This window comes from Vicugna pacos, chromosome 9 (assembly GCF_048564905.1).
Source record: "Vicugna pacos chromosome 9, VicPac4, whole genome shotgun sequence".
NCBI classification, from domain to species: domain Eukaryota; kingdom Metazoa; phylum Chordata; class Mammalia; order Artiodactyla; family Camelidae; genus Vicugna; species Vicugna pacos.
In genome coordinates, this window is record NC_132995.1 from 77265795 (window position 1) to 77337883 (window position 72089).

General features: G+C 41.3%; 1 protein-coding gene and 1 long non-coding RNA gene across 5 annotated transcripts; one reads left to right on the top strand and one right to left on the bottom strand.

Moving 5' to 3' along the window:
* Positions 1-20992: 20992 nt before the first annotated feature.
* ZNF326 (zinc finger protein 326) lies at positions 20993-57149 on the bottom strand. 4 transcript variants are annotated; one of them, XM_072968271.1, is made up of 12 exons: positions 56742-57149; positions 54634-54678; positions 46349-46384; positions 46142-46253; positions 43696-44101; positions 41114-41312; positions 38141-38252; positions 34503-34650; positions 33280-33379; positions 30082-30212; positions 28529-28624; positions 20993-23668 (listed from the first exon to the last, which is right to left on the bottom strand). In XM_072968271.1, the coding sequence occupies exons 1-12, from the start codon at positions 56755-56757 to the stop codon at positions 23315-23317; spliced, it is 1755 nt and encodes a 584-aa protein (XP_072824372.1). In that variant the 5' UTR covers positions 56758-57149; the 3' UTR covers positions 20993-23314. The 4 variants fall into 4 exon arrangements, with proteins under 4 accessions (XP_072824372.1, XP_072824373.1, XP_072824374.1 ...); XM_072968272.1 differs by having other exon boundaries at positions 43696-43837; positions 56742-56904; XM_072968273.1 differs by lacking the exon at positions 43696-44101 and having other exon boundaries at positions 56742-56886.
* Positions 27551-33303, top strand: LOC140698315 (uncharacterized). The gene is made up of 3 exons (XR_012076059.1): positions 27551-27724; positions 29673-29859; positions 32768-33303. It is a non-coding gene; the product is annotated as an uncharacterized lncRNA (long non-coding RNA).
* Positions 57150-72089: the final 14940 nt, after the last annotated feature.

Here is a 72089-nt window from a genome sequence, read left to right on the forward strand (position 1 = left end):
TACGTTTATGCTCATCTTCCCACTAAATTATAAATCTGTGAAATCAGGGGTCATGTCCACTTTATTCACTACTGTAGACCCAGAGCCCAATACAGTGCCTGGAATAGAAGCCATTTGGTTATTATTTGCAGACTTAAATGAATAAAGAAATAAATTTACTGAAGGGGGTTGAGACTATATTTTAAAAGATCAGTAAGATTGTTGCAGTTTATAGGCAGTTCATGGGAACCTAAAATAAGGCAGTGATGCTGGCAAAATAGGACAGTTAATTGCAGATGGCATAGAAATAAAAGTGTCTAGAAGAACTCAGAAGTTTTGAAGTTGACCCAGTGATGCTGATCGCCTCAAACACCAGAAGAGAGATTTTAGAGGAAACGAGCACTCATCAGCTCTGCCCTGGTGAAGTATGCTTCCTCAATTGCAGGCGTCACAGAAGATGCAGAGGATACAAGTAAGATACAGTGTGCGACCCCATGAAAGGTGGTTCTTATACCATTTTAAAAGAATTTTTAAAAAATAAGTGATGATTTACTCAGCGATTCAATCCACTTAATTAATTAATGACCCAACATCACACTGATTATCAGTATCTTCCCCCTTTTGCCCTCCCTCACTCCCGTCCTCTCCATCAAAGGAAATCATTTTTAAAAGGATAGAAGGATAGAGAATCAGCTCACTAACAAATCGTGTCAAATCACCTCCTTTTCCTGGGAAGGGCTGTTACATCAGCACAACTGAAGACAACCGCCAAGTCCTAGGTGTCACCCTGCTGCTCAGAACCTTTAATGGACCCCCACTGGATTCAAAATTACATCCAAGTAGTTTCACAGCCCCAGCCCCCGTAGTCTGGATCCTACCTGCCTTCCTAATTCCTCTCACACACACGACCAGTGTCGCCCTCAGAGCCAGTTGTTTTTCTCCATCATGAGAAAACTCATCTCATCACACTGCAGTCATGCTTCATCTTCCACCAAGCACAGTGTTTGCTGCTTCACCAGACCTGTTTCTAAAGGGTCTTTGCTGTTTCTAAACCAGACCTACCTCCCCCAAGGAGGATTTTTCCATGAGTGAAACTATCTATGTGATTAATTTTATGTGTCAGCTTGACTTACATAATTAAAATATCAAATGAGAAGGTAAGTCAGTGGATCTAATGACTACCATGACTTCAAAGCAGTAATGAGATACCTGCAGAACTTAATGTGGCAGAAAAGTATCTGCAGCTTCTTTCAGTGAAGTTCACAGGTACTGTAAACACCATGTGGTTTGTTGTCAATATTTATAATAGATCCTATTTGATTTATAGTTCTGCATTTCGCATTCAGGCCTTTAATCCACCTAGAGTTCAACTTTGTACATGATGTGAAATGGAAATCCAACTGTATTAGAGATACAGCTGGCGAGAAAGTGAAAGAAAGTGTTTGCACATTGCAAACACACTGCAGTGTGCAGTCTATAATCGCCCATCCAGTCTATGGTGCCAGCCTCTGACCATGGATGTATCTACGCTGGCATTTTTGTTGTTGCTCCTTTTTTCCATTTGTCTATTTTTATGTTTGTGCCACATGGTTTCCTATAAAATATATTCTACCACATGCAAAAATACTATCTTACACCACACACAAAAATTAACTCAAAATCAATTAAAGACTTGAATGTATGACCTGGAACCATAAAACTCCTACAAGAATTTCTTCCTAGAAGAAAACATAAGTGGTAAACTCCTTGACATCAATCTTAGCAATGACTTTTTGGATTTGACACCAAAAGCAAAAGCAATAAAAGCAAAATTAAACAACTAGGACTACAATCAAACTAAAAATCTTTTGCACAGCAGAGGAAACCATCAATAAAATGAAGAGGCAACCTACTGAATGGGAGAAAATATTTTAAAATCATATACCTGATAAGGGGTTAATATCCAAACTACGTAAAGAACTCTAATAACTCAACAGCAAAAACAAAAGAAAAAGCAAATATATATATATACGATTTAAAAATGGGTGGGGGACTTGAATAGACATTTTTCCAAAGAAGACATATAGATGACCAACAGATACGTGAAAGGGTGCCCAACATCATTAATCATCATGAAAATGCAAATCAAAACCACAATAAAATCTCTAATAGAATGGCTATTACCAAAAAGACAAGAAATAATGTGTTGGTGAGGATGTGGGAAAAGATACCTTTCTGTGTACACTATTGGTGGGAATGCATTGGTGTGGCCACCACGGAAACAGTGTGGAGGTTCCTCAAAAATTTAAAAATAGAACTGTCCTATGATCCAGGATCCAGCAATTCCACTTGTGGGTATTTATCCAAAGGAAACAAAAACACTAACTCAAAAAGATATCTGGTGGGGCTGGTATAGCTCAGAGGTACAGAGTATGCCTAGCATGCACAGGGTCCTGGGTTCCATCCCTAGTACCTTCATTAATAACTAACTAACTAACTAAACAAACAAACAAATCTAATTACCTCCCCATCAACAAAAATAAATAAATAAAAAGATAAAAAAATTTTTAAAAAGATATCTGCACCCCCAGGTTCACTGAATTATTTACAGTAGCCAAGACATGGAAACAACTTGAATGTCCATCAACAGATGAAATAAAAAAGAAAATGTAAAAAAAAAAAAAAAAAAAAAAAAAGACACAATGGAATATTATTCAGCCATAAAAAAGAGTGAATTTTTGCCACTTGTGACAACATTTATGGACCTCAAGGGCATTAGGCTGAGTGAAACAAGGCAGAGAAACACAAATGCCATGTGACCTCTCCTACATGTGGAATCTAAAAAATGTGTGTGTGTGTGTGTGTGTGTGTGAAAATCAGAGATGGTAGTTGTAGGGGAGAGGGTGAGAAATAGATGAATTGCCTTTGGTTTTTTTAGTTTAGATAAACTGAATTTTTTTAATTAAAAAAAGGAACGACTTAGGTAGAACAAACCCCCAGACAGGCTTAGCTCCACCCAGGTTCCCATGGTCCTGTCCCCCCTACCGCCCTCGAGAGGAAAGTGTCGTCTGTGTGGCCCTTAGGGCCTACCTCTCCTGGGAGAGTCTGTCACTTCTCTTAGGAAGATGATTTACTGAGGGCAATTCCCTCTTAGGGGTAGACAGGAAAATCAGACTTGCACCCTGACGGTGCTTATTTTCTCTGAAAAGCCTCCAAGGATGAGGCTGTAGCAATCGTGCTGGCCTTCACCTGAAAGACAGGCACTCTCTCATCCCTCCTGGACTCATCTGGTAACACACAACGGTAAGCACGGTGTCCTCAGGTTCGGGTGCGTGAGGCAGGGGCTGCCTGGGGCCCTGCTGGAGGAGCCAGATGCTGGGCAGGGTCACAACTCCACATGCCCTCGTAAAAGTGAACGTGACTGCAGCGGGAAAATAATTTTCCAGGAAGTCTTGGCTTCTGCCCTCCACTGTCTCCGCACGCCGCTTTAGGGCCCCACGTCCCTGCAGACAGTGCGGGTGGAGGCCGCCCCCGCACCCCAGCAGAGGGCAGTCTCCTCACGCCCACAGGGGCCACTGCAGGGCTCCCTCTCACCTCCCAGACGTGGCTGTGCACACCTTGCTCCAGAGAGAAGTCAGCCTGCAGCCAGAGGCCTGGCTGCACAGCGGCCTGGCCTGTGCTAACCCAGCCGTCCACCAGACAGTTCCTTTAGAAACGGGAAGGCAGCTGCGGTGGGGAGGAGCGAGCAGCACGGCGAGAGTCAAGAGGCCCGGGTTCTGGTCTTGGACCTGTCACTGAACAGGTGCTGTGATGCTGAGCGAGCCATTTCATCTCAGCTGTGCCCCTGCACTGAAGGGCTTCGGACATGATGACCTAAGGGTCTAGACAGCAGAATTTTCATGTAGCTTTACATACAGCACCAATAAAAATCCATTTCAAGGTTGTGGGTTTGAAGTTAAAGAAACAGGGATCCTCTGTAGAGTAATATTAATTCAAACTGTGTGAATCACCATATGAACTTTGTAGGTTGTTACCACTCTACGGTAGTCAAACAAAACGAAATAAAAAACTGTCCCTGTTTTATAGAGCTGTTGTGAGAATACAATGAGTTAATAAATGTAAAGGGCTATTGATGACACCTTAACTATAGTGAACACTAAATAAATGGTGGGTATTGTTAATACATTTTCAAATGCAGTAGCTGGAGCAGCAAGACGGTCCTATCACAGGAGTCAGAAGACCCGGGCTCTAAATCCAGGCCTGGGACTGGCTCCCGGTACGACCTCCCACAAGCCGCTTCACCTCTCTTTGGCTTAATTTCCTCATGTGTAAAATGAGACGGCTGGGCTACAATCTCCCCAAGTCCTTTCTAATTGTTTGATTCTAGTTGTATCGTGTTCTCAATTTTTCTGCATGAAAGGAAAGTTAAAACCAACATACATTAAGTGAGAATCAAGTCTTTTTTTCCATAAGCATTTACCGAGGCAGTGTGCAAAGATAAATAAATATTTCACCCTAGCAGAATTCACAAGACAGTGGCCAGACTAAGTGTTGTGAGCAGGTCTGAACCCAGAGTTGCCACTGAAGAGTAAAGGCTGGGAGCACAGCCTGCAGGGCTGGAGAAGCAACACCATAGGTTCTACTTTCAAATTTAATTACAGTGCATGCCGTACCACTCTCTGGGAAATAACACAAATGCCAACCAGACTGTCCAGCCAGCCCTGGGCATCAGACAGCATGTGGGTTTGCTGACACACGAGTGTGCTTCACAATCTTGCTCATGGTTGGGTCTAACCGTCTACCATTACCAGACTCTCCCTCTGCCAATTCAAAACTCCAATACAACACAAGACCGAAGTAAGCCAGCGTCACCACACTGTTGAGCCACAAGCTACGGTAAGAACGGTCACTGTTCAAACGCCCCTGAACACTGACACCCAGCCTCTGCCTTCTGCAATGTACAGGCAAGACCCAAGACCCAGCTCTGTCTCCCTTACAGCCAGGGACGCCTAACTCTGCTAGTCCTCCGGAAACCCTGTCACCTCCATGCTCCTCCCAGTGGGGGCGGAAGACTCCGAGCACATCTCTCTCAAAAGAAATCCTCCTCGGAAACCTCTCCTCATCTCCACCCTCTCGATTCTGCGATATCACAGTGCAGGTGGGTTTGTTTCTTTAAGAATCAAGAAACTCAAAGAAACTTGCATCTTTGGATGTTACTTCAGTCTGAAATTTCATACTTACTACATCTTGGTACTTCAATCAAAACCTCCGACTTAATATCTGTTACATTTCTATCATCATTTTTTTTGAAATATAAAGCAGCTATCAGGTAACCCGGTAAGTGTTCCAATGCAAGCAGAAAATGAGAACTCCATGGCAATACAGAGGACAGGCAAACGCGTTCTGTGCAGGGCTGGGAGTACGTGCCAGGCACGGAAGGCCTCACTGAGGCAGTGACTTCCGAGGTGAGCCTCCAGGGATCCGTCTGCTCATTTAACAAATACTGATCATACGTTCTAAGCAGTATTCTAGGTGCTTGGGATCTGTCAGTGAACAAAACAAAGATCTCTGCATTCATGAAGCTTACGTTCTAGTGGAAGGATGGGAGAACGGTCAACAGACGTACTAGATGAACTACGTAACTTGACAGAAAGAGAAAATGCTGCGAGTGGAAAAGAAGCAGCAGAGCAAGAAAGACAAGCCCACGAAACAGAGAGGACGAAGGACACACTGAGTGGGAGCACGGGCCCGGGGACCTAAGGGGGCGGCGTGTCAGAGACCCGACCGCGCAGCGTACGGCACAGCCGTCAGAGACGCACGGGGCAGACCCAGCCACAAGCTCAGCGCATGCGGCCCTTGGCGCCGAGCGCCAGCCATCTGCCCGCTGCCCCCTTCCTCCTGGAACCCAGGGGAGTTTGCCTTTTGTACTCACCCCCACGGACACAGGTCTAACGCCTAGAGAGAGAGGACGCACAAGCAGAGGAACTGAAAACAACTTGTTTTATTTAAAATTCCGTAACACATGGAGCTTAAAAGCTTTGGTGCCTTCTTAACAGCAATTAAAAAAAAAGACCGCGCACCTATTCCACAGCACAGTGCGTGTCACGCGTACAGTAACCAACAAGCTGGAGGCGGCCCTCACCCCCGTAGCAAAGCAGAACGCCAACGCAGAAGCAGGCCCACAGCTCCGCGTGGCGTCCAGCACCGCCGGCACACGGACGGGCAAGAGCAGGGCCCGCTGCTCAGGGCGCAGTGCTGACATCCCCTGGAGGCAGACGGCACGGCCAAGCACTAGAAAAGGAAATGCTTCCCAGGCAGTCTAGACAGGGGAGAGAGGCCGAGAGGTAATATGGGTAAGACAAAGCAAAATAAAACAAAACTGGAAAGGGCTAGAGGAGCTGCAGTGGTGAGGGTGAGCCGGGCTGAAGACCAAAGAAACACAAGTTCTCCCTGTGAACGCGGCTGCATTTCCCACCCTCCTTCCCAGGTCAGCCTGACTCAAGAAAACCAGCCAGGGCCTGTGGACTGTGTTCACCACGGCTGAAACTGTGACAGCAGACGTATCTGGAAAGGGCTACTGTGACAGATCTAGTTTTTGTCTTTCAGTGCAGACCAAAGTCTTCAGCACGGAGTTAGCCCTTGAGCTAAAACTCTCCCTCGCAGGTCTGACCTCAGGCCTTCCACTGACACAGCATGAGGCCGTCCCCAGCAAACCAGTCCTTGACCTCTTTCTCTAAAAGAAGTCGACCTAATCATCCTGGAGACAATCTCCCCCAGAGCAAAGCTTCACACCCAGAAGCTGGACCCGAACACAGCAGCTCAGGAGACAAATCTTGCTCTCCTGCTTTTAAAAGGTGATGTGGTTTCACTAACAAAAAAGACACAAGGGGAAGAAAACAGCAGAAAGGCTTAAGTTACAGCCTAAATAGTGGGACTCTGCTGCCCCCTGCCTTCCACCACGAAAAATGCTCAGACACAGTTGGAAATCACTAACTCACCGGAGGACACCGTCTCTCTCACACCCACGTGCACACACCCCGAAACTGGAGTTCCCAAAGGATCCCCCATCATCTTAACCCGTTACCTGCACACCGTCACCTGCTCGCGGTGATGAGCACTGGGAGGCCCGCGTGGCAGGCCGAGTGGCGCTATGGACCCGACTCCCCAGATCTGCCCATCTGTGCAACTCCTGCGACAATCCTCCGACTTGAGCCGTCGCGTCCAAGCTGACGGAGAATCTCCTGCACTCACCAGCCCAGTTTCACTCATACCTGCACATCCAACAAGGCCTTCAAACCCCAAAATGACCAAAACCCAAGTTTTCCCTCACAAACCAACCAACAGAACGATTTTTCTTTTTTCAGTGAGCTTGGTATCTTTTCATGGCACTGCTATCCTCCAGTCACTCAAGTCAAAAAAACTGTCCACGGTCTGACTTTCCCTCTCCCTAGGTGCTGGCATCAGATGAGCCGCAGGCACTGCCTTCTCCTATCAGCATGCTCTCACCTGCTGCCTCCTCTCCCTGTGAGCCCGGGTTAGGCCTTCACTGGGCCCCTGCTACTTCCATCTGGAAACTCCATGGCCTTCTAGCTGCAGTCTCCCCCTCCTACCAGCTTTTCTTTATCCCACTGCATCTTAAAACTGCTGACAGTTACCTTTCTGAAGTTCAGCTCTGCTCATGCCACTCTGCCGTCTACCTCTTGCCTCAGAATAACCTGCAAACCCTTTCCTCTGGCAGGCAGGGCCCCCGTGATCTGCCACCACCCGATTCCACGGTCGTACGCAGCCCCTGCGGTGGCTGTGGTGGCCTCTGGGCCTGGCTCCCTCCCACTGAGACCTCTTCCGTGAATGTTTTTCCTCCACCACCTCCACTTTCCCCAGCTGTTTATGTCCAAATCACATGCGTCTTTCAAGACCCAGGTCACATGCTGCTTCTCCACAAAGCCTTCCCTAATTCCTTCAATTGGAACAAACCTTTGTCTGCAGTCCACTCTGCTCCTTTCTACAGTTCAAGCAGCAAATACTCGCTGAGTTCCTACCGTGTGTGAGGTGTACCAGGTCTGGTCACACTGAGGCAAACACAGACACGCGCACCGTCCTCGTGTGTCTTAGTCTAGAATTTACACTTCCCCACTTGTATTCTCGTTCCGTGTGCATCTTTCCCTCCCGGCCTGAAAACTTCACGAGCACCCACGTTTCAATACCCAGTCGCTCTGTGTGCCTCTCCCACACGGAGCCCGGCAGAGCACACAGCGTGTGTTTATGTTCAGGAAGCATCTGAGTGAACCAGCCATGAATTAAGTGTTACTACACAGCTGAATCTCAGGGTCATTCACCCACTTCCTGAGCTCAAGTAATCGACTGACTCTTAAGTCTGAGATCCTATGACCCCTCAACTGAAATTAGCCGTCACTCAAACTGTCCCCATGACAGAGTCAAGGGCACAAACTCTGGAACAGAACCAGGGGTGAATTCAGCTCCTCCACTTCCCAGCTGTGTACACGGGGCCGCGATGGGTCCGGGGAACCACTACTCACTCCGGGCCTCGGTTTCCTGATCCGAGTTCGGGTGAGGATGAAGTAACATGAACGAATCGCTGTCAGCGTGCGACCAACTGAGACCACCGCTCTTGCTCTTTACTCATCACTGCTGTCTTCTGCATCGCGTCAAAGCCACGCCCCAGAGGCCGCAGGAACATTGGCTCGCCAGCCTTGCCGGTCGTCTCCCCCTGTGCCCTCTTTCACCACAGGCAGCTGGAGGTGGTCAAGGGATTCAGCCCTGGCCAAACGGACGTCAGTGGAAGTCTGCTGGAGAGCTTCCAGGAAGACGCCTGCTTTCCCAGTAACAGAGACAGATCTGTCTGGAAACTGCCTTCCTCATCCTCCCTTCGTTCTGCCTTAAGTGTAGACACAGTGCTTGGAGCTGCAGCAGTGTCCTGAGACGACGAGGGAAAGGCCAGCGGAACGGAGCGGCTGACCCTCTGACAGCACCGAGCAGCTGAACCCACGTCAGTAGTTACCCGACTCCAGGTTCCTTCCGTGACAAAAGGAAACCCTACTTGTTTAAGCCAACAGAAATCAGTTTTTGTTCCTTGCAATGAAACACCGCCAAGACTGACTGAACCTCCTGAAGTACTTCAGGGTACGTGTAAGAGAAAGTTGTGAAAAGGTGAATTAACAACAGCTCTGTCCTTCAGAGACTCTTCAAGGCATAAAAGTCAAATATTTTATCAAAACTTTAATAGGCATGTTCTACTCTAAAGGCTAAGAGGGGTTCAAATTAAACTAAGAATCGCCCTGAAACAAACCAGTGCTGTGGGGCAGAGCCAGCAGGGCCCACGGAGAAAGCCTGACCTGCCAGGGACGGCGGCAGCACGATCGTCACTCGCGGTGCCTCCGGGCCTAGCCTCTTGGTTCTGTCTAAGTGGAGAACTGGGAGTGAGAGCCGGGAGCTCTGGGTGATTGTCTGGACCACCATTCGGCAGATCCTCAGTCCCGCCACCTCCCACTGTACGTGGTGTCTTTCCCTGCCCTTTGACTTTGTTCTTGGTGCTGTCTTGCTTTTTCAAAGATATGTTTGCGAATATGACAAAAGCAGGAGCTTGCAATACATTAGCATAATCGGGTTTGCCTCTTGTACATCTGCTTTTCGTGGCGAATGGACTCAGGTGGCTACTGACCTAAGGAGAATGAGAGAGATTTGGAACAGACTGGATCAAATCTGCAGCTTGAAGCCAAACCTAGCCTAGTCCCGCCAACATCAGTCCAATCTCACCCAAACTGCAGGCACATCAGTGAGAAAAACACAAAACACAAGACAAGGTATGTACACAGCTGTACACCACTGAGTTAGGGTAGGTTACACAGTGCTTTTATAAAAATAACCGAAACAAACTATATCTCAAAAAAAATCTGTAAGACACAGGTATACAAATTCCCCAGTTTTGGATCTCTTTAATAAAGTGGTTTTCAACTGGTGGGGATTTTGTCCCCCAGGCAGATATTTGACAATGTCAAGATGTTTTTGGTTGTCTTAAATTTGGGAGGGGTGGCATCCAGTGCGCAGAGTCCAGGGAAGCTGCTAAAAATCCTACAACGCACAGGACAGGCCCCACAACAAACAAGTATCCTGTCCAGAATGTCGGTAGTGCTGAAGTTGAGCGACCTTGTCTTCATACAATAAGGCACAAGTAAAGATAAAATACTCTTTCCCATTTTACCACACACGTCTGCTCAGCTGTAAGGATGTGTGTGTGTGTGCACGTGTGTACTGACAGGTTAATTAGTCATGCCAGTAAGTATTTACTGAGCACGCGCCACCGTTCTAGATGCCAGTGATCCTGTGCTGAATTAAAAGAAAAAATTCTGTTCTTAAGAAGATTACATTCTAGTGAAGGACACAGGTGATGAACATATAAATAAAATGCTTTTAGACCTAGTGAGTGACTCCGTGGGAAGCCCTCTCTGAGAACACTGCAGTTTAACCTCCCTGGATGAGGAGAGACCCAATCATGCTATGGTTTAGGCAAAGAGCATTCTGGGCAGAGGAAACGCTAAACCCGATGACTGTGAGACAAGTAAGTGTGATGTCTCAGAGGAGCAGAAGGACCTGCGTACCTACAGCACGATGAGTAAGGCAGGAGATGAGGTCAGAAAGACATCTGCAGGCTCACAGCCGGTGCTGCTGGCATGGCACCACGTGGAGACTCAGCGGGGGAGCTCAGTGCCTGGCGGCGACCGGAAGCAGTGTGAGCGCACAGTCGTGCCAGGTGGGATCCTCCCTGGCGCACGTGAAAAGCTGGAGTGGGGGTGGGGACTTCACAGGGGAGCTAAACAGGGCAAGTCAGTGAGCGGACAGGGGTGAGAGCGGAAGAAACTGAGTTCTTTTTGTTACTGCACCCCATCAGTACCCACACACAACTGACTGAAGCTTAGGGACACATTTGTAACTAGAGGAGAAAGAAAGCCATTCAGCACTCTTCTCACTCAGAATCGTGTGCTTTCTTGGACTGCTGCCTCCTGGGGTCCTGGCAGGCAGTGTGTTGGGAAGAACAGAGCACTGCCCCCTCACTACTTCCTAACTAGAACCCCAGTGCTACTGACTCCAGATTCCCTCCTCTGATGTTTCAGAGCACAGGAAAAGCTGGAAAACATAATTTAGGATCTCTGAAGCAGCACAGAAACCCTGGAAGTCAACAGGCCAAGTTTCTAACGTGCCATGCATCTAGTTTCTAGGCACATCCAATTTTAGTTTGTCCAGAAACCGGTGTTGTCAGGCAGACCGAAGTGAGCAGGTTGCTCCTGGATTGTAATCACCTCTTAATCTTCCATAAGACTCCTGAGGATGAGGGTTATGCCTGATTGTTTATAACTGTGTCCTCGGCTCCCAGCATTAGCATCTGGCACCTAGGAAGCACTCAGTATATGTTAGGTAAATAGATAATGCTTCATGAAAATAAAGTCTCAGACTTATAAAAATCAGATAACACAAAATAAAATAGCAAACACATCTACTCTTAAAAAGGTCTGTATATTTACAGATATGTACTTCCAAGAGAGAAATAACTAGAACATTTATCCATCCATCTAGTTGATCTCTTTGAGCATCTACCATGTGCCTGCACTGTGCTAGTAGCTGGACACAGAAAACAAGACCAAGACACAGACATTCCCGAGAAGAAGCCTGCAGCACAGAGTGGAGTGGACAAAAAAACATCTGCGGCCCGGCTTACGGCTGAGCAGAGGGTGAGAGGGTCAGGAAGCCGTTAGTCCTAACATAACCCAGCAAGACACTCAAATTCCACACCCACTGCTTTCAGTATACCAAGACCAGTGGTTCTCAATTAGGGGAGACTGTGCCTACAAAGAGACACTTGCCAGTGGCTGAAAACATCTGTGATTGTCGCGACTGGCAGCACGTGAGTGGAGTCTATGAAGCAGAGGCCAGGGGTGTTGCTAAACATCCCATGAAGCACAGGACAGCCTCCCACAAGAAAGAACCGTCCTGTCTAGAATGTCAACAGTGCCACGACTGAGAAGCCCTGATCTAGAATGATGAAAGAATTAGGAAGTGCTACGCAAATAAAAATACAAGTGCGTCAGTCGGTCAGGATTTCTCTCATGTATCTAACGCGATCATAAGGATCACGAAATAGCTGCCTCAGTTGAAATCAATAAAACACAGATAACAAAGCAATCAATTAAAATTCTCTTATAACTATGAATGAAGTCTCATGATACATACAATACAAATATTCATATTAATCAATCAAATTCCTAGCATTGCATATTGAACACAGGGTCTCGGGAAAACACTGCTTGCTTAGAATTCCGAGCTGAAGACTGCTACACTCAAAATAGAAACTGTGGGCTCTTTCATAGCTTTCAGCTTCCGGATGGAGAAGGCTTAGCCCGTTCCTTTCGAGTTTAAACTCCATTACAGAGTCAGTCGTATGTTCCTCATCCTTTAGCTGGATACGTTTGTTCCCTGTAGGAAGGCTGTAACTTGTAAAAGGAGTCTTATGCAGAATACAAATTGGGAGTATTACATGACTACCTCTTGAGGACACTGCGCTGTGCAAACAGCATCACTTTATGTGACGTGGCAGCTCTGGACTGGTCTGTCTGTTCACCTGAGGGCTGTCTCAAATTACAGACCAGGGACATCACTGTCATGCCCCAGCTGCTGCAGGAAGCTGCTGAAAGAAAAGGAGATTTATGAGTAGTTTGGTTACACTGAACCAAGGACACAGGCGCTACACAACAGGGACCTGGTGGCTCTGAACTGCAGGCATTATGCAAAAAGGAAACGCGGCGCTGGGTGTCGGGGGAGTCCTCCAGGAGCGACAGCACATCTTTGTAAACTCTCTGAAGAATAAATGCAACAGTTATTAAAGAACACCACCCTGCTGTTGCAGACACTGAACTTTATATCCCAAGAAGAGACAGCAGGGATTTGCAGGCAAACATCTGTCATTTAACAGTGAGAGTGACCTCAGCTCTGACAAGCAATTCAAACCCCAGTGGAGGAGAGTTACTTAACTCTTTGTGGTGACTGCGTCTGAAGCTCCAACATTAGCAGGTTATTAATATCCTTGTCAGCTGAGGACCTCTGATGGCGAACGAAAAAGTTATTGGGAATAACTATGATTGGTTCTGTTTCATGAGCCATTCATTAATTACTTCACTTTAATCATAGCAAATTATCAGGTCATAATTAATTTGGACCAAAGCCCTATGCAAACCTTATGGAGAAAAGAGCAGATGTAATGTAATCTTCAAAACACATTTTGAAAGATCAAGACTAGATTAAAATGAACATGAAAAAAACTAAATTTCTGTATTAATTTTATAGAGAGATTAACCAAGCCAATACTTCCTTTTCTCTTTTATCTCTAATTAAAAATAAGTAAGTAAACGAACTCTGATATTTAGGTAAGAGTAGGGGAGTGAAAATGTGAATGTTGAGAGGCCACTCCGCACCCCAGACAGGTCTAGGTGTTTCCTTACACTCATGTAACCTCTGGCTCGCTTGTGCAAGGACAAGAACAGTGTCTTCACTCTGTAGATGAGAAAACTGAGGCTTTTCTTAATTGAAATGTTTTTCTCAAGATGGACAGACCTAGAAAATAGTACAGCTGGGGCAGGGGGTGGGGAACAACAGGTGGAGAAAATCTGCTGAATCCCAAGGCTAAAAAGCTGTGTTACACTATGCTGCTACAAGCAATTAGATTTTTATTTTTGTCAGACACATGAATATTAAAATTCATCACTTGAAAGAGAAAGCATTAACACTGCAAGTGGATCATGAGTTCCCCACAGCTCCACACCCACAAGTCCAGTTACTTACTTCATACCACCGTTTCAATGTCCCAAAGGCAATACCAACTTAACATGCCCCCAAACTCATTTATCGTCTTCCTCACCTAAACTTGCTCTTCTTCTGGTTTCTCCTACCTCAAGGAACAGTATTAACATCTACCTAGTTGCAAAGGAAGATAGATTAGAAGGAAATACACAAAAACTGCTATCAGTGCTACTACCTGGCTTTCTGTTTTATTCATACTGCTCTGTATTTTCCAGATTCTTCTGAAACATTTACACTATACATACATGACACATGCTTGTACCCTTAGTGTTTGAAAAACAGAAAACAGAAATAGGCAGAGTTAAAACAAACTGCTACTGTCTCCCAACGCAACTTCCCTCCTCACATGTAAACACTATTTTGTTTCCTTTCAGACTTTTTTCTGTGCAAATAATTATTTTTATGCATTTCTCTACAAATACATCATTTGTAATTTACATATTTACATGTATATGTATATAGTTTTTCCAAGTGAAATTCTAATACATACATTATATTGTAACTTGCCTCTTTCCTCCTAACGACATACAAATCTCTCATTCTTTCCAGTGGCTGCAGAGGACTGAACTGTCACAACTGCACCGTAATCAACGTTCCCCTTGTTGCTATTTAGCTTGTTTCCTATTTCTTATTATTACAATATTGCGAAGATGATTCTTTCAGGTATGTCCTGTTTCAGCAATTCTTAGACACACTTCCCCTCCCACACACACTTTATCATCTCTGGGGCTGGAATGCATCTTTACAACTGATGGCATCTTACAATTGCCGTCAGCCTGGTGGTTTTTGCTGCGTAAAAACCATTTTCTTGTTTGTTTTCTGACACCTTCTTATAACAGTTAAAAAAGCATCAACCTCAATCTATTTTAGATTAGATGAAGTAAGTTATCTTTGCATTCATGGGCATTTTAGGCATTTGTGATTTCGAGCAAATGAATAGCTATTTATTCATAGGTGGGATGGCTGGATCAAATAGTAAGTGCGTTTTAAGTTTTGCAAGTTACTTCCAAATTGCCCTCCAAATAAGGTGAAACAACTTATTCCGCCATCAGCCACCTGGGAGAGGGCCTACTCTCCTCACCGGAAGTGGCTACGATAAGTATCTGAACATGCATAAACACAGTAATTGATACACTGGAGCTCCTTACTGGCTTCATCTAATCTTTGATCTCTTACACACGTTGCAAATGTTTCCTCCCCTTCTGCCGCTCTTCTTTCAAGTTCACTTAGGGTGCCTTTCACCCTGCAATCACATCTCTCACATACCAAATTTGTCAGTATTTTCTCTTGTCTTCTGGGGTTCATATCTTACTTAGAAAGAACTTCACCCCAAAATTATAAATGATTTTCCTTCCCTTTACCTTGGTACTTGTGTATTTTTAAAAAAATCTTTGTCTCTAACCCACTTGAAAATTACCCTGTGTACAACGTGACGCGGGCACTCACCTTCCCCCGGTGTGGCTGCTCTGCGTCTGCCCGGGGCTCCCGGCGGCACCTTTACCGCTGCCGCGTGAGCATGGGCCACGTGCGCCCGCTTCTCTCATCTGCGTCCCTGACCCGCTGACCTACTTCTCTTTAGCACGTTACTGCAGTTCTGTTGTACATTTCTTCTAAGAAACATAAGCCAAACTTTCCTCATTGTTCTCTTTTTAAGTCTGTTTTTCTTGGTCACTTACTTTGCACGTGCATTTCTGAATCAGCTTGAATGACATATACTGCTAGCTATACCCCGATATCCATTTTCCCCTTTCCTGTAGTAGAACCCCTGCTTACTAGGAACATGACCATATAGAATACATACAATTCTCAGCCTTACTGGCAGGTGTGCTCATGTGGGTGTTTTAAGCAATGGGATTGATGGAAGAAATTTTCACATACTGAGGTACGGGGAGGTCATTCTGGCATATGCATGATTTGACTTGAACTTTAAGCTAACCAAAAACACCTGTTTGTGGCCTATTTAACATGCACTGTACATCTGCTTTAACTGTCAAAGGTGGCGTTTAAAAATCAACATGGAGTAACTGGTTTAGGCCTCCACAGTGGAGCTAGGTGGCCAGGATGTGGTTTCAGACATGTTTCTGCATCACTGAGAACTTGAATTTTCAGAACTGTATCAAACTCAAGGACACCACCACCAATTCTCAAAATAGTATCTGCTAGCAGCTGCCAACTGCCACCCGTGGTCTCAAGTTCTCCCCTTGTAACTATGCAACCATTTCAGACCCTAACCAATCCTTGCTTAACAAGCACCAATACTTCTCGCCAGCCCCAATTAAAATTCTTGACAAACAATTTTAAAATTTTGCAGGTTTTGCCTTTCTAAGCCTCCCTCCATTTTAGTCTGGTGAACACAATTCAAGTGCTTCTTGAATCTGTGTATCTCAGGCTGTTGTCCTGTTTGGCTCAAATAAAACTCTTTTCTATTCCTGTTATAGATTACTTATTATTTCCACCACCAAGATTAATGTAGAAATGCAGGAGCAGTATCTGGTACCTGTTCTTAGAGTGAAGCTGTGTTACTTTCTTCTCTTCTTCCTCTCCACTGACCGGAATATAAACAAGATGACTGGAGATCAGAGGCTGGAAGACGGCACAACAGTATAGAGGGAGCCTCAGACTCCGACACCCAGAAGGGCACCACCAGCCCTGCTTTACCCACCTGAACTTTTATGAGAAAGACATTTCAATCTTAAGCCACTTCACATTTTTAAAACTTTCCTCTCACAGCTTAATCACTAACAACTAAGTAATGAAATCCCATTGGGATTATAATTAATTTATGAATTCATTTGAAGATAACTGTCATCTGGACAATACTGAGTTTTTACAAGCAAGAATATAGAATGTTTATTTATTCAGGACATGTAAATACCCTTCATTAAAATGTGTAATTTTCCCCATACAGATCTTGCACTTTCCTGTTGTTTATTCCTAAATAGTATACAGTTCAGATTTTTAACAGCAAATAGGGTTTTTAAAATCACACTTCCAATTGGCCCATTTCAATCCACGGAATGCTACAGATTCTTGCAATGCTGAACTGTTAAACACAACTACCTTCTTCTATTTCTAATAGTTTCCACTCGATGCTCTTGGAGGTGCCACTTCCACAACCACATTGCCTGAAATGACGACTATGCTGTCCCTTCCTGGTATTTCTGTTTCTTGCGGGTAAGTGATTGTTCTGTAGCCAACAGGCTTGATCCTGACTTGAATGTGGACGTTTGCTGAAGGGTTCTGGTAGATGTCCTCAGTCAAGTTTTCTTTCTATCCCTAGCTTCACAAGATTCACATCTGGAATGAGTGTTAAATTTTAGGAAATGTTTTTCTAGCATCTGTCGAGATTATCATGAGTTTTTTTTCCTCATTAGATCTGCCTTTTTAAAAAGTAACAATAAATAGATTTCCCAATGTTTTAAGTTACATTAACAGATTATTTTGTATTCTTGGATAAACCCTACTTTGCCATGGCTGTGTTCTTTTAGATTTAATTTGCCAATGTTTTTTCAATGATTCCATTTGTTCCTAAGTGAGATTGATCTATAGTTGTCTTTGACACACAACCTTCTGGAATAAGGGTCATGCTAGCCTCAGAGACCAAACTGAGAGGTGTTTCAGATTTCTGTGTTAACTGAAACAGATTAAAGAAAATAGAAATTCTTCCTTGAAATTTCATTTTTCTTTTAAATTCAAGCATTACAAGGCAGAGACTTCTCTTACATCGATTAGATGTCCACTGATTGCTGCCCACTCGTTGATTTCCAGTTCACCGTACTGTGACGACAGGACGCAGCCTACAGGACTTCCTTGCGGTCTGCCTCAGTCATTCTTCATGGTGTTAAGAGTAAAACTGAGACCAGTGGGACTCTTTCCCCCTTACATGCAGGTTGTTTCTCTTTAGACATTCCGAGATCGTTTGTTTATCCTGGGATTACATAGATTTTGTCAGGGTGTATTTTTAAAGTGTCTCCTTTCTCATTATTTTTTCTCAGTACTTAGGCTTTTTAACATGAGGTCAGTCTTTCATCATAATTTTTTCCCCTATTACTTCTTTTCTTCAGTTCTCACCTTCTAGAACTTTTATGCATACCTTCACTGATTCATTCAAAAATATTGATCACTCACCGTGGGCCTGGAACTGTCATGTACGCAGGAGTCAATGGTGAATTCTCCCTCTGTATGGCTCCTAACCTCACCAATTTTTATTTTAAATGGATGCTATTCACCTGAGTATCCCATGGGTCTTAACTTTTCATTAATCATTTCCGCCTATCTGATCTTTTCTCAGAAGTTCTGGAAGTATCCCTGGGCTCAAATCCTAGGTCAGTAATCTGATCTTCGCTCATGTTTATTCACCTGCTTGGCCTGAAATAGGTATTTTCATTTTTTTATTTCCAAGATATATCTTTTTCATAGTTTACATTTTTTTAAATTAGTGCAAAAACCTCTCAAATCTTTGAAGATTATATATAAAACACCATATCTAAGGATTACATATAAAACTATTATGATTACTAATTATTACATGTAATGCTAATCATGCTTACGCTAACGTTCTTTCTCCCCCCTGCACTGTTTCCCCAGAAATTATTTCTGCTTGAAGGTTACTGCTTCTCTCTCATGTTGCTCTTTTCCTTCGCAGTTTGTTGCTCCTAGGTTGTCTGTGTAAAAGGAGAAAGCAAGGAACCAGCAGACTTTTTCTGTGAAGGGACAGTCAGCAAAGTCCTTTAGGCTTTGAGAGCCGCATTAGGACTCTATCATGTCGTCTTTGTTCCTCACAACCCTTTACAAACGTAAAATCCAGATGAAAGCAGGCACTGGGAGGCTGGCGAACTAATGGCGGTCTGCCAAGTGCTAGGTTTTAAGTGCGGTCACCTGAAGTTTGTTTTCTCGGTCTGAGTGAAATCCCCTGGCCGACTCTGCTGACAAGGAAGGAATTGCTGAGGCAGGAGGGTGGAACAGTTAGGAGGAAAAATGGGAAATGGAGAGCTACCAGGTTTTCGTCTGTCTGTTTCCTAAGTATGAGGAACCAAAGCTTCTTGTGGTGTCCACAAAACACACAAGACGCTGCCACATTCTGACGGCCCCTGTGTGTGTCCTCTGGGATGCTCCTGTATCAGAAGTCTCACTCCTCTTGGCAAACAGCATGCTGTGTCATGGCTCTCACTTGACGGGACTCCGTGGACCAACTGCTCTGAGCCAGAGGCAAGCACAACCACTCAGTCCTCTAAAACTGCCTCACCACACAGACTGCAGCCATCCACTCACAGCGGCCTCTGAACATGCAGGCCATTCCCTACTGTCATCTGCCTGTGGCCATGGCTGCTTCTCCTCACCAAGATCTGGCTCCTGGTTTTCCATCTTCTAGAAGTGCCTCACAGCACTCCCTTGTTGTGCTTCCAACGAGGCTCTGGGTTTATCTTTACTGTTGTAATTTTTTGTCACTGTGTATCTTGTGTAATTTTAGCAGAACTTTAGAAGACAGTGACTTGAATCCAGCCTGCCACTTCAATCTGGAACTCTCCCCAAATTCATACTTTTCTTCCCCACTCCGTCACCAGAGGGACCATCTCCCATCACTGTCAATACCACCTCACCTCTACCCCTACTATACAATTTAAAAAAATTTTTTTAAATAGAAACAAACAAAAAACTAGGAAAATCAGAAGGAAAAAAGTTGGAAGAGACAAGTATGACGGTTTCCGTATGACTGTTTCCGAGGAGCCCTCAGATGGTGCAGTGCTGACTGAATTCACCACAGCCAAAAAGCTGCCCCAGGCCTTGCAGGCTCCCTGATTTAAACAGTGATCCAGCTATCAGGGTAGGAACTCTAACTGTCAAGGGCAAATTGTCCATTTATTACATGAACTGTAACTGTCAACTGGACTGAAACACTTCTGCCAGCATGACTACTCTTTTTTGTCCACTGGGAGAATGACAATGGATGTCAAACTGTAATCAAAAGTTTGCTTGTCATTAATGCCTCTGAATAGTACATTCAAAAAAAATGAAAGTGGTAAATTTTACACAATGTATATTTTACATATACATTAAAAAAAGTTTGACTCCAAAACAAGGACAATTTGGTAGGTGAAGCAAATGTTAAATAAGGTAAGTCTGATAACAAGATAACTTGACACTATCTCTACAATAAGAACAATCTTGCCAATAAAAACAGAGTTCTTAAATACATTTTAAAGTGTCCTACCAATATCTGCCTTTCTAGTACTTTTTTCTACATGCATGTCCAAGACTTTTTGGATACAAATTTCTGTAGACATTTGCAGTTATTTTCACCTCATTCTTAGAAAGGATTAAAGGTTTTTTAGATACGATATTATATTACACTATTATAAAACATAATAGATAGTATATGAAATAAGTAAGTATATTTTACAATAGTGTGACATTATGAAGTACAAACACAGTGTCTGAGTGCTACAATACGGTCAAGTTACAGTCAGGTCTCGGCAACTCTAGGGATCACTCTTACCTCCTGAAGTAGGATCATAAATTCAAACGTTTATGCGGACAGGAAGTTAATATAAACATGGTAAGGCTGAGATCTAAGGCTGGAGAAGCAGGCAAGGAACAAAACACACAGCACCATGACTGCCACAGCAAAGCGATTAGGATGTTTATACTACCTGGTATTAAAAGCCAATGAAGGACTTCAAGTAGGGGAATAACACGAAAGCAAGCTTATTATATGGGCAAACTACTCCTCCTATTACCACAACTTTACAAAATGCTTATAGGAATTAAATAATCTAATGGGGGGGGACAAAAACAAAAACAAGGCCCAGTCTTCTGACCCACAGAGGCCTGTAACAGGTCATGCCAGTGTTTCTGTGAAATACTATGGAGAATCTCCCAAACTTACACTCATTTATTAACAGACAGGAGCTGTAGGTACTACAGTTTGTTTGAAGCGACCACAAATATTCTCAAAATGCAATCACTGACCACTACTATGAGAATCACCTGGGATATTTTTTAAAAACACATCATCTCCAAAGAATATGATCTAGTACACCTGTAGTACAGGTGGCCCCAAACTCTCACTTCTACAAAAATGTAAGAACTACTATCCTTATGTTTCCTCAGAAAAGCTTCTTCTAATGTTCAAGGTACCTTGAAGGATGAAGAGTCTGCAAAAGAAAGCTGACACGTTTAGCCTTTTAATAAAGAAAACAAATAATGCCTGGGTAACAGAAGTTGAAAGCTTATTAAAGATACTACATAAATCCTTATCACAAAAACAGTGAAAATATAAACACTGAAGGATCACAGAAATTAACCTGCCAGCAAAGTAAACTGCCTACAAATTATCCAGTAAGATATACAAAAGTTTAAATTCCTGAATTAAGCACAATAACAAAATATACTTTATTAACATCTTGCAAATAAGCTAATCTGAATAAAGGTCTTAACACGTTTCACAAAACTCAGTACTAAGATGTTCTTTGTTATCTCTCACACTCAAATGCTTACTTAGAGGTTGTTATACAGATTCTTGTTATACAGAATTCTTTCCAAAAGTTCTACATATCAATCAAATTACTCAGGGCAGTCTTTTTTTTTTTTTTTTTTTAAGTACTCTACTAATGCCAGATTCATTCCTCAGTACCCACGGGGGATTGGTTCTAGGATTCTCGCAGATACCAAAATCCACGGACGCTGAAGTCCCTTACATAAAATGGTTAAGTATTTGCATATAACTTAAAAAAATCCTCTTATACTTTGAATCATCTCTAGATTACTTATAATACCTAATACAATGTAAGTGCAATGTAAAATATAAATACTATTTAAATTGTTGTCAGTTTCTGGCAAATTCATGTTTTGCTTTTTAGAATTTTTTGGAACTTTTCTCCCCCTAAATATTTTCAATCCATAGTCGGTTGAATCCAAGGATGCAGAACCCTCGGGTACGCAGGGCTGCCTGTAATTTTAATCCAAAGGGTTAAAAGGCTTTTACATCATTTTCACCTGAGCCCGTCCACAAGTACTTTAAAATAAAGGAGAAACAAGAAGGTTCATCAAGCCCTGCGCTCCTGAGCACGAGGCTCCGGAGGCCTGTGCGGGTAGATGCAGACTCCCGGATAGGATCCAGATTTCTCCAGTCTTCAACTAACCTCTTATTTGGCTCCAGTTCCTTACAAACGGATATAAATGCCTATGGGATTTTCCCAACTTACAGATACGCAAATTTAGCCCATGACAATAAACCCAAATTGACCTCAAAAACTGTTTTTCAAAAACTCTTGTTATATGCAAAAAGATACATTATCTGTGAAACTCCACAAATGCCCATCCATCCATCCACTGAATGCTTCAGAATTACTTAACATATCCGTATGTTCGTCCATTCAATGCCTCAGAATTTTGAGAAGCTAAGTTCACTGGAAGGGTCCTCCTCTCAAAAGAGACCAGAGGAAGGATTCAAATAAGAGCACGGCTTTTTTCAGTGACGTAGATGGTCACTTGGAAATAGATCACCTATCAATCTCGTCTTCTCTTGTTGAGTATGTAAGCATATGAGCTACAAAAATGAAAGAAATATTCAAGGGAGAAATGATTCTTTCTAAAAAAGTGATACTTTTGCTTCTTGACTCTTCAACCAAAAAACAGGCATAACAAAAGAACTAACACAACTATGAAAAATTATTTGTATTCAAATATATTTCCAAGAAGATTTCAAGATCTGACACAGGCACAGAGAAAAGAAATGAATTAAAACAAGTATAAACAGGTCAGTTATAGACTGACCTCTAATTGAAATATGTTAAAAAATATTTTAATTATACTTAAAAAAAGCGAAGTAAATTTTTTCTTTAATTCACATCTTCTCAATTATCTTAAAACACTTGAGAGCTGAACTCATACGTTAAGGCAAATCCTGATTTTATATACTCATTTAACTGATGAATTGTTTCATTTAAAATTGCTAATCCAGGGAGTTTTTGTAAAAAACGTTTTATTGCTACAAAGGGAAACATGGTCACAAAAAGCCTTTAAGCGTATCTTAACGCAAATTACTATTCAATGTCCAATGCCGTAAAAAAATACACAGAGCACAAAATACTTGCCCAATTTATCTCTTCTAGGGTAAGTATTCAAAACATTAATGCACACTTGAATATACACTCCCAAGAGCAGCATTTAAGTTCAAATGATTAGAATAGATATACTAACAATACACATCTGTTATCCTTAACACCAATAAAGTAATAAAAATTAAGCTTAAAAATTATACAAACAATTTATCGAATCTAAGTTTGGTAGCTATAAAAACTAAAATAGTCTTACCTTCATTTTATTAAACAAATGTCAAACGTTTAGAAATTATATAAAACAAATTGTAATGTGTGGAATGCATGCAACATGGTGTTAACTCTCATATTTAAACTATTAAAATTCTTACCATTTTCCACATTGGGACAGAAATTTAAAGCTTCTTTTAAATCTGACTAACACCTTACATTTAATTTTCTTCAGGTTGGTCAACAGGGAAGCCAAAAGGCTCCTCCTTGGCTTCTTCTTCCTCTGCGTCCTCCCCTTCCCCGACCCCCTCTCCTCCCTCTGCTCCCCCCAGAGCCCCCTCCTCCCCCACTCCCTCTGTGTCCCCTCCTTCCTCTGTGTCCCCTACTCCTTCTACTCCTCCACCTTCCCCCACTTCCTCCACTTCCTCCCCTTCCTCCCCTTCCCCCACTTCCTCCTCTTCCTCCTCCTCTTCCTCCTCTTCTTCAACAGGCTCATCAATCTTTTCTTCCTCCTCCTCATCTCCTTCTATTTGTTGATCTTGAGAATGATCTTGAATTTCAAAAGGATTCTCACCCTAAAATCATGAAGAAAAATAGTTTTTAACATCAGCACATTCATTTTTTAATCAGTGAAATTTTAATTTACTGTGTCATTGAAAATACTATTTAGAGCTTTTTATTTCAACTTATGGCAAATCTGTTTAATACTTGTTAAGCATCTATTTCATACCTATGTGAGTATATAAATTCCTGAAGTCATTACTTTATACTCCATAAAACAAAGCAGATGAAGATTTATGTTCTACTTAATTATACCAGTATCCAATGTACTACGGTTGCAGGTCCTCTTTAAAAAATTCAAATGAAAATTAAACAAAACTCAAATGAAAAATCAGGTATGTATCAGATAGCATGCCTTACTTTTACTTTAAACAAGCAAATCTGGAATTTACTAAACATTCACAGATACAATTTTATTTTAGTATTTTATTTAAATACTTACACTGTGTACCTGGATTGTATCTCATAAATTGGACCATATAAGAAGGCTGTATGAGTGACGTGAGAAGTGAAAAGGCAGGGAGGTCACTAAGTAGGGGAGATTAAGACTGGTGCTACACTTCAAGATGCACCAAGTAGGAAAGGTTGTGCTCTACGCTGGAATTTGACACAACATTGTAAAATGACTATAACTCAATAAAAAATGTTTAAAAGAAAAAGAAAAAAATAAAATAAAATTTAGAGGTGTGAAACTAAAGACTGAAAAAACGATGCACCAAGTAGGAAGATGAGCTGGAGCAGCAAGAGAAGAAGCACTAGTGCGGAGTCCACTCTAACAGCCCAGGAAAGGGCAAAAGAGACAGTGACACCATTAACGGAACAGGTAAATTAAGATGGGGAAAGGGGAAGAGGCAGGTATAGGCTGCATCTAATTAAAATCTAAGATGTCTAATAGGAAACTGTAAGCTTGCAACTCAAGAGAGAGACTTCCAAGTAAGACATTTAGATTTCAGAACTGGCGGCACAGAGTGAACAGTGAAACCAGGTCTTAAATAGGACAGCGGTGGCGGGGGGGGGGGGGGGGGCGCTGAGGGAGCAGGCAGGAAAAGAGCCGGGAATAAACCCTGCTGAAGTTGCCTGCACATGGGGGACAGGGTTAGAAAAGGAATCCACAGCGCAGGAGGAAACCCAGGGTAACACAACATAATCCAAAAAACAAAGTTTCAAGACTGAATGACAGATCAGCTGTGTCAAATGAGGCAAACAGGTAACAACGGAAGAGAACTGGAGAAGGTCCCTAGAGCTGACTAGTTACTAAAGCCGAGTACGGGTACTTGAGGCATTTATTATACGATCCCTTTTACTTTTGTATGTTTAAAATAATGATATATTAATATTTTTATTTTGAAAATTAAGGCACTGGTAATCTCGAGAGTGTGATGCAAGTGGAAGTCAGAGAGCAACGACTGCCCAGCAAGAACTCTGGATTCCCAGTTCCCTCTGAAGCTCCCAGAAAACACAGGCCCGGGCCTCATACTTTCAGATCTTAAATTAATCAAGTACTGGAGTTCTTGCTAAGACACAAATTCCTGAATTAACTTAAGACCTAAACCTCCTGAATCACAGTTTCCAGGAAAGATGTCTGGTAATATGCGTATTTAAGCAGCATTTAGGGAGACATTCATTTTTGAGAAACCCTAATTCAGAAGGTATTAAAAGGGGCCTTGACAGCTTTTTATTTGATTTTACCTTCGTTGGGGATTCTAATCACACATCTCCAACTGGGAAATGCTAGGGGTGCATAATACAGAAGAAGCAGAGAGCACAGTGTAGGGTGAAATATCTTTCCAAGGATGGTAGTAAGAGAACAGATAATAAGATAGGAGGTGGAGTCTAGGAAAAGTTAAGTCATTTTTAGTTTAGGGAACGCATAACCATGTCTCTTTGGGGAATAAGATAATAAACAGAGAAAAATCAGATGAAAAGTAAGGAGAGAGAGAACTGATGAAACAAGAACACAGTTAAGGGCCAAACAGTATTTTCCTCCACTGACAACAATAAAGGTGAGGGAAACATACATAAATCTAAAGCAAAAAGCAGAAAAGCTAGAGCTCACATCTAATGGCCTCAATCTCCCTAAAACAAGAGAAGAGGTAAGAAGATGGGAAGCGAAGGGAGTAAGGATGAACTCAGGATGTGTGAAGAGTGGAAACTGTCTGAAACAGTCGCTACAGGAAGCACCCTACACTGGGTGATAATGAATAAAATCACTGGGAACTGCAGTGGAAATCCGGCAAACACAGTAAAGGCACAATTCCATGACACTTCTAACAAGAACGACAGGTAATAAAGCTAACCACAGATGGCACAGCTGAGAACTGCAGTGGTGGAAGAACAAGTCGGTCAGGGATCTTAGAACGGAAGCACTGCATTGTCAGAGGGCTGACCACGAGAGCCCGGGCCGGGAAGGGAAGGCAGAACAAGACGATACAGTTGGAGAATTGGGAGAAATTGATAAGATGACTATTTTCAGGGGACAAAGAGTTTAAAAGGTATTCTGCCAGTCTGGGAGCACTTGAAGATGAAAGCATTTTAAACCGTGACCGGAGCAGATCACGAGCAGAGGACGCTCTGGGGAGCAGCAGCAGGAAACAGAGCAGACAGGACTGCTGGACAAAAAGCATCGCTGAGTAATGTGACACCAGCGCTTCTCATGTTGTAACATGTATGTGCTGATTCACTTGGATCTTGTTAAAATGAAGATTCTTATTCAATAAAACCTGGACATGAACAGAAACTGCATTTCTAATGAGCTTGCAGGCAGTGTCAATACTGTTGGTCCTGGGATCCCATGGAGGAACAGGGTTCTAGAAGAGTTCTCCTCAGTTCAGGGACTTCCTCCACAACATGCACATGAGCAAGACACCCCCACTAGTGATGTCTCTCATCCCATGAAGTGACTGTAAACTGCAGCTTGAAAACGCCATGGAGATATTCTAATTTGTATTCTTCTTTCATAAAAAATTACTTTTATACATCAATAGAAACCATTAACTTCTCAAAAGTTTGTGATATAGCAAGGATAAAAATCTAACTTTTCCTAATTTAGCTATGATGCTTTAATCTTTTTGATGCCGTATCTTCCACAAAATCAAATTTTAATTAGGGCTGTCTTCACTTTTTAAAAGTGGTGTCCAGAATGTAGTAAAGTGGCTTTCAGCAAGTGTGAAGCTAGAGAGATCCTGGCCGGACAAAGACATCAGATCTAATTGTCCTCCCAGCCCTCTGACCCTCCCCTGAATCTCCTCAATAAAATGGTTTGACCTCAGCAAGAAAAGAAGAGGAAGAGGAAGAAGAAGACTGTAGTAAAGTGACAAATAGGACAAATCAGAATATAGGCCCCATAGGAACAAACTGAAAGAACTGAGATCTAGTCAGCTTTCAAGTCATCTAGTTAAGGAATAATTTAATGATCATTAAATATAAATATTAAATATACATGTATAATCATTTAATAATCATTAAATAAGAGTAACTGTTAATCACAACAGGCAAAATAAACAGAACTTCTCTAATTTATAAAATAAAGATTTAGTTACTTATGTAAGTCACACTTTTGCAAATCTTCAATATAGCAGCTCTCTTCAGTGTAGGGATGATTTTAAATGAGGTATTATTTTATAAAGACTCAAAAACTAACCTCTACAATTTATTTCTATTAATTTCCTGAATAATAGTAATTCTTATTTGTATGGTGTTTATAATATGTAAGGAAGGGTTTTATGCAATAATAAAAAGCAAAACTCCTGGGAAGCAGTGGGCCAGGTATACCTAACCGTTCACCTCCGAGGTTCCTGACATGAGAAGCAAACCTTCTTCCTCCTGATTCTATGAGCAACATTTCTCATCTCCCTGCTGCTTCTCCAACTTTTATCCAAGGAAGAGGAATGACTTATCCAATTGGTATGCTTGGAAAAAGAAACTGGGCATGCACAACTCAATCCTTTCTGTCCCCTCTTTTGGGTCCTCCTAGCAACAGAAAGGGTACATTCTAGTCTGTGTTCTATGTCATGTGGTAGACAAGAAGCCTGCTGCCATCCAGCTGAACCAGTAACAGAAGTCAGGGGGAGGTAAGTCTACCTAGGAGTGAAATACTAGGAGGCCCACAGTAACCACACATCTAAGATACATTCTCCAAGTCACCTTTTTTTAAAAAAATCAAGAATAAAGCTGACAGTCAAAAAGAGAAAGAAAAACACCATAGGATATAACTCATATGTGGAATCTAAAAAAGAGAAAGAAAAAAAGAGGACACTAGTGAACTCATCGACAAAACAGAAATAGACTTGCAGACATAGTAAATAATCTTACGGTTACCAGGGGGGAAAGGAGATGGGGAGGGATAAATTTGGGAGTTTCAGATTTGCAAATGTTAACTACTATATGTAGAAATAGACAAACAAACTTCTTCTGTGTAGCACAAGGAACTATATTAAATATCTTGTAATAACCTTTAATGAAAAATAATATGAAAACAAATATATGTGTATATACATATGCATGACTGGGACACTGTGCTGTACACCAGAAATTTATGCATTGTAACTGACTGTCAATAAAACAAATAAATATAAAAGAAATAGGTGGAATTAAAAAAAAAGAAAAAAGAATAAAGCTGACAGCTGGATCTTCTATCAGACTCTTATGTATCTCTCAGATGGCCCAGCGTGAGGAAGGGGATGAGAAAGGAATGGCTTATTGCTCCCTCCCCCGACAAATCCCAAAAATTAAGAAAAAAGACCTTCTACATGCAAGATATTAAGTAAAATTTTCCTAATTTTGTACTACATTAAATATCATAAAGAGTGGCCACGTCACCATTTAATTATTACAATACTACAATGTAACCTAAAGTCTTTGCCCTAAAATCTTACCTTAACAAAACGTTCGTATCGTGCCTTCACTATTGGATTATTTAAAATGCTTGTAGCAGTCAAGACACTTTCTCTTTTTATTTGTTCCTTATAAGCCTATGAACAACAGGACACGTTAAAATACTTGAAAACCATGCCATGAAAAATATTTCCATAATTAAAATGACACTGCACGACCAAATCCCTAGAATTAAATTATTTACTTTCTTTAAAGCAAATTAAGCTTTAAAGCAACACGGGGGGCACTGGCCACAACCTGAGTCAGCTCTGGGCTGACCAGCCGCACCAGACACCCAGCCACTAGACGCCCCAAGTCCAGGTGCGCAGCTGCCTTCTCTCCTTCCCGCTCCACGGCCACCTCCCCCGCCCCAGCTACTCCAACTGTTAATTTTCATGCTATCAAAAAGGAAAGAGTAACTTTCCACACTGCTAGAGTAATTAGTCTTCCTCTAGACTGTGGTTAGTACAAGACTGTATTAAACAAAGGAGGAAAATAATACGGAATGTCTAGTTGCCAAAAAGGTGTCAAGGGAATATCAAAAAGAAAAGAGAAAGAACAAAGACTTAAAAAAAGATCATATGTGCTCCAAGTAGCTAAAACATTCTGAGTTACAAGAGGTTCATGTCAATACAAATTATGAATTTAAGATTCAGGAATGCTCTATTTAAAACTAAAGTCTTTTGACTTGAATTTTTAAATTTACTTCTCAGAAAACAAACTTCTCACAAAATAAACATTTTTTATTTGAAATAAATTTGATTAAATAAAACCAACACAGAAGCATAAATGTGCTAATTAATGAGAAAATAGTAAATTTTCCTAAAATTTTTGAGTAAAAAATACATAGTAAACAACAGATAGTAACTGGCAATCCTAGTTTTTTAATTTATTTTTGCAATCATCAAAATATATGTTAGAATCAAATCTTTCCTTTCTTTTTTGTTCTAAAACACATACACACTCATAAAACTATTTTGTACCAACTTTAAAAAATGTTAATAAAAAGAACAGCTCAACAACAGCTCTGATGTCCTGAATGTATACCATGTGCCAGACACCACTTAAATGCCTTTTACATTTTAATCAACCTAATCCTTAATCAATTACTTAAGAGTAGAGTGATTATCCATCCTCATTTTACAGATAAGGAAACTCAGGCAAAGCAAAGTTCATTACTTGTTTAACACACGGATGTACTGCACCAGGATCCAGACGCAGGAAGTCCTGCTCCAGAGCCCACAGTACGACGCTTAACCACTGCACTACACTGCCTCTCTAAGTATTGTTACAGCTATTCACGCATGAGATTAATCGGATTGTACACAAGTAGGTAGGTTTTGGGGTGGGGAGGGTACAGCTCAGTGGCAGAGTGCATGCCTAGCCTGGGTTCAATCCCCAGCACCTTCTTAAAAGTAAATAAACAAGCCTAATTACACCTCCCAGGCCCCAAAAAAAGGAAACCCTAAGTAGACAGGTGTGAAAGCAGCCTTTGAAGGGCAGTAAGGGATTAATGAATACTTCAACGACGTCATTAAGACAGATTAAAACTTACCTGCTTCCCTTTGATGTGATCGGGAGATTTTAAGTGCTGCTGAACGGAGCTGTGCAAAGCAGGGATATACACACTGCATGCGCTACAGTGGACCGTCTCCACTTTCATCATGTGATCATCTGCAGTAACACCTACAAAAGAAACGCAGCTATCAATAAGAAAAGTGCAATTCATACATCCTTACTTGTGACAAATCAAATTTTCACTGTTTCAGTCCCATGATTATCTATACTCCTTCTTCCAAAAAACAGATCAGAATATGTAGGTTGAGTTTTTCTGCCCTATCTCATAAATCTACATATATAGATTAAAACCTATATGGATAACAGATTCAAATTATAAAGTATAATTACATTATATTTCCAAGTCGTGTTACACAATGATGCTCTGAGGCCTGTAAGTCCCGCTCCAAAGAATATTAATAAAGAAAATGAAAGTAGTATTAAAAAAAACTGACTCTGTAGTAAAATAAGAATTCCCACACTTATGAAAGTGAGCAGGTAGGAATAGGGGAAACAATGTCAAAATTGGATTCATTAGGGACAAAAATGTATGTTGGATCTTAAAAATGCTGATTGAGGTTTATCAGAGGTGAAGGTTACTTTGTATGGTTTTAATACCTATTTTATTTGTTGATTTCTGCACATCTCAACAGAATGAAGTAACAGCTTTGGCGCTCTGGCTATCCCTGTAACTCTGGCTCTCAGGAACAGTGCCTGCCACATAACAGGACCCTGATAAATACGTTGAATTGATAAATTATATGTATTGGAGTTATATCACTTTTGAAGAATCATGTATTTTTTAATGTTAAAAAAACTGACTTGGCTCTTCCTTTGGGTAATTCAATTTATCGTGACATTTGATTAAGAAAACAGCAGATAACATGTAGCTTCCATTATATGAAAAGATCTCCATGACCTCTGGTATTTCATTCTTGAAGCAACATTGTAAGGTACTAGAACTGTGGCCAGCTGTATCCATTGGTTCCACATCTGTGGATTCAACCACAGATGGAAAATAGTAATAAAAAAAAAAATTTCATAAAGTTCCAAAAAGCAAAAAATTGTGCTGGCAATTATTTACATTATGTTTACGCTGTATTAGGTATCATAAGTAATCTAGAGATGATTTAAAGTATGTGAGAGGGTATGAGTAGGTTATATACAAATACTACATTCATTTTTTTTTTTTTAAATCCCAGTCTATCCCTTCCCACCCTCTACCCCCCTGGTAACCACAAGTCTGTATTCTCTGTCCATGAGTCTATTTCTGTCCTGTATTTATGCTTTGTTTTTGTTTGTTTGTTTTTGTTTTTGTTTTTTAATGCCATTTGCAGCAACATGGATGCTCCTAGAGAATGTCATTCTAAGTGAAGTAAGCCAGAAAGAGAAAGAAAAATACCATATGAGATCGCTCATATGTGGAATCTAAAAAAATACATTCATTTTTTATAAAGGACTTGAGCATCCAGAGATTCTAGTACCTGCAGAGGGGTCCTAGAACCAGTCTCCCTCAGATAGAGAGAGACAACTGTCTGTGCAAGTGAAAGTATGAGAGAAAATGGCACTTTCTGGAAATTGAAAGTAATTCAATATGGCTGGGACACAGACTCTAAAGAAGGGACAAAAAGAAAAAGAGCAGGGCCTAGATACTGGAAAGCTTCATGTGCCACGCCTAGAAACTTTATTCGGCGGAGGATGGGGAAGCCATTGAAAATTCTCCAAGTAATAAAATCATGTAGTAGAATTAGAGATAAGAAAGACTAAAAGTAAGGAAACTTGTTAGAAAAATACTGTAATTAAAAAGAGAACAGATACAGATTTGAACAAATTCAATTTTTATCTAAAGAGGAGATAAAGAAACAGACTCAGTACATAAGTAAAACGTAGTGCTACAGACACAGTAAAGAAAGGGTAAGCACTTAATATTAACTGCACACTTCCGGCTTGGATGATAGGGCCATGTTCCAAGACGAATGAAGGAGATCTCTGTTAAGTTTTTGTTTTGCTTTCTTTATGGGGTGGGGGACACTTACGGGGAGGATAGACTTTTTGGACATGTTCATTTTGTGAGACTGCTAAAGAGAGATGTCAGCAGGCAGTTGGATGTGAGCCTGGAGTTCAGAAGAGAGATCTATGCTGAAGATACAGATGTGTAAGTAATCAATATACAGATATGAACTAAGCTGTGTAAGTAAACTGATTCATCAGGAAGGAATGCAAAGAAAGATGATGATGGTATGAATGACAGAATACTGAAAAGTAACAACTTCTAAAAGCCTGGTAGAGAAAGAAGAGCACAGGGAGTGAAAACGACAAGGGAGTGAAGAGAGAGCATGAGGGCAGAGACAGGGCAGTGGGATGTCACAGAACCCAAGGAGGAAGACAGATCCACAAACAGAGGTATCAGTGGAAAGTGCTGGGAAGACGACGACTGCAAAGAGCACACGGAAGCTGGTGTTGGTAACTCCTGTCAGAGCGGTGTCAGCACACTAGTGGTAGCAGGAAGCTGTCTACTGTGGGCGAAATAATAAATGGGAATGAAGAAATGAGACCAGTGTCGACTGTGCTTAAAGAAGTGTGTTTGTTTAAAGAGAAAGGCAGGTTTTAGAGGAAGCAGTGCCTATGTTTTTCTTTTCTTTTGGAGTTTTTAAAACACTTGTGCTTGTTTATTTGTTTTTAAGGTAAGCATAAGCTTCAGAGACAGAATCAAAAGAGAAGGAAAGAAAAAAAAAAGAGAAGAAAAGACTGAAAAACAGCAGAGTTCACCATTTGACCAAAAGTCCTTAAAAAGACGAGAAGGAATAAGAGACACAGGACACACAGGAGTACAGCCGGCCCTCTGCATCCGTGGATGCTGGAGAGCCAGCTATGGGACCTGCGCATCTGCAGATTTTGGTACCCACAGTGAGCCCCAGAACCAGTCTTTCTCAGATACTGAGAGACAACTGTATCTTCCGTCTAGAGGCAAAGCTGATTTTTCCCGTATGAAGGAAATGAAGTGAAAGCAATGAGGGTAGGTGAATCTGCAAGCATGAGAATAGGAACCAGACGAACTCATTTCTGATGACCCACTCAGACCTCCCACATACGACTCTGTACTGTGTCACTCTAATGGGCATCATTTACACTGAAGCAGGTTATGGTATATGAAATATACATGTAAATTTCTAAAATAATTTGTTTAAATACATACCTTCCATGACATCTTTTTCAATTATTTTGACTACTTCTGTTTGATTATTTGTCTGTTGCTTACGAATAGATGTTTTTTTAAACTTATTAACCATACATTCCTAGAAAACAAAACAGAATGCAAACAGTTTTCAGTGGGCATGCAGTGCATGCCTGGCACCATGCCTGGCCTATGGAAGATAATGACATCTGTTACAAAAGAATAAATGTTCTCAAGGAGCTTACAATTTAGCTGAAAAGACTATTACAAAGTAGCAGGAAACTACAAAAAGTATTTACTTTTCAAAACATATTTTAAGCATATATAGAGAGATCTAAGCCAGCTAGAACAGCCAAGAAACCCTCTCAGGGCAGGTCCATACTTGAGTTCTAAACGACAGTTAGGAACCAGTCAGTGAGCACAATTACAGAAAGAAATCTTAACTAAGGGACACAGTTCCACAAGGTTGCAGAGGAGTGAGTGCTCACTGTACTTCTAACCTTCTAACAATCCCGTCTCTTTTGCCCGAATTAATTCTATATACACAGTTAGCAGTCCAGCTCCAGCCCTGGCTCCAGCTATCCTCCCCTTCTTTAAGCCCCTTCTGCCTACATGATGGCTCTTGGCCCTTCCGCCTAACAGTGCGACCTATGTATGAGGGCACTCCATTTCCAGTTAGTTCACGGAGGGCCCATGTCTCCAGTGCCTGCAGAGCGCCTCTGGAAGGTACTTAAGGAAACACTGCTGGACTGATGCCCACGTCCTGATAATACAAAGGACACTAAACATACACCAGAATCTCTGGCTCTGAATCTGGACTTCCATTTACTGAAAGAGCCAATGAACTGCTGAGAGCATGATCTTTTAAGATAAAAAGGAGTTGTTATAAGGCTCAAACGAAATATGAAGAAAAGTACCCAGCACAACACCAGGTACCTAGAAGACTGTTAATACATCACAGCTGATTCTACATCAATAAACAGTTGTTAGAGGAATTCTTTTCCTGACAGCTCTGCCAGAAACTACTGTGAAAAATATAAAATATTCTCTCAAATAACAAATCTAAAATCTATAAAAGAGGAATTCACAACTACTTCTAAGCTAATTTTAAAACAACTCTTTCTTTAAGTGAATAGTAAATTAAATTTTTAGAACACAAAATGAGAGAAAGATGGGAAACTATGAAAAAATTAGAAATTCAAATACCAGATAAAGTGCTTCTCACTTCAAAAAGAGATACTTACATGCAAAAACTCCATAACTACTTTATCAAATTTGGTTTGTTTCTGAATATGATCTAGTGTTTCCTGGTGTGAAGAACTTTCCAGATGCAGTTCAATATCTTTTTCCTCAAATGTTCGAAATTTACAAAATGAACATGTAAATGCCATCCTGTAAAGAATAAAAAGTTTTCCTTTAAATATTACCTTATTTACTTAGAAGGAGTTCGTAAGACTATACTAATGAAATTAATTTTACCAGCCTAAATTATTTCCTTTCTTCCATTTGGTGGTTGATTTAAATTTAGCTTAAGTCAGAAGAAAAACAGTATTTCTTTAAGTGACTGTCTGGACAACACTGTCACTGGCATTTCTGGCCCACGCTGGAGCTTCTGGATATAAAAGATGGAATCAGTGGGTCTCCTCAATCTATTCCTAAACTATCCCCTTCAAGCCTAGATCAGCTAGAAAGTCAAAGCAAACGTCCAGAAATACCAAGTTCCAAAGCTCCACTACTTACTTTGTACTCTATTCCACCCTCAAGCTTCCAAACCACTTAAGTATTATCAACAAAACCAAGTGGAACACCAGACGACTATAATTATAATTCACTCTGTTGGAACTCTTGGGTGATCAAAAGTCCCGCCCCTGTGTAGTACTTAGGATGACTAACAGGCCTGGACTGGACAAATGCACTCATTTGGAAGCTCAGGAGCCACTCCAGAATGAATCTCCCCTTTTCTTCCCATTTAATTGTTCCTACCTTATATATTCGTGTTACTTCCCTTCCCTTACGACAATAGTTTCCTAACTGGCTTCTCTGTCTTTCATCTCCATTTTCCAGTTAATTCCTTACAACACTATTACATTTATGTCCCCGGGTGAGAGCACAGGGTCTGGACTCTTGCTCGTACTCCTACCTGGAAGTCATCTCCTGTGAAACTACTTTCCCCTCCCCCTTTGGCACCCTTCACCAGGTACTGCTGTCTGCCTGCTCCTCTCATACACCCATCCCTTTCCCCCAGGCTCCCTCACTCTTCCAGTCTCTTTGTTCTATTGGAAGTATTCAAATGTCCAGAAAGAACGATCACAAGAATACTTATTCACCGCCAATCTCTTGTCCTCCTAACTCCAAGTAGAACCGCTCTAGTAAATTAATTTTAGATTATTTTAAAGGAGTCTTATACTAAAATGACAATTTAACTGAACTGACATTCTTTTGGTTATGTCTAGAGGTTTATGTTTAGAGTTAGAGAGAAAACCAGCTAAACGAATAAGTTCAGTTCTTTCATTTTCTCCAAACCACATCATTTATCATATTAATATGGATATATCATGTCCAAATCTATAATTCTAATGGGGAAAGTATTCACAGGGTCATTCAACAGAAGAATCATCTTTGGACTCCTATGCATTTGATACAAAGTGTTCATTTCAGTTTACTTCCTCACGGAAGTAACTAAGCCCGTTAACCCTGTCAAAGGAAGGGATTACTCTCTCTGCCTCATAACAGAGATGATCACAAGGATCAAGGACCGTTTCCTCTTAAAACTAGAACTTCTTTTTATAGGCTAATTCTTTTTTTTTTTTTGAGGGGGAGGTAATTAGGTTTATTTACTTGTTTATTTTTAATGGAGGCACTGGGATTGAACCCAGGACCTCGTGCATGCTAAGCGTGCACCCTTATCACTGAGCTATACCCTCCTCCCTATAAGCTAATTCTTAATAAGCTTAAATCTGTTGTTTCTCGGGACCCAGCAAACAAGGAGGAACAGAAAACGCAGAGGAAAAGGTTATTAAAGCTGGACGCAAGGATTACAGAAGTAACACTAAGCAAACTGCTGTCAAAGACAGACTAAACAAAAAAATCTGAGGATTCAGAAGCAACTAAATTTCCTTTTACTACATTTTACATAAATAAATCCAATATATCCCGAAACAAAGAGTATCCTGTTTAATATGAAAAGAAACTCATACACTACTAAAATATCTCCATGGAATAATTTGCAGGTTCTTCTCTTAAAATGTTGTATTTGAACTAAGATATAAGATAAAGTTTTAGACATCCAGAAAATTCACTTACATGAAATATTTCATTCCCTTCACACTATACAAACAAGTTAACTTTTAAAGAGCAAAACTATTCTGAATAGGAAATACACTAAATTAATTTTTTTAATTTATATTCTTAATTTTCCTAGCATAAGCAGTACCTGGGCAAATTTCACAGAAAAAAAAAAAAGAAAACTATATCAATTATTCCCCTTTTTAAAAATTGCCTAATTATCTTTTTTTCCTGTACATAATTTCATCCTGTACATATACCTTTCTATTTTGCCTGCGTTTTCTCCAAGTTATGACAGGCGTTGTAAACTTTATTTTTAACAGTGGTCTAAGAGGCCACACAAAGGGATGTGTCAAATCTTACATATACTTAATCTCTCTCTGTCACTGGTATTTGTCTCATGTTTGGAGCTATTATAAATAATTGTAATGGGCATCTTTTTCAATTAAACTCCTCTATATTTTTAGATTACTTTCTTGGAGAAATTAATGAATATTAAAAAATTCTAGACATTTTTCAAAACTGCTATTGCTTCCCAGTAGTGTTAACATCATACAGTCACCAGCAAATTGTAATGGCGTTCTTTGATTATATCCCAGTTGGTAAGTCTCTATTTCTTTTTCCTCATGAACAAAATGCCGTACTATTATTAAAATTTTCAGTTTATTTAACTTACAGTGAGCTTCAACATTGTCCCTAAAATTATTAACTGGCTGCTCTTCCTTCACTAAATTCTACATTGAGCATCTTCTTGTCTTCCTTTTTAGAAAAGTCTGGTTGAGTAATATTTATGTAACTTGATTAATCATTTCTCACATTTATATTTTCCAAGTCTGTTTGCTTTCAAGTTTAAAATTTTATTTAAACAAATCTAGTCATCATTTCCTTTGTAATTTATTCTATAGCTTTTGAGCCTAGAAGCTGATAACTAACCCTATAAGACTATCATTATGTCTCCATGTAGTCAATCTCAGGAAGACTGCAGTCTTCTTCATGCTATGACATGTGTTTATTTTTCAGAATACTGTATGTCTAGGTATTTGTTATTTTAGGGTTACCACCGTGAATGGGATCTCTTTTTCCTTAACTCTCCTAAGCAGTTACTGCATCCACAAGTTCTGCACCCACGGGATTCACCAGCCTCAGATGAAACACCAGGTAAACAAACTCTACCCAGTTCCAAAAGGCAAACGCTGAATTTGCCACACACAAGCAACTATTCACGTCGCATCTGCACCATATTAGGTATCACAGGAAATGCAGACACGGTTTATACTGTATGGAAAGACGTGCGTAGGTTAGATGCAAATACTATGTCATTTTACATAAGGGACTTGAGAATCTTCAGATTTCGGTATTCGTGGGGTTGGGGGTGGGATGGGGGTTAAGGTAGGAAGGGTGGTGGTCCTCGATCCAATCCACTGTGGATACCGACAGATAACTGAAAATACCAAAACTCAAAATCATTTCTATGTATCTTTAATCAAACCTTCTAATTTGACTCTCAGGAATTTTCCACATTCTAATTGATACATCTGCCTTTTCTAGGAAGTGGTTTCTTAATGAGTCCAACCTTCTGACTGTACTAAGCACAAACCTGTATCCATCCCCGTACTTCTCACTGTTCTTCTCTCTCCTGCGCCTTTGTTTCTCCCGCCGAGCTTCAATTCGTCGTTTTTCTTCTTCTTCATTTTTCGGGTCAGTTTTTGCTAGGGGATCAGACAAAAAGGTTAAAACCAAAAATCATTCTTTCATTCTCCTTTTCCAGTCCCCAGTTCACAAATTACAGACATACCAGATTTACTGGGCAGTTGTTATCTAAACTGAACTCACCAGGAAAATCAGAGTTTGAGATTACTCAGTATTTCTGAAACTTCATTCATCTGAATAAGATCATCATGAATTTTACCAAATTTACTTCTCATCATATGCTATTATTTGCTACATACTTTTCTCTAAATCTGCTCATTTTTTCTTATCTTCATTTTTAGCAGTAATATCCAAATCACCTAAAATCATTCTGAATATCACACTAGGGAAACACTGAAGTAACCTGCCCATGCATGAAAAGTAGAAAAACAACAAACAGAGAGCCTTGGATGCAAAAACTCATTTATTACAGTAGCTCTCCCAAAATTTCTTAAAATGTATAAACTCTAAAATAAAAGCTGGTTCTTCCTCTTATTCTTAAAACATGTCTTAATGTGAATATAATAAAGTAATAAAATACACAGTGTAAAATGTACTATTTTAACCATTTCAAAGTGTACAATTTAGTGGCATTACGTACATCACGATGTGCATCATCACTATTTAGTTCCAGAACTTTTTAATCATTCCAAAGGGAAACCCCATATCTATTAAGCAGTCACTACCCACTTACTCTATCCCAAAGCACCTGGTAAAGTTACCAATCCACACTCTGTCTCTACAGATTTCCCTATTCTGGATATTTCATATAAACAGAAGCATACAGTATGTGGCCTTTCTTGTGTGGCTTCTTTTATTTAACATGATGTTTTCAAGGTTCATCCATGTGTTGGACCATGGATCAGTATCTCCTTCCTTCTTATGGCTGAGTAATATTCCACTATGCGAATAAACCACATTGTTTCCATCCATTCATCTGCTGATGAACATCTGGACTGTTTCCACCATTTGGCTATTGTGAATAATGCTACTATAAACGTAAGTGGACAAGCTTTTGTTTGAGTACTTCTTTCCAGTTCTTTGAAGTATGTATCTAGGAGTGGGACTGCTGGGTCACACAGTCAGTCTGTTTAATCACTGAGGAACCACCAAGTTGTTCCCCACAGCAGCTGTGCCATTTTACACTCCCACCAGTAACGTGCAAAGCTTCTAATTTCTCCACATCCTTGTCAATACTTCTTTTCTTTTTCATTTTTTTTTATTAAGGCCATCAGCTTCACATGGTGTGAAGTGGTACCTCACTGTATTAAAAGAAAGAAAAAGGTTCTTTCTTATGGTACATTTAATTTTAGACTTAAAAGAACTCATCTGCCCTCAAAACTTTCCTTTAATGCATTATTTATCCTTTGGGATTAACTTTGGAAAAAATATCTAATACAAAATCATGAATACCTGGGGATTCATAAACTCAACAGTAAATACATACTAAGTTCCTGCTATGTATACAGCGGGATGTTTCAAAACAATATAAAATCAATACCTTAAAATTCAGTATCTAGAATTTCCTCATTTTATAGGAACTTAAATGTTAAAACATTCTTACTTCACTAACCATTTTCAATATCCTCATTCAGTTTCCCTCAAACCCTCACTCAATGGAGAAGCTACCTGTATATGACCTTAAACTAGAAACAATTTCATTTCCCTTCCATGTGCTAAAGCTATGATATATGTTGAACCTCTAGCCAAATGACTGAATATGGTTCCTTTCCTACTGCTTTTCAACAAATCATACAGTCTACACGTACCACAGTGTAGCAAGACTTCTAACTCCTGAGTAAGAAGCAGGTATCTTTCAGAATGCCCACCTCACACCTGACAGTGAAAGTGTGATTTGACCACAGAACTTTGGCTTCATTCTATCCTCAAGTTTTATTAAAAAGGAAAAACAAAAAGTTGGGTCACAGATATCCGCTTTAGCGGATCAGTTTCTGTATCAAACTCTGCAATGTTTATTTAACTACACCTGCAAAATATATCTTTGAAATGCACCCCAAGAGGATCAATTGAATTGCCTACTCTAGTAATATTGGTAAATAACAGTCTATCAATTAGCACAGTTATCCCTACTAAAGCGCACTTTATTAACTTAGTATCAGGCGTCCAGAATTCCAGAATACTGTTATTTTTAAAAACAATATAGATGTCAAATGCAAAGCATGGCAGAAAAGTAGATTTAAGGATAGTATTTAAGCCGCTCCTGAGTTTTGTATTATAGCTTATAATTTTGAGGAAAGAACCCAACATTTGTAATTTCAATTAATTTTTCAGATACAGTAAAATGTCTGTAATGTAATTATTTTAAAAAGTTGTTTTTAAAAAGGAAAAAAATAATACAAAGTAATTTCCTGTCACAATCACATGGAGGTTTAAGTGAAGGGTTTCTACAGCAAGACCTGCCCTGGAGCAGACCCTGACTTTGCATTTACTGGTTGTTTGACCTGGGCAGCAAGTTTACTTATCTGCTTTGTGCCTATTCTTCCAGCTACAGAGGGTCTGGTATGCACACCTCTACCTGAGCAGGCTGATGTGAGAATTACATAAGTAATGCCCACCATGCCTTTTAAACAGTGCCCAGTGCACAGTAAGCGTTCAGTTAAGTGCTAGCTTACTATTAGTAACAATTACTACAATCCCACTTCTGTCAAGTTGGATACACACATTAATCCCGAAGCAGTTTAAAAAGAGATGAAATTAAAGAAACAAAATAAACACACGATCAGTACCAAAAACATCAGGCTTTGAACAACTATAATTATTATGCAGTTTGTCCACATAAACATGAAAAAATTATCTGAAAGCATCAAGTCAAAAAAACAAACAGTAGCGTGAGCCACAGCAATTACATGTCCTTACTTACTGGGCGACTTGCTGAGGCTCGTCTTCTCCACGGGCTTTGCCAGCTTGGGTTTCTTGACAAAGGTCCCACTAGGCTTATTAAATGGTTGCATCATTTTTCTCTTTATTCCTCTTGCAGCAGCAACTGTCACATTGGTGGGTTTGTTTTGATAGTCAACAACAATTCCAGGTCTATGAATGCTTCCAAAATCACTCATATGCTGCAAATTTGTGAAATCAAGAAATATAAGCATAATATCCAAAGATAGAGTATGAATTCATAAAAAATTTACATGTCATCTACATAAAAATTTCCTGAAAATTCCTCAGAATGTAACTAAATTTCACATGTTCACTCTGAATAAGTATACTGAAAAACTTTGTAAATTATTACATGAACTCAAATCCAGTGAATTAGCATTTTTATTTCCAGTAGAACAAATATTGTATTTCCTACCTATTTTTGATTCTTACAATTCAAAATTACTTGAGATCATAAACAACGTATGTGCCTGTCAGAATGTTACCACTTGTACAACTCTCTGACAACTCCTCTTCAGAGTTCCTAATCGATGTTTTCCCATGAAAAGACCTTAAAAGAAATCTTTATTTTACTAAAACCTGACCTAAAACTAAAACACAAAGATGACCATATTTGAAGTTTGAAGTTACAAAAAAGATCTAGAAATCATTTAGGATTTCTCCCTGCTGAAAAAGGGATGAGAAGGCGAGATGGAACACAGTATGAAATAGGAGAGTTAAAGCATAACCATGCATCAACTTCCAAGACACACTTCAGATAAAGAATTGCATCTGACGTTCCATTCACATTCTTACCTAGAGAAACATACTCTGACCCAGAAGCCCAAGAAACAAAAGTTTACAAATGAAGAGTCATACTACCAAACGACTCTTTGTGTCCCTTCCTCTTCTCTTGTCATTAACAAAATCCACTACACCAGGAGGCCACATGTCCACAGAAATTTATTCTGCTAACCTTACTTTTAGAAGATAAAGATTGAGGAGTAATCTGAAGAGAAGGATCCAATGGGAATTGTACAAGTGAAGATTAAAAAAGAAAGCCCTGCTGGTTCATCTACTTCGTTAACAGGAGGACAGAAAGAAAAGCCCATTCAGACTAGAAGGTGAAGACAAAGCACAGGAGTACTGTTCTTCCATTGTGAAAACAAAGTGGATACTTTAAGTCTCACTAAGAAAAAAATCACTTGCCTACAGTAATATATAGCACAGAAAATAAATAGCAAGTGTTTTCCAAATTTTCAAACTGGAATAGATTTTCAATTTCAAAACCCAAAGCCTATTATCTGAACCATTTTCAGTTAATCTACAATCACAAAGTATGGTGGAGCAGCAATGTGCCCGTTGCTCACATTTGTGTGTTAGGCTAAGGAATGCCTGTCTCACCTGGTAGACTTGAGCAAATTGTGTTCTCAGGTCATTCACACAGTCACATCAGAAAAGTCTCCATTAATTATCCATTAAAGGTGCAATGCATTTTACATATGTAAAGAATAACTGTTATAAATGCAAAATTTCTACACAAGTATGATACACTACACTGATGTACCAAAGGCTAATAATGGACAGTCAAAAATGTGTGCCCTACTACATTTATATCATAAGTACTTTCCTCTGCAAAGAGAGTAAGAGCAACTGACTTAAAAAAACAAACAAAAAAAACCATTTCTTACATTATGGAAAAAAATACAATATTCTTTATAAGATCAACCTACATAATAACTCCACCATCTACATACACTTACTGGGTAAAATTTCATGTAAGTCAAGCTACCTAAGAATGTAAAGCATAATCTTTATACTATAAATCCTGAAATTAAATACTTGAAGACTAGTGTATGTACTTATTTAAGCAGCAATTTACAAAATATTACTTCCTAGAAAGAAGCCATAGACATTTGTTCAGGGAGGAAATTATTTCTCATAGAAAAACTAGTGACACAGGTAAAACAGACCATCCAGTGACAGGACCTGCTGCAGGAGGGTGAGTTAACGGAAGTGTACTGACCGTGAATCCTCTACAACCTACTATGCATCTCAACTTCTTCACCAGGTAAGCATGGCTGAGCTCCCCTCATCTATCACCAACTTTTAGTCTCTTGTGTTTAATGTGAAATATGAAGCTTTGAAGAAATTCTACATGCTGGAGTTTGGCAGCAAAGTATACACATTTTATCATACATTGCACCTTTAACCTACTCAGAAACTCCAAAAGGGTTTATTACCTTTATAATAATCCAAGAACTGTCCCACCAGCAAAACTGCTAGTGTTGACAAGGAAAAGTGCAACTCCTTTTAACCCCTTTTAGACCAAATCTAATATCCTCACCTTTTTAATAAAGGGAGATTTGGCAAAACTTCATGAACAATCATCTCACGCTGCCACGTATTTTCTGAGGTGCTTGAAAAACGTTTACAGGCAACCTAAAAATTATGCTTACAACTCAGCTCTTGCTTCAAAATACACTGGGATGAACAGTGTTTACTCTGTTGAAAACCATGGTCTTGAAAGGGTTTAAAAGAGTGACTAGTGAAAAGAATCTGGAAAGATTCTGTTGTACTTACTCCTCGGCCTCGGCCTCTGCCTGTTGATGGTCCTCCAAAAGCATCATAGTTTCTGCTTCCAAACGTACTCTCAGGATAAGCAGGCGTTCCTCTCCCCCGAGAGCCTACAGGTGCAGGCTTCATGTGGGGTGAAGAAAAACCGCTGCAGGAAGAGTAACTCTCTCTTCCTCTGTCCTCCATAAACCCAGGCCTCAATTTTGAACGGGAGTAAGGTGCTTCCCAGCTAGACCCGCCCTGGTTTCTACCTCCGAAAGAGTCAAGGCTATTCCGGTAGGAGCTCTCAAAGCGACCACCATAACTACCTCCGAAGCGGCTTTGTTCGGGCTCATTAAAACCATAGCCAGATCTGTACAGATCTCGCCCACCCAGAGAAGACCTGGAGTCGTAAGACTCATAAGGTCCAAACCTGGAAGAGTTGCACAGTGAGGGAAAAAACAAAAGTAAGCTTACTAATGTTAGACAATTCAAAAGACAAATTATTAGATGACATTTATCAACTAAAATTCATTTATACCGTACTGGTTTGCACAGTTCTACTTTGGTTCATACTTGATTAGGGCTGGGCAGTTCAACATGAGCCCAGATAGAAAGCTATCTGAGTCAGCGTTTAAATATGAATTGAGTTAAACCTTAGCTTCAAAATCGGCTTTTGGCAGCTTTTCTATTTTATTTAAAAGAAAAGATTTGTCTGTCATTATTTAAGCCCAGCCCTAGTCTTGAAAAAGTCATTTGCTAAAGTTCACAAACTACTCAAACTTTCTTTGAATGCATCCCTAATATTGGAAAATACAAAATATTTACATTATTTTGGCTTTCAATAGGGACACAAATTGAAGACTACACAGATGTAGGTTATTTGTGACATAAAAGAGATCCTTTTGCACTCCCAGTAATCTCTATCACAAAACTGCTTCATTGTGTCTATAGCAGTCAAAATTTGGAGAATTATCTCTGGTTATAAAAATCTGTGGCTAAGGTCAATAACCAATCCTCAGTTTTCACTTGTAGACTCATAAATCTAACGATTCTGAAAGGATAAGCACATAAAATAGAAAATAAAAGACCACCAACATATACCCTCTGCATATGAATTTTCAAAGCAGATTAGAAAGAATACATTTTATAATGTCTTCAATTACTTGAAAAATTATTCCCTAGGAGGAAACTAAAACTACTCTAAAAAAGGGAGCGCACAGTCTCCTCAAGGTTGTAATAGTCAACAAAAGAAGCAAATCATCATACTTCTCACAAAGCATTGAGTACAGAAGTTGCGTGTTACCTTACAACATAGGTTTATAAAGGCCCATGATCACACGTGAGATAAATGGTAACAACTACACAGTTTAAGCACGTTACATTGACAATGTAATAGAGCAATAATTGATACGGTAAAACATTAAATGTGTTCATTACTTCAATCGTCTACAGATCACTACTTCTGAATCCTAGTAACCATATAAAAATTATTCTTCTTTCCAACTACATTTTTCAAAACATCTATCACATAAGCAAAATTGTAATCTGTTTATTTTCTTGATTTTTCTCTACTATAAACCATAAAAGCAGAAAGAAAGAAAACATCATTCAGTCCATCTTTAAAGAATCCAGATCCTTCACTTTACAAAGAAGGACAATAGTTTCAAATGTGTCCTAACTAGCTTTACTTGTATTTAGTAGGAATCTTTGTGCCTCAAAAAGTAGACCCCCTCGGCCTGCAATGTGCTCACCCCAGAGCCTGCAGTAGCTCAGCTAGGTTGAAGCCTTAACAGCATCGACAGTGAAATAAAGCACCACCCAAACTCTAGTGCGTTAAAATAAACAAAGGTACAGACTCAGGGCTTTAATATGATCCGAGCCTAGAGCACAAGTCTGTGGTGTAAGTAGTACCTGCCGATAAACAGCCTAGGTGGGATTTAAAGAACATTTTTATTATTATGATATGCTCTTGTAACTTACTTTAAAATTAAAATTAAAAGAATCACCTGTCTTAAATGTTTCTTAGAAACTGAATGTAGCTAGATTGGCTCAGTTAAATCCATTCTAGTCAAAACCTGCTTTGCTGCTTTAGAGAGTACCCCACATTAGGAAAGATTTTTTTGAAAATCATTAGGAAAAAGCTTCACAAATAATATTTCCAGTAACATTTTTATATCATTTGTTTCGGACATTCTGATTGATAAGCAGTAAAAGTACAAGAAGTGAAAAAAAAAAAGAAAGTTCACAGCTAAAGACAAAAAATCCTACTCCATTATATTGAAATGATAATGGTTTTCCTAAACTGATGTCTGCCAGTGACACCAAGACAATTTTTATAACAATTAACACCTTTAAACAAATAAGGCAATTATTCAATTCCAAAAGTATTATAATAACATGCCTAAGGAATACTCAAAATATTCAGAATCTTAGTCATCTAATTATTTGGCCAAGTGATTATGCAATTTACCTGCTACCCCCACCACCACCACTGTGATTGTCCATGCCATATGACTGGTTTAGGTAGGAGTCCATGGATCTTTGACCCCCATAGGATCCATGGCCATAGTCACGATCCATCCCTATAAAGAGTTTAAAAAGAAAAAAATTAAAAGATGCTCACCTTTACTGGCACTCAAAAGCAGAATTTTTAGATAAATATCCTTGAATGTCAGACCTCCATAAGATCCAGGGCCATAATCACGATCCATTCCTAAAAGAGAGTCAATAACAAAACATCAGTGAAATACCATTTTCTTCAGGAATCTCTGCATAAAACACAAGATATTCATATCAATCATCTGAGTTGAAAATTTGTCATTAACATTTACGCTAAACTCATACGAGACATTGTAGGAAAAACACAGAGATGATAATCCAATGAAAAATCAGATTTGCTAATGAAACCTAATTTTTCAAGGAAAAACATTATCAATGAAAAAGTTCTATATTAAAATTATCTTCAGTTTAACTGGTATTTATTTGACTAGGGTATTACCGTAAGGTCCTGGGTTAGGTATCACATGGTACACAATTTAAAATTCCTATTCTCAAAAAAGCCAGCATTTAATAATGTCAAAAGGAAAAAAATTTTTTATAGTTTTCTGCACCTAACTCCTCTCAAAATGTCTAAAAACTCAGAAGCAGCTAGATTTTAAATTAGCCTAATTTCATTTAGTTCATACAGTAACTGAAATAGATATTTTTAAAAAGTAAAATCAGAGTGGAGCCAATCTGTGGTAATGTACCTATAAATATTTAAATCCTCAAATATTTAGAATAAAAGGAATGAATGTGAATTCTAACAATAAAAACACTAAAAAAAAATTATAATAAAATCAAGACATTAAGCCTAAATCTCACCTAAATCTCAACCTCTGACATGGAAAATATAACAAAAGAGATAACAACATGAAATTACTATGATTATAAGAACAAAAAATTTTAAAAACAATTTAGAATGTTTCCTATAAAGTCCTTTTAAATCCTTATCACACTCTCCAACTTTTATGCACTAATATATAATAGTATACAAAGAGCAAAAACATTAATTTTTATTTTTTAAAAACACTAGATTTTAATTACAATCATGTAAGTACTTCTAACAACAAAATCTTACAACTTTAAACGTGGAAGTGACCTAAATGATCACATTTGATCTTCCCATTTTACAGATAACAGAACTAAAAAGGTCTAAAGAGATGAAATGATTTCCCAAAGTCTCATAAGTATCACCCATCTAGCTCATGCTGTTGCTTCTACATGAAAGCACTCCCCTCTACCACCAAGTACCTGCTTACTGACATCTTCTCATCCTTTAACGTCCATTTCATACTCTAATCCTTTCAAGGACATTTTTATTGATGCTGTCTCAGCTGATTATTATCTCTCTCCTTTGAATATGTACAAAAGTCCGTCGTTCCTCTGTGCTGTTTATGATACTCTGCCTTACATTCTGTTATCTGTGGCCTCATTTTAAATGTTCACGAGTCTTGCGGTCAGGGTCTAATCATTATTTTTTAACACACTCTAGGGCAGTAGTTCTCAAGGAATAGCTTGTTGGCCAAGACCGTTTCAAGGGGTCCACAAGGTCAAACTATTTTCATAAATAATACTTAAGACATTATCTGCCTTTTTCACAGTGTTGAAGTTTTTTCTGCACTGAAGATGCAAAAGCACTGGTGGGTAAAAGTGCTGGTGCTGCAGCACAAATCAAGGCAGGGACACCAGATCATGCAAGTAGCTGTACTGCACACCTGCAGTAAAAACTAATGTAACAAAAACGCCATCTTCACTTTAATAATGTCCTTAGTGAAGCAGTAAGATTAAGTGCAGTACATCACGACCTTTGAGTATACTTTCTCTCTGCTGTCCTGTGTAGTGAAACGGAAATGCACATACAGCAATTCTGCTGCATATCAGGGCATAAAGTTCCATAAATGCCATAGTTCTCTCCAGGAAAAGCCATCGTGCTAGTGTGTGGTTTGTGAACTGAATTAGCCACTTTTTACAAGGAATACTATTTTTACTAAAAGGAAAGACAGACATTCAAAAACTATGGCTTTCAGACTTGAGCATCTGGCAGGCACTTTCTCAAAAATTAATGAAGTGAAACTGTGGCTTCAAGGAAAACAAGTGACAATGTTTGTTGCCAATGATAAAATTCAAGCTCTCAAGTAAAAATTAGAATTTTATAAAACTTAAGCTTGACAGCTTCCCAATATTTAAAGGCTTTCCTGATAAAATTGATACTGATTTCTGATAAAATTTCTGATAAAATTAATGAGCATGACCTTATATATTGTATAAAAAAATCTGTCAATATTTGGAAAATCCGAATAACTTAGTAAACCACTATTTTTCAAATAACTAATGCCTGATATTACAGGATCATGCATCATAAAAAGATCCATTCAAAGTGCAAGGCATCCCAATGGATTTTAAAAAAACAGAGTACAAAAAGTTCATCAGTAAAGCATTAATGAGATACTTTACATTGTTTTTTGCTTGTACTAGTTGAAATCATGTGTGTGATGTACATTTACAGCACACCTCAATTCGGACTATCCACACTGTAAGTGCTCAGTGGCCACCATCTTAAACAACATAATTCTAGACTAATAAAGTAGTCAATTATTTGTCTTTAGAGTTGGTAAGTATACAATTTATGCTCATTTCTCTTATACAGAGACAATTATGAAATTAAAATAAAGTTTTCAAAATAAAAAGTCTTCTTTTACAGCCTCATGTTAAAAAGCAGTTTTAGGAAAACAAAGCAAAAAAACTATTTTGTTATTTCTGCTAATTTCTATTTTGAGTAAGCAGAGGCTGCCTTTAGATAGTAAATCATTCAGTTTTTTGATTCTGTATGTTTCTATTTCACTATGGAGTCATAAATTCCTAACATTTACTGAACACTCACCTACTTTCAGGCACTGTGGAGTACACAAAAATTAACAGAGCTACCTTTACATAGCAATAACTTTGGTACATTTTCCACAGCACTGTTACTATTCAGTCTATTAAAAAGGAAAAGAGGAAAAGTTTTTATATGTATTGTAAATAATCAGTGTGATTACAGGGACATAGACATATAAGAGGACTGTTTATATATAAACAATATTCTCCAGCTTACCAAATGAATTTAAAAATCACTTAAAAAATAAAACTATAAAAATATAACATGTCTTTATTATTAGTATAAATGAGTAAAAGGATATATTTACAACACAGGGAATATAGCCAGTATTTTATAACCATATGAAATATAACATTTAATGTTGTGAATCACTATACTGTATGCCTGAAGCATATAATATTCCATCAACCACTCCTCAATTAAAAAAATTAAATAAGAAGGTAATTCACTCAAAAATTAAATTGACCTGATATTTAAGCCAAACCTATTCTACTGCTCTGCCTGCTCTATCATAGAAACGATGAGCTCAGCAAATGGTAAAACGCACCTATTAAATCACAAAACAAGAGCCGTGGGGTGGCAGGAAAAAACCACCGACCTGTGACCAACAACAACTAGGTGTGTGACGCTGAGCCTTGAATGGACCACTTCTTATACCTCTACACTACCAGCATCGCGGTGCAGGCCACCACACCTCTCACCTACGCTACTGCAGCAGCCTCCTGATTTTCCTGCTTCCACTTTTGCTCCCTTTCTGTTTATTCTTGAAAAAAAATCTAGAAGAACTCTGTTAAAATGTAAATTAAACTATGTTCAATGCTCAGTACCTTCCAATGGCTTCCCATTTTACTCTAAGTAAAAGCCAAAGCCTTAAAATCTGTAAGGCCCTATACCAGTGGTTCTTAACCAGGAGCAATTTTGCCTCCCAGAGGACATTGGCAATGTCCAAAAACATTGTTGGTTGTCACCAAAACGTGCGGTGGGTGCTATCTGCATCTAGTGCAGAAGCCAAGGATGCTGCTAACATTCTACAATGCACGGGACATTTCCCGCAACAAAGAGGTTATCTAGTCCACAACATCAACAGAGCCAAAGCTGAGAAATCCTGCCCATTACCTCTTCATCAACCCCATCACATTTTTTTTAATATATATTTTTTTTAATTTTTAAAAATTTGTTTAGAGGGGAGGTAATTTTATCTATTTATTTAATAGACGTACTGGGGATTGAACCCAGAAACTCATGCATTCTAAGCATGCATTCTGCCACTGAGCTATACTCTCCCCCCTAAATATATATATTTTTATTGAAGTATAGTTTACAATGATGTATCAATTTCTGGTGTACAGCATAATGCTTCAGTCATATGTGAACATACATATATTCGTTTTCATACTTTTTCACCACAAGTTACTGTAAGATATTGAATACAGTTCCCTATGCTATACAGTATGAACGTGTTGTTTATCTATTTTATGTTAGTATCTGCAAATCTCGAACTCCCAATTTATTCCTTCCCACTCCCTTCCCTCTGCCACCCATTAACCGCAAGTTTGTTTTCTATGTCTGTGAGTCTGTTTCTGTTTTGTAAATAAGTTCATTTGTCTTTTTTTCAGATTCCATATCTAAAAAATGGTATTTTTCTTTCTCTTTCTGGCTTACTTCACTTAGAATGACAATCTCCAGGTCCATTCATGTTGCTGCAAATGGGACTATTCTTTTTGTGGGTGAGTAGTATTCCATTGTATAAATATACCACAGCTTCTTTATCCAGTCGTCTGTCAATGGACATTTAGGTTGCTTCCATGTCTTGGCTACTGTAAACAATGCTGCTATGAACACCAGGGTGCCTGCATCTTTTTGCATTAGATTTCCTCTGGACATACACCCAGGAGTGGGACTGCTGGATCATATGGTAAGTCTATTTTTAGTCTTCTGAGGACGCTCCATACTGTTTTCCATAACAGCTGCACCAAACTGCATTCCCACCGACAATCTCACCCCACTGCCTCTTAGCTTCATGGTCCACGACCTCCCCTCATTGATCTCACTCTAACTACACCAGGCCCATGCTGTTTCCAGAACACAGCAGGCCTATACTCGTGTTCCCACCTGCTACCCCCTCTGCCAGTAACGCTCTTCTGTACCTGTGCTGCTCACTCTCTCAACTCTTTCAGGTCTCCGCTTTCTACTGCTTCCTAGATACAAGCAAATTATCTCTGATTTTCAATGCCTTCTGGCTACACCTCACTACTCTAACTTTGCCTTAAGACTGCTCAGCAAGAACCATCTGCTGCAATCAAGCCCATCTTCTTAAGTCCTCTCTGAAGCACAATGCACTCAGCCCTACCTTTGTTCCTGCTTTCCCTCTACCTGAAACACTCTCCCTTTTCTTGTCTGCTATTTGTATAAGAAGTATTTTTGAAACAAGAAGGAAACATGCAGACACTGCAAATAAAACTTCCTTCCAAGAAATGGTGTGGAGGAAATCTGTACCCTGACATGTTTTCTAATACTTTCTACTTCATTTCAGTCACTGGAAAATACAATGTTAACAATCAACACATTGTTGGCTTCACCTGGTAACTACTACACATTTTTTTATTTCCCACAGCATTCTTCCTCCAGATAGCTTCATGGCTTGCATCCTCAAGTCCCTCAAATCTATGCTCCAAAATTACCTTCTTAAGGAGTCTTTCCCCAGCTAATCTCTTTAAAATTGTAACATACATACATACCCTCCCCCTTGCCCTGTGTTACTATTCTCCCTAGCAATTGTAGCAATACAATATTTATTACTTGTTTACTGTCTATCTTGTTTATTATTTCAGCCCACTAGTTTGTATACTTCACAAGGGCAGGAATATTTGTCCATTTTGTTCACTGCTATACTGCCAGTTCCAAGAACAATATCTCAATAAATACCTGTTGAATGAATGAGGTCAAACTGTATCCCTCAAATTAAGTTCCTCATTTATAAAATGTAGATAAACCAGATCTCCAAGTGTTTTTAAGCAGTAGCCTTTAACTAGAGCTGCATTCCAAATCATTCAAAGTACTTCTTCAAAACTTACTCAGCCAAGGACTACGTGCTTTAAAAATTAAGATTCAAGAGGACTAGAGTATGAGGTAAACAGATAAATTTTGAGAAAGCTCCACAGGGGATTTCAACAATCACTCTCTAGTGAGAACCACTTTTGGAACTAAAAGTAAGAGCAAAATAAAAGTCATAACATTAGTAAAAGATTAATTTGTAAGGATACATGTACCCCCCCCATGTTCAGTGGAGCATTGTTTACAACAGTCGAGATATGAGAACAACCTAAGTGCCCACTGACAGATGAACAGATAAAGATGATGTGGGGGGGCTGTGTGTGTATGTGTGTGTGTGTGAAAGGGATGGGGGGGGAGAGAGAGAGAGAGAGAGAGACAGAATATTACTTAGCCATGAAGAATGGAATCTTGCCATTTGCAACAACATGGATGGATCTTGAGGGCATATGCTAAAGGAAATTTAAGTCAGACAGAGAAAGATAAATACTGTATGACTTCACTTATATGTAGACTCTAAAAACAAACAAAAGAAACAAATCAAATCAAAACCAAATTAACAAAAAAGCCAAGCTCATAGATTTGACAGACTGGGAATTGCCAGACAAGGGGGTTTGGGGTTTGGGGTGTGGGGAGCAGGGATGAAATGGATGAAGGGAGTCAAAAGGTACAAACTTCTAGTTATGAAATAAAATAAGGCATGGGGATGCAATGTGCAGGATAACAACTACAGTTAATAATAGTGTATTGCATATTTGAAAGTTGCTAAGAAAGTAAATCTTAAAATTTCTCATTAAAGAAAAATAATTACACTGATAGATACTAACTAGACATTGTGGCGATCATTTCACAGTATATACAAACATGGAATCATTACATTGTATACCTAAAACTAATATGACAATTATATTTCTACTAAAAATAAAGTGCATCTTTAGGAAAAAAAGGTCATAACATTAGCATCAGAAATTTCTGAAGCACCTTTTGCAACACTGTACATTAAGAAAATAAACTTCTGGCAGGGGAGGGGGGTGGGAAAGGACAGACTGGGAGTTCGAAATTTGTAGATACTGACAGGCATAAGTAGAATAGATAAACAAGACTACACTGTACAGCACAGGGAAATATATACAAGATCTTGTGGTCGCTCACAGTGAAAAAGAACGCAACAATGAATATATGCATGTTCATGTAAAACTGAAAAATTGTGCTCTACACTGGAAATTGACACAACATTGTAAACTGACTAAAAAAAAAAAAAGAAACTTCTGGCCCTGTATGATTCTGCATTTTAAGGTTCTATATTTAGGCATTAACTCCAACTCTCTGATACCTCCTGCTGGAGATCATGGTCTTCTACCACTCCAAATCTTTTTGGTAAAAGTACTAGCCCTACTCCCTCCAGTTTAAAATTCTGGATTCATTTTTATTCATCCCCCTCAATTTCCCACTCACTACTAAGTTCTGCTAATTTTCTCTAGAAATGTCTTAATATTTTGTAAATTACTATCATCACCTCCCAAGTTCAGGGTCTTAAAATCCTTACACCTACATTTATGAAACAGTCTTCTTGACAATTTTCCAGTTTTCAATCTAATCTACTTGTGGATGCAAATTAAACTTCCTCTGGTAATTTTATTACGTCACTCTCCTGCTCAAAAATATATTTTTCAACACTCAATACATAATGACTACCTCCTATATGCTCAACCCTTTTCACCAACATCAAATTCAAAGTTTCTCTAAATTCGTGGATGATAAATAGAAATTAACTGTGTGGTAACTATTCCCATAAAATGGCACAGTCTTTATTTAGTAATACATTTGTTTTAGTTTTATTTTGTGAATATATTCCATTCTGTACAATAACTGAATTTTGCAGTTCTCTGGCAATCGGGGTATTTAATTCCACTTCTTGGGGTCCTTCACATAATGCTTTTTTAATCTCTTTGGATTGTTCCATGTTCTTTTTTGTATTACCATCCTGTCTGGCAGAGCCTTAACTCTAAAAAACTAACAAAATGACGTCCAATTGTATTCTGCGTTTCTCTTATGCTTTTATCTAGGCTTGCAGTCACAACTCTGATGTTGTATCAGTAAATAATCGGGATTTCTATGTACTCCTACAGACAGCTCTTTATATACTAACACGTTTGTACAAATTAAAGCAAGTGACCTCAAAAACAAGGTCAAAATGTATTACAAAAGAAGCAATACAGAACCAAGCCAATAATCCACTTAATCTACATTACTCAATACCAAAGCCTCAAATTCAACAAAAATAACTCAGCTAGTTTCTCATCAGTCATCACTCAGAATGGAGTCAGGGCTTTTCGCAATAAATTAAAGGAATCACAGATTCACCAAGAGACCAAGCAACAATTGCAACAAGGCAGAATTCACTTTTTACATTGGTACTTTATATGGACAAAGAGAAAAACCGAAATGCATTCCCTTAACGTATTTAAGAGCAAATGAAAGAGGACACTCACCATTAAAGCTCTGATAGGTATTTCTGCAAGCGGAATGTGTGTAATCTATGAAGACATATTTAACAGGAAAGAATTAGTACAATATTAGCAAAAATCTGAAATTATACATCCATCTATTCAAAACAGACAAAAAAGGCAATTAAAAAATACCATTAATTCAATTATCAGCAAAAAAAGGGTATAAATAATTGTAAGTATTTCATATGGGAAAATAAAAATCCTTTTCATGATCTCCCCAAATGGCAAGTTTATCATCAAAACTATGGTAATATAAAAATTAGTTAAAACACCTGATAAATAACAGCCAAAAAAGAGGATCCATATACAAAGCAACAAAAGGAAAGACAGATTAAATTATGTATTAAATAATGCAAAAAGCAGGGGCATCTGGGAATTGATTCTACATAATATATTTCTACAAAGTTAATATTTCTTTTACCACTTAATTTGCTCTCTAAAAATTTCAAGATCTTATTTGAGAAATGCATATGCATATATGTGTATATGTGGGTGTGCTACATCTATCCAAGGTGTGGAACCACCAAAAATCATATTGATAATTTGTCCAAATTAATTTGGCAATTCTTAAATCCTTCAGTTAATTTTACTAATAATTTACTAAAGGAATCTAATACAGCGGTCATTTGGATACAACAGAATCCCACTACACTACACAGGATTAGATTCAGATATATTGTTAGTCAAATTCCATCCCCCAAATATAGCAGTGGGGGTAAGCAGGGGGCATGAGAGAGGGAGTATTTTATCACTGACATTGTTTAGAATTTTATAACTTACACTGTTTTAGAATTGTAGGTACATGGTGATAATAAAAAGCAAATGTACTAAGTGTTACTAGCGTTTTTCAATTCTCTACAATGGATTCCTTTATGGGGGGAGGGAACCATTCCCATCACTCCCTCCCCCCACCTTTGTAGTTTCTGCTGTAACTTGGGTGTTGCTTCTGTCATCAAACTTTGGTGTGAAAACACAATAATGTATTTTTAAAATTCATTCTCAACTCTAGCACTTCAATTATTCATCACTTAAAGGTATCTGTAACAGAATGAGTCAAGGTCCAACTAAAATGAAGGAAAACACCAGAGTGTGCTACTGTTAACAGCTGAACTTGCTATTAAGTAATTGAAACATCCACAAAAGGGGTTTCTTTCCTAGACCCCTTTCATAGCCTTGGGTTTGGCAGCTTTAACTCTTTGTGGCATGAAACCAAATCAAAGATCAAAAAGATCAGTTAGACTCACAGCACATTCAAAGTTAAAGATTTTGGGGGGGTTGGGTTAGAGGCTTACAACCCGTTAATGAACTGGTTTTATTCAGAAATACGTGGCGACACAGGATAAAATCCAATTTAATTATTCACACTCTTTTTCGGGTCTCCGTAATGCTGTCATTATGTACACATTTTATCTTGACACCAAGTCCTATAAAAGTTGGGCAAGATACGAAGACAAGGTGAAGAGCAAATTAACTTTACGTTGTGAGCCTGTGAAAATGGAGTAAAGAACGGGCGAGAGAGACGCTGAAAGGGCTTGCTAACCCGCGGTCTGCTCACAGCAAGACCCGCGCAGGCGGCGGCCCCGCCGTCGGACCCCGAAGCGCAGGCGACGCTCAGCCGGAAGCCCGGACTCGAGTCCCACCCGCACACCGGCGGGGAGGCGTCTCGGGCCGGGCGCCGCTCGGCTCGCCGGGAACGCCCTCCCTCCCGCTCCGCTCTCCCCGCCGCCCTGCACGCCCGGCGGGGGCCGACGACGCGACGCGGCCGCGCGCCGCCAGCCCCTGCCCGCCGCTCCCGGCGAGAAGCCGCCCGGGGCCGGGGCTCCCCGAGCGGGCGGCCCGGGCGCTGCGCCGGGGCCGAGCCGGGGCTCGAGCGCGGGCCGCCGCCGCGGCGCCGCTCCCCGCAGCGCGGCCCGCGCGGAGCCCCCCGGCGGCCGGCCGGGTCCCCGCCGCGCCCGACTCCGGGCGCCGCGCCCGCGGCCTCCGGGCCGCAGAACAAAGCCCACACGGCCATCTTGAGACGGTAAACAGACCCCGGGCCGGGCCCCCCCGCCTCCCGCCCGCCGCGGCCGCCGGCCGCAGGCCGCGCTTACCGTCCTCGAAGTCCATGGCGGAGGCTCGGGGCCCGCGGCCTCGGCGGGGCTGGGCTGAGCGGCGGCCGGCGGCGAGCGCCCGCGACCTGAGGTTCCTCACAGCCAGTCAGCGCGACCCGAGCTGCGCTACCGGCCCGGAGCCGCAGGCCGCAGCGAGGCTGGGGGCGGGGCCGGCCGGCGCTGCCTGCCGCCGCAGCGCGCCCTGCGATTGGCTGGCGCGAGGCGGTGGGCGGGCCCTCGAGTGGGGGCGGGCAGCAGGGCCGCTGTCACGCTCCAGGTGCTGGCCCGCGCGGGGCCGCCTTCTCCGCGGGGGAAGGCAGGTGGAGGGAAGGGGCCCCGGAGACCGGCCTGGGTCGCGGGGAGACGGCGGGCTGCTCTGGAAGTCTGGCTGCGGCCCCGCCATGTTTGATTCTGGCAAGAGCGAAAGGATTGGTTGGAATACCTCCTCCTGCCCAAACTAATATACCACGTGCCAACCTTTTGCTTTTTATTGGCCGAGGATGACTGGTGAGAAAGTATTAAAATATCTATGGCGTTGCTGCGGTGGGGATGCAGAAGTCCGGGACGTGTTTAGAAATCCGTGAGATTGCTAAATAGGAAACGACTGTGAGTATGATCCAGTTCAGGCTGTTCACAAGTTCTGAATTTCAAGGTGCAAAATTTTAAACATGTTGGAAAGGTTAACAGACGGGGAAGATTTGTGGCCGGGGTCACCGAGAACTTGAAGAATGAGCACGGGCAGACATTCATACATATTACTCTGTATTACGGCCACTTTGGAAATAGTGTTGGGGACTGTGGGCAGTTATTCACCCACAAGGCAATGTGAGCAAAGATAGCTGTTTGGTCATTCTAACCCTGGAGCAGCTTGAACTCCAGGTTAGAAAAAACATTTTTTTTTTCTGGAGCAATTGGTGTCAATAATGAGTTAATCACAGGAAAGGAAATCATGAATCAAGCCATTTGCTCTTCTTTGTTGATGGAACCAAGTTCCAAGAAGGCAGCCTTTGGAAGCAGGACAGAAAGAGAAGACTCACAGATACACGATGTGCATTACTGTAGCCCCAGATCTGGGCAAGGCATTGCTTCTTCCTCATTGTTTTCCTTCTCCACCCTGACTGATTCACCCGCTTCTCCACCCTTTTGCTTTCTTCTCTCCCCCACCCCCACCTTGTACATGTTTTCTAGTCACCTGAGCAGAACATATTGAAAACTGAACTCGTAATTTCCCTCCTCAAACCTGCTCATCCTCCTTTATTCTTTCATCTCTGTTAGTGGCGTCATGAGCAACCACCTACTAATTCCAACCAGAAGCCTGCAACTCATGCAGCCAAGACTCAGCGCTCTCCCATCCTCCCGCCCTCAATCCATACTGAAGCCTTTCATCTGCTTATTACCTCCTAAAATGCCTTCAACTTGCCCTTCCTCCCCAACCCCACTGCACTACCTGAATTAGACTCATCATCTGTCTCCCAAACTATTGTCATAGCGTCCTAGACGACTTCTCTGCCTCTCCATCTTGACCTCAGGCTCTCAGGGCTGCGGTGATCTAACAGGCAAATCTGAACAGATCGTGTGTCTCTATCACGGCCGAGGTGACAGCAAAGCTCCTTAACCCAGGGCCCCTCCCGCAAGCTCCGGCGGCTGCCTGGCCTGCCCTCTCCCTCCTCCTTGCTCTTCTGCTGCTCTCTGCCTTCTGATCGACTGTTTCAAGCTCCTCGCAGTCCCCAGAACACCCGATGCTGCTTCACGCCGCTGAACCTTTGTTTATGTTTTTCTCTCCGCTTGGAACGCCCCCTGGTTAACCCTACTCATCTTCAAAACACAGTTCAGAATTTATTTCCTCTAAGAAACGCTCCTAGGCCGGTTCTTCTCAAGTATTCATGTGCATGTGATTCCCCAGGGATCTCGTTAAACTTCAGATCCACATTCAGTCAGTCCGGGTTGGAGACGGAGAGTCAGCATTTCTCACAAACCTCCAGGAGATGCTGCTTGTTGGTCAGACTGTATCTGGAGTTGCAAGGCCCTGGGCCCTATTCAAAGCCCTCGCTCAGAGTTCCCTGGGCCAACCTCTGTGTAGCGCTCTCCCCTCGCACCGAGTGCCGCGTGGGCTTTGCGTCTCCCCGCACTAAAAGCCCTCTGAGATTAGACCCGTCGGCTTTGTGCCCTAAGTGCCGAGCACCCGTGTCTGACATCGAGACTGAGCTCTCCCTGGCGGCTTTAACCTGTTGTCTTGTTACCTTGGGAAAGGAATGCTTTTGTAACCTAAGGTCTTCAGGTCTCGGCTTGAGGGGAAAGAAAGAAACAGTGAGTCACTATACGTATTTGAGCGTCAGGTGCGCGCGCGCACACACACACACACACACACACACACACACCCCTTTCTCTCCGAAAGAGAAAACTGCCGGGTAAGGAAGTTCTGACTCCAGAAGAAACCTGGCCTCAGCACAAATGCATGGAGAGCCAGAATGCACGGCTCTCCTCTCCCATTCCTTTCTTCCTCCCAAATAGGAAGTGTTCTCACAGAGGCAGGTGGCAATACCTGAGACACCCCGTTGTACTCGAGAGACCATCAAGTCACCCCAATTCATTTATTGAACAAATATTGGTTGAGCACCAACTGTGTACCAAACGTCATTATCTGACTTCATTGTTCTCTCTCTCCGCCCCCCATCCCGGCCCCAGGTTCTGGCCAGGCTACCTGGCCTGTTCCCTCTTTGCTCCGCTCAGATTTTTACCCCGAGGGGCCAGCATTTTGTACAAAGTCTTATGCCATTTCATCTGCCGTATGTTTTGCAAGAGGTAGAAGGTTAGTAAATGCTAGACCAGCACAGTCCCTTGGAAAAGAAAGGCAATAGGGTTTTTTTTTTTCTTTTTAAGTACAGAGGTTACAGGATGTGGGGCTGAGGCCAAGAGGAGACTGCAGGGAGCAGGAATCGAGGGGCTACGCCCAAGACCTGGTCACAAGGGGTTGTTAGAGAGGTCCCGCCACCCCACTGCTCCTCATCTCCTAACCCTCCACCTGCATACCTTCTGCTCCAGCAACCCAGGGCCGTCTGCTGCTCCCCAGGACAGTCGTGTGTTGCATGTTTCTAAGCCTTCGCTTGTCTTGTTCTCTCTGCTTCTGCTGTGCTTCCTCTCCTCCTCTGCTGCTCTTCAGAGCTCAACGCTAATTTTACCTCCTTGTACGCCCCTCCCTAACTTTTAGTCAGAATCCCCTTCCCCCTGTGTTACCTAATAGCAGCTATCACAGTTGGATTCTTGCTGTAATTAGTTAGCTACTTCTTCGTCCAGCTCCTTGTTCACACCCTTTGCACGTGGCACCTTTTTTGTGCCAGTTGTAAGGCCTGCGTGTAGCACACTGTTACTGTGTACTAAGGGAGCGGCGCGTTAGCCAAGTTGTCACTGAAGAAAGGCGTCAGACAAACTGGACACCCAGAGCTTTGCGGCACAAAACACAGCATCCTACAGTCATTTCAGCAGTGACAGTGGGGTCACAAAAGGGAGTCCTGATTTCACATTGTGAAAGTTACTCATCCAAAACTGCACAGCAAGTAATTGTGGGTTCCATTTTTTAAAATTTTATTGAGGCATAGAATACGATACAATACAATACAATACAATATATATATACAATATGTGTAAGGCATACAGTGTAATATAATCTGGCTCCATATTCATGATAAATATTACACAGTCACGTTTGGGTCTAGTGGTGTGTGGAGTCAACCTTGTAGACCCAATATCCCCATCACAGTCCTCAGGTTAAATAGGGGTGCTTTGCTAACCTACAGATCATCTTGCATAATAATACATAATGTTTTCAAAGAAACGATGTGCCAACAAAAGTGATCATGAACTCTTCAGAGATTCCTCATGCTGTTCTGTGCTTTCGGCCTTTCTCAGATTAGAAAAACTCTGTTAGTTTCATATGCATTTCCTTCACCAAAAATCAAGGTAAAATTTTAAATGCTAAAGTTCTATCAAAATGTAATAATTACCTTCCTTCTTTAGGTACGTATGATATAAGGCATACATTTCTAGAAAATGAGGTTTATTCCCTTATAGGGGGTCAATTAAACCTCTGAATTATTGCCATTCATTTCATCTTATTAATGTGTTATAGTCCATCATAAATTTTAATTTCCTAAGTAAACTGAGAGCAAGCTGTCTGTGACATCCGTCAACCCCGCTGATTGCCAGAATTGATTTGGTGGATCTGCCTTGCTGGAAAGCTGTCCTCTTTCTTCCTGGTTCTGCTACACGTGTCTTTGCTAGAGCCACACGCTTCACCGAAGAGGATGAGTTTTCTGGATGGAGGAGGACAAGGATCTATAAAGAGTCAGGTTCTTCCGCTGGAATATCCAAGGCTTGTTACGTAGGTTGTCCCACCTGGTTGTGTCCCTCCCACTCGACAAGGTGCCACTTAAAGGTGGAGACTTTATCTTTGTGTCCCCAGGCCCTTAGCACAGTCCTTGGCATGTGGTAGACTCTAAAATGTTTGTGCAATTAATAAAAAGGAAACAGACCCACAGTCACCACTAAATACCCAGCATTCAGACAGCTTCAATTCTGCATTAAGGCAGAAGAATCCCCATGTCCATAGCAGCGCTGTATATGGCAGCAGCGACATGCGAGCACCTAAGTGTCCAGCGGCAGGTGGCTGGATAGGGAAGGTGTGGTGTATTTGTACAATGGAACACTACTCAGCCATAAAAGTGAATAAAATAATGCCCTTTGCAGCAACATGGATGGACCTGGAGTGTAAGCCAGAAAGAGAAATAAAAATACCACACGATATCACTCAAATGTAGGATTGAGAAAAAAGAAAAGAAAAAAAGAGGACACTAATGAACTCATCTCCAGAACAGAAACAGACTCGCAGACATAGTAAACAATCTTATGGTTACCAGGGAAAGGGGGTGGGAGGGGATAAATTTGGGAGTTTGATATTTGCAAATGTTGACCACTATATATAAAAATAGGTTAAAAACAAATTTCTTCTATCTAACACAGGGAACTATATTCAATAACTTGTAATAACCTTTTATGGAAAAGAGTATGAAAATAAATATATGTATAAAAGTTATAAAATTACATTAAAACAAAACATATTAATCAAAATACAGACATACAAAACTCAAACATGCATTCAACCCCCTTCTTTAGGATCCTTATCCAACACATGTTTACAAACAGAAAAAAGGCACAGTCCTGGGAGAGCCAGTAGAGGGCACCACACACCACAGATACTCAAAATTCAGCTGCAGAAATTGAGCACATGGTCCAGATAGTGCTGGTCTGAAGTGTTCTAAACGGGCACAGAGTAGAGAACACTCCCATAGGCCTGTGCTCTAAGTACCTGAATTTCTATTTTGATTCAATTGTGGATATAAATGTCCCTGTTTGCCTCATTTCTCTAGATACCATTTTTAGAGATGAGTTTTAAAGGATGAATCAAGAAAGTGCTTATTATAATGGTAGATTTGAAAAGCAATGGCCAAAATTGTATACGGAATCCAACAATGTCAATAATTTTTTTAAAAGACAAAGCATGAAAATAAAATGGAAAGAAAAATCCCCAAACATGAACAGTGACTCTTTTTGTGATGACTTTTTATATGCACGTAGACATACATATTTACTTTTCAATATTCTCCAAACTTCTTGAGCACATCTAGAGTGTAAAATATATATTTAATATGCAACAAGATGTGATATTTATTAATAATCAGTGTTTATAAAAATTTCTCCTCAGTCAAATGTTGTATTCCATTCTCTTTATAGATACAGTTACTGTTGAGGGTAGGGAAAGAAGTTGCTATGGTCCATTTAAGTCAGTGGTTCTCAAGCCTGGCTCTACTCCAGAACCATCCGGGCACTTTTAACAAGTTCCAGAATCCAGGACTCACTTTGGGGATTCTGATTTAATGATGAATCTAAAATTGTCACCAATGTTGACTTTCAAGACACATACAAGAGATGCTATTGGAATAAGTTCGCTTATGTTTCAGTAACTTGTATTTCTTGAGAAGACGTTGAGTCTAGAAAAGAAACTTCATAGATTGAATAACCACACGCTGACCGATCGATCCCTGTGTGTGAAATAGTGTGACAACTACACCCTGAGTCAGGGCTGGCACAGACACGTACACATCTTTCAGCTCTAAGATCTGGCTTGGTTCCAGTGTTCCGTCCAACTACCCTGCAACCCTGCTAGTGAGAATAAAGGGCTTTACACTGAAACATGCCGTATAATGCTAAACGCAGGAGACACAGAGGGTTTCCACCGACTGCCAGCACTTCTCAACCAGGGACATTTGATGCATCTTTCAGCCAGTTTCTCTTTTGTAACTGAAATCTTCCTAATCTTTAGTTCTAAACAAAAGGAGTTTTTTTTTAATGCCTTTCCTACAAATCAAAGACCTAAGAAGATTACCCCTTTACTTTCTCAGAAATGAGGTTTCTGCCTCAACAAAACACTGCATAGTAGCGTGGTTTGTGTGAATAAAGTTTAGGCTGTTGACTGATCTGCTTGGATCACTGAAGGCAGGTTCCACACAGAAAGGGTCACACTGTGGTCCAGGATGCGTCCTGGCACCACCCCACACGCCCTCTTCGGCGGTAAAGCGAACGATTTGTGCACGTGGTAATGAATCAAGCCGTGTAAAAGAACTTCCAGTGAAAAGCAGCAGCCTCTCCTCTTGTCCTTGCTCAGGCAGCTCCAGTCCCCGGTACGCAGGAAAACTCTGCTTTCGTCCGGAGTGAGGTCACTGGTGTTCACTTCCACTGCACAGTGTCTCTTCTTGGATCACCAGCTTCTGTCAGGATCAGTCAACTTCACAGTATGAAGATGAGCATGTGTCTCATGCTACGCTTCTCTTCCCAGCGTTTCACAGCAATGATAGTGCTTTATTTCCTCTACTGGAACTAAACTTTAATATTTTTAAGCAAGGACTCAAATTTCTATTTTATGAATAGAGTATCTGCGGATTTCCTCCATAAAATGTAGGTGTCAACCCCCGTCCTGTTCCTCCACTTCTCCTATTTCCTTTTTGCCAGCAGCGCTTGACCATGAACAAAACTGTGAATATTTACATTCTATACTTCAATCACAAAAACTCGTTCCTACCTTGTCTCTAAGTTGACTTTAGAAGTTAATAGCCTGTATACTTCCTTCCCAAGGGGACAGTCTGAAAAGGTGACTTTACATTGGAGAAACCTGGCAGACGTCACCTCAGCCAGGTTGTCAGGGTCAAGAAGAGTGGTCAGTTGTGTTCACTGCATGCACCCTTGATCCGATGTGACAAAATGGCACTTGACCTTTGTGGTCTTCCCTGCAAAACCCATAGATAGCCCCAGTCTAATCCTAAGAAAAACACCACACAAATCCCAAACAAGGGACATTGTACAAAATTCCTGAGCAGCTCTCCTCAGGCCCATCGAGGTCATCACAAACCAGGCAAGTCTGAGAAACTGCCACAGCCAAGAGGAGCCTCAGGAGCAGGCTGGCTGATGTGTGCGGCATCCGGGACGGGGCCTTGGGACAGAAGACCAGGCAAAAACTCAGGGAATCTGTGCAAAGCACACACTTCAGTTAATGGTGCTGTGTCAGCGCTCGTTCACCCATCGTGGCACAGGGACGATACTTGCGTCGATGTTAGTAACAGGGGAACTCTGTAGCGTCGCTACAATGTCTCTGTAAATCTAAAACTGTTCTAAAAACTGAAGTTTATTAAAATACAGTAAACACTGGGAAGCAAGCCAATATACCACGTTTATTTTGTTATGATCCATATAAACATTGTTCTGTGTTCATGTGCTAGGGTGACATTTTCCACGGGCCCAGTGTCATGACCCCCGGGTCTCTCAAATGGGGCCATTTCTAGCATCAAGGGCAGACGGATTGTCTTTCCTTCCACTCCATTCCCTGCTCACATTCATGCCTGGTTGAAGCCTGCTTCACGTGTCGTCTGTGACGTTGCTGTTCTGAATTTGTTTTCTTCTCAAGTTCCTCACCGTCCTTTTGTCTTGCGTATTCTAGCCTGTGACATGTTCTGCCCAGTTCAAACAGTAATCCTCCCTTTTACTTGTTATCTTTTAGAAATTTGCTGAAATCTCCAGTCCGTGGGCTTCTGCCCTTTCCAGTCGCATACTTTCGGGGGTCACTTGCTTACTTTTACTTCGGGGGAGTTACGCGGGGAGGTAGGCGCACAGAGGCTCGCTCTCCTGTCTTGAAGGAGAAGCTTACTTCCCCTTTCACACAGTTCTTCGGCCCTTAGCAAGGGCGCACGAGCTGCGGTCTGGCGCAAATAAACGAACGCAGACGGAGCTGTGCTCCGGCCAACATGTCGTCCTGAAGGAGCAACAAGCGGCCTTCTTGCCGCCAGGTATTTCTACACATACGTTACTCTGACCAATCCAGTCGTCTATGCTTGTCTTTAAAGAAATACACGATTGTAGGAAGACAAGTTGTTTTAAAAGAAAGGTGCCGGGACCCTCTCTAGCAGACCCCACAAGGAGCGCCTGCTGCCCTGCATAGTCAACGCGGCGGGCGGAGCTAAAGGAATCCCAGAAGAGAGGCACAGTTGTCAGATCTCGGAAGGCCCTGGAATTCATCTCGCTCTAATCGAAAGAGGACAAGAAGGCCTCCTGAAGTTCAGATACTCACCCAAGGTCATTCAGCTAGTAAGCAGAGGGAGTGAGACTGGAAGATGGGTAAGCCTGACCCAAGGAGCATCCTGACACGCCCCTACCCTGCGTCTTGAATAGCTGTTTTCCAGCTGCTTCTCTGCAATCTCCTCCCCTCCAACCACATCCTTTTCAGGAACAATGAAAAGAGATGCAGAGAGAAGGGCAGGTGGAGCAGGAGGGGAGAATTCCAGCTGGGAGGGGGCCTGTCCCAGCCCCCGCCTCCCCACCCCCCTGAAATCTGCTCGCCCTGGCTAGGATCTAGGAACAAAACTCTGGGGTTCTATCCTCCCGCTCCACTCCCCTCCTTGCTCCAAAACTGCCAGGAAGAGGGAGACTACAGTGGGCCTGGCTCCAGCTGTTTTAACACATTGTGCGCCCCAGCCCTGGGAATTAATGACCGCTTTCCCAAGAGGTCGTAGTACACCATTCTCCCCAGGGTTTTCTCATCACCTAGATGTTCCTCCAACGTGAATTACTAAGGTGGAAGGAAGGTCATAATTTTATGTTGAGTTTAGCAATTAATATGAAGCAAAAGGAATTTTTTCATACTCTTTAATTTCTTTTCTTCATTTTTATTTTTGCTTCAGGGAAGTGGAGAGGAGAAAGAAAAACATTCATAGTAAACCTCACTGCTTATTTAATTTTTAAGCACAGAGTAATGGAGAGAGGTCCCACTCCAAGTCCTGTCACTGTCGTTCGTAACTCTACGCGGACGCTTTCCCCAGGCGACTGCGAGCTCGCTGCTGGGAGGTGGAGCTGGGGAGCCTAACAACAGAGCCACACGCAGCCATCGAGAACCACAGCACCAAAACGCTCGCACCGTCCCTCTGAGTCCCACGCTGAAAAGGGCGCCACCCCTTGCAGGAGCCAGCCCTGGGATGCAGCCAGCCGGCACCTCTGCCAGCCTCCTCTGCCGAGTCGCATGAATTCATCTGAAATTGAAGCGCAGCTGTGACTCAGCAGAGTCCCTCATTTATGAGGGACCGCCCTTGTCTCCCTTAGCAACTTCTCTCCTCTCAGATTCTTGTCTTTTGAGCTGTACCTTGCCAGAGACTTAAAAGGTTCAATACTAGAATCTTTTAATTTTTCACTCAAGAATATTGACAAATATGAGTTTAAAAAATTAAGTTTCTACACTGAAAAATATTTTTGAGGCTGAAATGAAATGTTTGAAAATCTCAAAATAGTTTATCTTCAAAATCAACGAATGCCTAAGTAAGAATTATGAGACAGTCATACAAAAGCTATTTAAAAATAAAGACTGTATGGTTAGGATGCAACAGCTGGTTCTTATAGACCTAAGCACAGAACATGTTAAATGTTGCTGTTAAAAATATTGGGGGACATGGGAAATCAGAACACAGATTGGGTAGTAAATAACCTTAGGGTCAACAGTTTAGTTGCACTGCCAAGTTAATGTTGCCAGTGACGTGTGATACATCTCTCTTAATGCCCCAAAGGAAACTCCCAGAATGTGAGGAGTGTGAGTGCTAGCCAAAACGTGCAGGCGGTACCGTCCGGGTCGGGATCTGAGCTCAGCAGTGAGCCGAATGGGCTTGAGCCGTTTCTTTACCTATAAAGCGGGGTTAGCAATGGGACCAATTCCTAGGGTCATTGTCGTGAGGATTAAATGAAATAAGCCAGTTAGCACAGTGCCTGACATAGTAAGCACTCAATGTGTGTTTTCATTATTACTCTTAACAGACTTTTGTCGGTTATTCATTTAGGGAAAAAACTAATTCTGATATAAATGGTTATCAGAGATCTGATGCATTCCTTTTTCCCTACATTTCCAAATTATGTCACTTAAAAAAAGAGTTTAGGATGGCATCTAAATTCCAGAGTCACTGCATGAAGATACATAAATACAGCATATTCTATTACCGCGGCAATAAGAAAAAGTGATGTTTTGATTAAATGAATATTCTAATTAATACACAGTTGACAATTTCCAAGGAATTGAAATATTATATGCAGGCAATACAAAAACTACACTGCTATCTAATTTGTCCCTTTTGATATTTCCAAAAAAAATACTTCATGGACTTTATTTAAAGTTAAAAACTTTTGCTCTTTGGAAAACACCATTAAGAAAATGAAAAGACAACCCACAGACTGGGAGAGAATATTTACAAAGCACACATCTGACAAAGGACTTGTATCTAGAAAACATAAGCAACTCTTACAACACAGTAATAAGAAGAGAACCTAATTTTCTTAAATGAGCGACGTATTTCAACAGATGTATCATAAAGTAAGACCGGCAAATGGCCAAAAGCTCATGAGAAGGTGCTCAACACCATTAGTCACCAGGAAAATGCAAATCAAAGCCGTAATCATATACTATTGTGCCTCCGATAGAACGGCTAAAATTAGCAGGACTAACAAGTCATGTATGGGCGAAAATATAGAGTAGCTGGAATGCTGCCACACTGCTGGTAGGAACGTTAAAATGGTCCAACCGCTTTGGGAAAGTCTGCAGTTCTTTTAACGTTCGTATCCAGTAAAGTGAAAACATGTCTACGCTAGGACTTCTACACAAATGCGAATGGCATCTTTATTCATAATATCCGAAAACCGGAGGCACTTTTTCACCAACAAGTGGGTAGATAAGCAGACTGCAGCACAGCTGTGCAAAGAAATACTACGCAGCAATCCAAAGAAAGGAACATGTGACGCAGCAACTGTGCGGATGAATCCCAAGCACACCACGCTAAGTGAGAGGAGCCAGGCTCCAGAAGTATGTACCATGTACTTCCACTCAGATGAAACGATAGAAAGTGTGGACTAACCCATAGTAACAGAAAGAGCAACAGTTGCCCGGAGCCAGGGCGCTGGGTGGAGCAGGAGGAAGGGTTTTAAGGCCACGAGAATCTTCCACAGCTTGAGCGTGGTGTCAGGTACACGGGCGGATACTTTCGTCAAAGTTCAAGGAATTACACACTTTCAATGAGTTCAGTTTATTGTGTATAAAATATATTTCAGTAAAGTTAGTTTTAAAAATAAGCAATAATACAGTTTATCTTTAGAGAGCTGTTAAGATGTTGTTGCAGAATTAATTATAACTGCAAAGAGTAGAAAGTAACTAAATATTCATTGACAGATATTTAGTAAAAATTAGTTATAATGAAACGATACCATAGAACACTGTGTAGCCATTTAAAAAGTTGAGGCAGTTCTATTTTTGATGTGAATGTTTATGACACAAGAAGTGAAAACGTAATTTTGCACAGTATGATCTGCTTGACATAAAACCCATCTATGTACAGGTGTATATTTAATGCACGAACATTCCCCAGGAATCTATGCTGGGCTGTTGAGTGTTTAACAAGGGGGTCAACTACGGGGTGAGACTTTTACAAAGGGATTTTCCTCTTTCTCATTTTTCAGTGCTGAATCTTTTTAGTAAGCTAGTTTTACATGCACAATCAGCAGAAACAACAGTGATATCCCACTGGGAAAAGCAGAAGGCACGGGGCAATGGCCTGGAACCTTCCAGGCATCATTACGAGCACCAATCATTTTGTCCTTTCCAAGCGGGGAAATGCTGACTAGCAGGGATCCTAGTTAACTGGACATGAAGAAGCATGGGCTTAGTGTGTGTTGCGAAGGAACACATTCTGCTCAGTTCTTCCCCCAACAGGCTAAAGAAAGCATGTCACTGAATCTGTGGAAGGGAAAACATGAAGACCAAACGTGGCAAGGTAGGAGGTTTCCATTCCCTATCTTTCCTGTCTTTCCAAAAGAACCTGTCAACATCTTTTAGTCTGGCAACAAACTCTGGGGGCATCTGCCTCTGGTCCTTCAGGATGACTCACTCTGAGATGAAAACTGATAAAAGATCAGAGCACCCAGCACGGCTTTCTGTACATAGCCTTGGAATCTTCTTGAGGAAATAAACATTTTGACAACCTTAAATGCTCAGACAAAACACCCAAGATTCCCCTTACATAACAGACAATGTCAGAGCAATCCCGAAAAACCCAGCTCAGCGTACCCTTGTTCTCAGAAGAGACTTGCACAATCCTGCCATCTTCCTGTGTCTTCTCAACTCTGCAATTAAATATTCTCTGACTGCTCCCCATAGCTCCCCAAGTCTAGACGCTATAATTATCAGGACAGTTTCTCCAGTCCTAATGAGCAGAGAACGAAAAGCCCTGGGTGAAGAAAGCCGGGACCCCAGGACTTGGATCCAGCAGTTGTATCTGCCACCGCCAGCGAGGGAACCTGCCAAATACAGAGGAAGATGATTCATCTCGCCCTTCACTTCCCTGCCTCCCCCTGCTTGCCCTTCCTGGATTCTTCTCAAAAGAGCATATCAAACCTGCTTCTACCTTCCCTGCTCCCCTCTGTAATCCTTCCACCCCACAGGGCTCTGCACCTTCTGCAGAATTCAGCGATTGTCTCTGCCTGATCGAGATTTCCCACATTGCAGTGTGCTTTGGAAAACTTTGTCTTTGTGAATACTGTATGGATTTTATTTTCAGTATGTGTTAGGACATTTTTACTTGACCACTTAAATGTGACCAACCTTAGCCTACTCACACAGGGCCCTGGTGTCTGGTCTGGGACAGGAGGCCTGCGAAAGAGGTGTCCCTTGCCTCCCGTGTTTTAAGGACTCGTGTGCTGAGCACAACAGCAAACCACTGCCCTTGGTCCAGTGCCCGCCCGAAGCCACCCACCTCTGCACTGAGTCTGGGAGCTCCCAGGGTGCCCAGACGCAGCTCTGCCCAAGGTGGGGACCACATTTCACACAAAGGGCCTGATATTTACCAGCAGCTACAGGATGTTTATCTGTGAGTCAAAATTCCCCAGAGTTCAGTTCTGTGGGCCGAACAGCCCAGCCCTTCTGGGGAACTCACACGCAGTGTCTCATTACTTCTGCCCACTCACTGCCACCTCACTTATCAACTCTGAGTTTTGAAAATTTCCTGTCTACTTTTCTCTCTTTGTCTTAAAAGGAACGTGGAGAGATTAGTGGTGAAAAGGAGGCCACCCGCAGGGGGAGGAGGGGCACCGAACAAGCAGGAGGGGAGGGTTGGCCTGCTCCCTGCCACTCGTGTTGCACACAGACAGACACACAGACACACGCACGCACCCAGAGCCTTGTGGGGCCCGGGGGACAGGACTCCTGGCCGGCTACCCTGGACACCGCTTCACTCCGGGGAGCAAGAGATTCCGGCCCCTGGCACTTCCCACCTGCTCCGTGTTCCCTGTCACTCTTCTCTGTTTAGATCGATGGCTAGCCTTCCCGAGAAGCTAAATGGGTCAAAATGGCTTGAGTGTGTTCCTTTCTGATAATAATACCATTAGTCTGATGTGTTTACAAAGCCCTTTCACCTACACATTTTCCCGTTGAAGCCTCACCACGGCCCTGGGAAACAGGTTTTATTATTATCCTCTACTTACGGATGAGGAAATCTGAGTGTCGCTGGTCAAGCAAATTACCATGTGGTGACATTGAACTCAGTCTGAATGCAAGTCCCAGGACTGTGCTGCCTAACACCTGCTGCCAGTGTGAGCTGCCCTGTCCACAGACCCCTGGGTCAGGACAGTCACGTCAGGCTGGCGTCTGCGCATCAGTGACCACTGAGCGGACTGAGGCGGCACCTGGCCTGCGGCAGCCTGTCTGTGAGCTGCCTAACGGCTCATGACGATGCCTTTGGCAAAGAACACTGCCAAAGGGGCGATGTCAATGCACAAAGTCATTTGGACTAGCTCTTTCTGGCGTTTGGATTGAGGAGATGGCTTGTTGATAAGGAGAGGAAAACAGAGCGGCCACATCTGGGAAGAGAGGCAGAGGGAGATCACGGAGGGAGACGGCACCGACCACGAGAGACAAAAGGAACGGCCAGTTCCCGCAGCAGCCTCGACCCCCGACCGGCTTTCTGGCTCCAGTTTTACATACGTGATAAATCCTCTTTTTCCAAGTTGGCCTCCATGTTTCTCTGCTCCTTGAAACCAAGGAAGCCTTTCTGCTTTGCACCCTGCTCTGACTGTGGTGGACTTACCCCAAGGCAGTGGCCCCGTCAGGTGCTCAAAAGGAGGAGAGGCGGGGCAAGCAGGTGTCTCAAACCCCACGCGGGAGGTGGCTGGTCTTACCTCCAGATTCTCTGCTGCTCCCCTCGCCCCTCTGTCAAGCCCAGGGTCCAGCCAAGCCAACCGAGTCAGTCCACTGCCTTCTCTCCGGCTCAGCTGGCGAGGCAGACAGCATACACAACACCCCTGAACCCAGAAGAGTCTGGTTCCTTGAAGATCAGCTCTACAAGGGCCACCATTTCTGAACCAGAGAAAGCACTCTGTGATACGGTCAATGCGCAGCTTTGACTTACAAACCCCGGATTGTGTTCCAGGGGCAATGAAAGGGGCAGGTTCTTTCCAGTAAGAAAATACTTTGAAATCGCACTGCAGAGGACGTATGATCGCCTCAGGACGTCTGCCTCGTAAACATGTCCCTGTGACTAGACGATGTGACATGCGGGCAAAGGGCACTGCCTGGAGGAATCCTCGATCTTAAAGAAAGACTTCCCTTGGGAGGAAGCGCCTCCCCGTGCAGACCTTGCGGAAGGCGCTGCTGACGGCACACCACCAAGACCGGGTTCGTGCCCTTGTCTTTTTTTCTCTTCGTGTTTTCTTTTTCTATTTTTCCTTCAG

What these genes read in the sequence shown, in the direction of transcription:
- ZNF326 (XM_072968271.1), bottom strand. An exon ending in GGTGGTGGTGGGGGTAGCAG is followed by an intron (nt 44,102 to 46,141) that starts GTAAATTGCATA and finishes CAACTCTTCCAG; the next exon opens with GTTTGGACCTTATGAGTCTT. An exon ending in TAGTTATGGAGTTTTTGCAT is followed by an intron (nt 33,380 to 34,502) that starts GTAAGTATCTCT and finishes TTTGTTTTCTAG; the next exon opens with GAATGTATGGTTAATAAGTT.